The sequence below is a fragment of the Accipiter gentilis genome, chromosome 17 (genome assembly GCF_929443795.1).
Source record: "Accipiter gentilis chromosome 17, bAccGen1.1, whole genome shotgun sequence".
Taxonomy (NCBI): Eukaryota; Metazoa; Chordata; class Aves; order Accipitriformes; family Accipitridae; genus Astur; species Astur gentilis.
In genome coordinates, this window is record NC_064896.1 from 18,704,874 (window position 1) to 18,776,962 (window position 72,089).

General features: G+C 37.8%; 1 long non-coding RNA gene across 4 annotated transcripts; it reads left to right on the top strand.

The window, feature by feature from the left end:
- Positions 1-8,292: 8,292 nt before the first annotated feature.
- Positions 8,293-59,687, top strand: LOC126046924 (uncharacterized). Of its 4 annotated transcripts, none has more exons than XR_007508470.1 (4): positions 8,293-8,434; positions 25,467-25,634; positions 28,979-29,128; positions 40,923-41,047. It is a non-coding gene; the product is annotated as an uncharacterized LOC126046924 (long non-coding RNA). The 4 variants fall into 4 exon arrangements; XR_007508469.1 differs by lacking the exon at positions 8,293-8,434 and adding an exon at positions 24,375-24,519; XR_007508471.1 differs by lacking the exons at positions 8,293-8,434; positions 40,923-41,047 and adding exons at positions 24,767-25,035; positions 59,635-59,687.
- The last annotated feature ends 12,402 nt before the right edge of the window (positions 59,688-72,089 follow it).

The following is a 72,089-nucleotide window of genomic DNA, read 5'->3' on the forward strand; positions in this document are numbered from 1 at the left end:
ATCCTGACCTTTCTTATAGAAAGGATTTTAAAATGCTTTAGGAAATCCTTGAAATGTTCCAGAGCAGTATAAAACAGGCTTGAAAATGTTCTGTATGTTCTTCTTAGGAATGAACTATCTAAAGAAAAATTGGAGGGTTTTTTACATATTGAAATTAAAAGCTTCAAAAAAATTAGTTCTGATATTCCCTCAGTATCCAGTAGATGCTTCCCTGAAGTTAATACTAATGAAACCAAAATTAATCAAAACTGTAACTTTTTTAACTTTCAAAAGGGACAAGACCTTAATGCCTGTTATGAATTGCAGAAACTGATAAGATTCTGCATGTTAAGAAAATATGTTCAGGTTCTCTTCCAATGGTAACTTAATACAATTGTTTTGCATCACTTGGAAGAGTTATTTTGGCAACAACCATTGACTTCGATCAATAATACGTTGTTTCATACAAATAAGCAATCTACTAGGAACTTTTTGACATATAGGAACAGTCTAATCATTTTTGCAGAAGATAGGAGAAACTTGATGATAACCAGGTGCCACTGGCCAATGCTATTGGGTTTTAATGTAAAAATTCCATAAAGCTTTTATGTTGTTTTGAAATTCCCTATGTTATCTGATTCCTACCCAGGAGACTGTACTCCATTTGCATTACTGAAACAATAACATTGTCACAGAAACTGAGGTCTCGGTCATGACCTCAAAGGTCCAAGTAGTTTTATTTTACATTAATGTAAAAAAAAAAAAAAAGTTAATTATTTGACTGTGCCATTAATTTCTTAGAAATATCTTTGTACTTTGTTTTAATGAAACCAAAATGAAATTAGGTTGACCAGTAGCCATTATTCAAGATTGTGTATTTCCCACTTAAGTAGGAAATGAGGGAAAGATATCGGACAACAGAAGAAATTTAATATAAATTAAGCTAGCACTATAGTGAACCAGTTTGTCTTGAGTCTCGTTTATATTCGGCAAGAGGACTGGCAGTTGGCTGGTGCACTCTCTGGTACCACTTAAGTCTGACCAGTTTAAGGCAATGATCAGTTTAAAGTTCAGACTGTTTCCTATATGTTCTGGACCTCTAAAACCTAGCAGTGACACCTCTGTGGATAGCGGAACATAACCATGGCTTGCGCAGTTGGGCTGTGTATTGAGTATCTCTGGTAAGGACATTAATCTGAATCTGTTCTGTCATTTCTGGTGTTTTGCCGGTTGGATCTTACACACCTGATCTTTATCTTATACAGATAGCACTGAACCTTTATGAACCTTGATGCTTCATCAGTTTGGATCCATCTAGGGCATCTAATTTTTTGTCTCAGAGTTTGTGATCTTTATTTGACTAATATGCTTGTGATTCTGAATGCAATTTCCACAAACTTCTGTTTGAGCATTGAGTGTTTATAATTTACCATAAAGTTCCAGCACAATGCTTGGAAAGGGTTGGGCTAACTCCCAAAATCAGTTAGCTGAGTTAATTGCTAAATAAATTAAAATGGGACCTAATTAAAATAGTTACTAAAATAAATATTTGCTGAGTGGATTGGTAAAGAATTTCAAGTAACTGCACTTAAGTTACTGAGTTTTAAAAAAAATCGCTTCTTGCTCTAAGAAGTCAAGTCCTGAAATGTTTGTCTAAGACAAAATATTATGTGCTGATGGCACCGTCTGAGACAATGGCAAATTTCTGAAATTGTCGTGTTTATTTAAACAATCTTAGCCCATCATATGCTTTTACTATGGAGGGACTTCTAAACATACTGGTATGAATAACTCTTCATTTTCTGTACCTCAGAGCGATTACTGTGCTTGTGTTGTAGCAGGAGTAGTTTTGGAGTCTTGGATCCTTCCTCAAAGAGAAACTGTGCTGTTTTGCCAGCCTTGAAGCTGATAAATACTGTCAGTGTTGTTCCTGCGTTCCTCTAGGACTGGTGGCCATATGCTTATTAAGATACCAGTATTGGTTGTACTACTGTTGTTAATCAGACAGGTCACTTTTCTCATGACAGTCTGTTACAAGCCAGTCTTAAACATATTAACCAGCCGAGGCAGTATTATATAATTAATTCTCTAGGTACATTTAGCTTAATCCCCCAACCAGACCTTGTGTTTCAGCATCAAAGATGCATGGCAAATTTTATCAAAAAGATGCATTCCCTTTGAGCTGTTACTCTGTTTACAGACATTCCTAATATAATTAAGTCAGATTCATAATGCCTGTCACAAATGACAAAAGTAATTAATTCTGAAATCTGGACTATGGGACTTTATGTGGAATACTTACCTTCAGGGGATTATGTCTCAAAAACATTTTGGGTCATCGTTTATTGTGTCTGAGTCTAATAGCATGCCAGGTTTTGTAGGGTTTCAATTATGACATTTGAATAATGTAGGAAGCAAAGAAAAAGTAATGGTTCCATGCATTAATTTCAGTCAAAAGAGAAGGAACACTTTGCACTGGGGGCTACAAACAAACTAACTGCAATGTTCCGTGAAGCCTGCAAAACAAAAGTAGGTTATGTTTTCAAAACTGGGTGAAAGTTGCTCATGCAAACAGGCAATTAAAGAAATCAATGTGACTTGCGTGCTGAAATACAGTAAATGCACACCTACAAGTTTGTTGGGTTTTTTTTTTTTCCCACCTCTAACTGGATCACAATGTTTCTAAGACTGCGTATGCAGTATGGTGTGTTTTTTCAGGTACTAAGTTTACAGTAATGCTTGAAACGTGTGGCCAAAAGAATTAAGTCCTTCATAAGCAAAAATATATAGCTGTAACTTAAACTGCTTGCTTCAGACACTGCTATCTGCTGTAAGCACATCTCGGAACAAACAGAAAGTCCGTGCTGGTGTTGAGTCATTTTCCCTCTTGCACTTGAATTTCCCAGTCTTAGAAGTGGAACTGATGATTTGTCCCTGTTCGTGCTTTAATCTGGTGTTCAAATTACGTTGTTCAGTGATAGTGTATTCACTTTGAGGGTGGTTACATCACGTGAAGTGGTTTAGGACACTTTATTCTTTTCATTGGGAACACCAAGTGTTTAGGTACGCTGCAAAATGACTGCAGCTGTGCAAAGAGTGGCGGATGCTCCATCTCCTCTCTCAAGTCTGGTTTAAGAAGCAGCTTGATACTTTAATCTTTTCTAAGCAAATCTTCTTAGAGGCAACTGATGTATTTTTTTCAAGCACCAAAGTGGTAAACTATGTGTGTTGTTCTTTCTATTCCTGAAGACTTCAAATAAAGTCTGTCTATATTTAGTGTCTATATTATGGTATATAATATTTGAGATCTGGATCCACAAAACATCAGTAATCTTGGAAGATTCTTGTAACTCTATTTAAGAACTATGCTACTAGAATGGCAGGAAACTTCTCAAAAGCCTGGAGATAGTATCTCCTGATTTAATAGCTAGAGGCAAAGATTTTTATAGTATAAGTTAGGAAAGCTTAGTCTAATATGACCAACTCATAGTCTGACTGTGAGTTTGAATAATTCAGTGTTATTTGCTTTCCCTATGCTTTTTATTTCCTTTTTATTGTTGTTCTGCATATTACCAATTCCTGTGCTTTTCTATTTATTAATAACAGTTGATTTTAAATTCTGATGCATTGTAAAACCTGATTTATTGTCTTTATGCAACAATAATTAAATATGTAGACATCTGAAAGTTACACTGAGTCTCTAAATTTCAAACATCGTTGCTTAAGGGTAGAAACTTTGAGCTGTGTTCTACTGCCTGAACAGATTAGTTTAACCTGCTAATGATACCTTTTCTATTTTTGCCACTTCTTGTATCATTATTAGTAATAGTTGTCATCATTATACTGGATTAATTGCTGACTGTATGTGACTATGAAACTGTAGTTTTCAGTTTATGAACCAGTAGTAACTTGTGAAGTAAACTGCCAGTGTGCAGCTTCTAAATCTTCCAGAACAGCCAAATCTGAAAATGTTTGGCTTTGGATACTGCCTTTAGACTCTTAAATCTTGCTTGTCTGCAACATTTGGTAGTTAGGGAAACATTTTTTAATGAGGATGACAGCAAAACTCCAAACTAATATTTCAGAAATGGTTATGTAAAATTAAGTAAGTAACTTTGGGGTGAATTTGTTCAGTAATATGCTTGAATAAGTAAGTCTGTGATTGTTCGTCCTTATGAAAAGAATGTGGCAAAGTACCATTTATTGTATGAAACTGCAGCACAGTTCATGAACTCCAGATCACAAATACTCTCATGTGAGGAAAGTGGAAGCTACTTGGTGTGGCTTCCACTGTAGTGTTGAAGTCGGAACATACTTACAATCATAAAAGAAAGGAACTGTATTTAAATTATTTTAAAGATAACATAGCAAATAAAAGGAAGGCTTGCAGACACTAAGAAATGGTATCCAGCTCTACAGTAAATTAAGCAGACAAAGAGGAATTTATCATGGGTGGCTTGATGAGATGCTGTCTCTCTGGAATATTAAAAAAAAAAAAGAAAAAAGAAATCAATGAAAACACATTAGAGACCATGCAGCAACCATCCTGTTGTCTAGGGGTATAAGCTATATGACCCAGAAGACCCTTTCTTTTCCTGAAATGTATGATTCTGTCTTTCAGTAACTAAGCCCATTTTCCTTATGTTTCTCTAACTTTGCCCTGATCTTTTCTTTTCTGACACAGGGGTTTCACAACTGTTTCAGTTAAAAGCAAGCTGAGTTAGTGAGAGAAAATGTAATGCTTTATTTATTTATTTATTTTAAATGGACAGATTAGACTTTTTTGTGAGTTCTGTAGTAAATGCTCGGTCTAAAATAAATAAATAAATAAATAATTGTGAGCAGCAATCCCTCACTGTGGAACTTACTTTAGTGTTAAACCCAGGCAGCTTCACATGTAGGAACCCGTAGAATAATTGTATGCTGCTGATAACTGAGAGAATTTGCATTGGTAAAGTGTTTTCCTTCTGGCAACAACTGGCTCCAGGCAAACCTACCTGAAGTTCCTTTTTTCTGAAGAACAGTTATGCCCAGTGTATATACTTTAAGATGAGTAACTTTGGTCTGGGCAATTCCAAGATGGAACAAGTTAGGGGCTAAGACAAAAGTCTAACAACGCCGGCATATTAAACTGCTGAAAGGACTAGCACTGTAGCTGCAGCTTCTGAAAGGAATTGTCCATGTGCTGCTTCTAAGTCTTTCCGTACAGGGTAAATAAAAACATGCTGCTAGAAAATATCTTGACCCTCTATCGCTGTTTTCCTTTCAGTTAACAAGTGAACTAATGCAAGGTCCTGAACCGCAGTGAAGGTGCAACTATACCAACTACCACCATCCTCAGCAGTTTGTGAAGTTGATATGCCTCCTACAGGAGACTGAGGAGCATCGTGAGCTTATGCCTAAAGGGAAGTAGCAAGTCACTTATACTTTGGAGTATGTAAGAACATACTGAGTATAAATTAGGTATTTTACATTCCTTGGGAGTGTATGAATTGATTGTGGCACTGTAAATTGGGTTTTCTCTTTTGCTTTGGGCCAGCTGATGTGCCCATAGTAACTGTAGTAACTGCCTTGCTTCTTTTAGGAACTAATGCTATTCTAACAGGCTGCTATTTGAATGGAGGGGTACTTGCTAATGGAGTGAGGGGAAAAGAAGAAGTTACAATGCCATTCCCTTGCCTACTATATGCATATTATACACACACACACACACACACATACACACACACACACACACTTACCTGTGCTGAGCTAAGCACAGTCCCTCCCATGGAGTCCTGTGGTAAAGTGAAAAACAGGGAGAAATTACTATGACAACCCTGCAGTGAGTATACGGAACATATGACCCACTGCAGCTTTTTGAGTTCAGTGAGTCAAATCCATAAGCAGCTGGCCTTTTTCTTTAGCTCAACGAGTAAAATGGAGTAACAGTCTGTTTATGCTCTGGAGTCTGCCTGATGTGTTTATAGGAAAAAAGATCCAGCATGTGTACCTCTATATGACTTTTTATTCTTTTAAGCATGTATAAGGAAAAGTGACAGAAACAAGATAATGGAATTTTTATATCTTCCCCCTCACCCCCAGTGGTCCTTTTCTGTATTTTAGGGCATCTAGAATGCTTTCTCTCTGTTAATATGCCTATAATTTTTGGTTGTCCTATTTTATCCATAGCTCAAGTGACAGGGGCTATTAACATTTGACAGTGAGTAGCAAATGGTACACAATGGGTCAGCTGCAGACAGTTTACAACAGGAAGCTCTCCTAGGCAGCTACCATTTTTTTGTTATCTGTACGGCAGAATTTCTAAGTGGGCTGATGCAGCTAAAATACTGACTGTGAAATGGGTTGTGTACTGCCTGCCTTTTCCTGCCTGAAGAAGCTGCCACTTCATACACACGTGCTGGAATCCTCTGTCATTCCTTCCTACCTGCAACACTTTTGCATGCGGGGAGATTAAGGGGATGTGAGCCCTTAATCTTGATTTATTAAAGTATTCTTTGAGCTTCTTTGAGGTGCCCTTATCCTCAGCCAAAAGACAGTTTTTCTTCTGTTTCATTTTAAACAACACGGAAAAACTTTAAAAGTGCTGTTGATTGCTGTTATGACTTGCTGTTCACCTGACTTAGCCATTTGTCATAATGGTCATTGTGGTCAAGTTGTAACCAGCAAATTACTTTGAGATACTACCTGTGGATTTACATTCCAGAGTAGAATGACAGTTCTGAATAAGGAAGCCCGTGAATGTATTTTAGGTTTTGTTCTTTTTCAGCTGGAGACCTGTGTTAAAACACATTTATGGGATATATATTCTTAGGCGCTACCCTGTGAATTAAGCTTGTATACGATTTTTGTCTCAAGATGCAGATGATAACCTTTATATCAAGCAATCCTGTAGTTGAGAAAACTATTTCAGAATTTTAATGACTCATTATGTTCATGGGAGCACAGATATTTGCAAAACAAATCAAAATTGTGATTGTGAAAACTTAAGTTTTGCCCAAATATTTTTTAAATGTTGTAAAGAAAAAATTAAACTGCAGTGACTGCAACCAAAGGAAGAAAGAATATGACTGAACTAATGCCTCTCATTTCTTGTGTTGCTAAAATGTACATTATCTTGGAACCTGCGTGCATCCCAATGCTACAGCCACAGATACGAGGTTGTATCACCAATGGTAGGATGCTAAGAAAAGTTAGGTTTCAGAGTTTCTAAGACTGATTTGCACTGTTTGTAAACAAGATCATACTCTTGAATACAATTCAATTAACAGAAGTGACAAGACTCATCCATTTGGAAGCACAACTGTTTTTAGGGACAGAAGTCAGGGCTGTTGGGCATTGCTGGAAATCACCTTGAGTTGCGGACATGGAGAAGACAAATCTCCATTGTGACTGAGAGAATGATGTGACCTTAATCCTGAAGACAACCTGAATGGCTTTCTACGGTCAGATCAGGGCTGACTCCTTGGGACTGCACTTGGTGGCACTTAATGTTCTGCAGCCTCTCATATTGACAGTTACATCCGCCTGTTGCATAGTGGTTTCATAGTTAAGGCACATCACAGGATCCCTCTTTTTAATGCAAAATCCTGCAGAGATGTGAGCTGAAGAATTCATCAGCAAAAAATACTGCATCCTGACTGGGCAGGTCTCTGTACTTGCCTCTGATGTACCGGGCCAGACCTGCTATCAGAGATAGGATGTAGAGTAGATCATTCTCACACCTGGTCTGGTTTGGTGATTGCTGTAAAAAGACACCAGGATGTGGTAGCAAGTTCTCTGCTGCTTTCCTTGGTGTATGCTGTAAAACTCTATTTCAGGACAAATTTAAAACTATGGTAATTGTGCATCATGTGGGATGCTCTTCCATTTTACTTTTTGGTAGCCGTTTGAAAGTGAGTAAATTACTTAACAGAATTAGATTCAGGGACAGAGACCTTGTCGCTCTATTTATTTATTCTCACTGGAGTTACAAAAAGTGGTATTCAAATGTGATCTATTTCTCCTCGTTTATTGTTTAATATGTTCTGCTGTCTAATTTTTGACAATCTTGTCTATGCAAGTGTGCCTACTTAACAAAAAAGCAAAGTCAGAGATGAAGAAGTCTCTTAAAAGTGCTGTTCACACCTTCAGGGTAAGGGGCTGAGATGCTTATGCCAGTTAATCCCTCACTGCATGTTCAAACAGGGTGCAAAATAGGCATACACTGCAGTAGTCTAAAAGGAAATTATTTTCTCCATTTACTATTCTGAAAGTAAATGAGTTGATTTTTCAGTGAATGTGGGATTCATCTGAAACTTACATTCTGGGCCCTTTTTTACATAAAGCAAGTAAAATCCTGAATTATTCATGTTTTTCTCATTTCTTTCAGTGGTTGGTTATCCTGGAAGGAAGGAAACTAGAGTTTGTTCTACAGGCACTCTTTCTTTATTGCTGTAATGGGAACATTGCACTGGTAATTATAGTTTTACTAATTATACTTACTCATTTTTTTAAATCCTCATAAGAAGAATATTATTTTAGTCTGGCTTGCTGTTTGACACTGTAGCTAAGTTATGAAATGTAAGCAGAAAAGAGGTCAAGTCTGTTTGTGTTACCTTGTCCCTGATGCTGTATTAGATTCCTGGGAGGTTCCTTCAGAAAGAAGGCTCAGTCAATTTTGAATAATTCAAATGGTCTACAGACCTTACGCTTGTACAGTGCAAATATGCATGTTACAGGAAAAATTTGTAGAAGGATTTCTAGCCCTACTACTGGTTGCATCTTGCTATCACAGTTGCTTTGTTTTATTGCTTTGTTAATAAAATCCTTAATGTCTTTCTGTCAAGTTAATTCTCACTGATAAATGTAGAGGACTCTCTGTTTTGTTCTGCTTAGAGATAGTGTTTTCTTTTCTAAAGTCAGAAATAGGATTGTTCGTTCTTCACAGAGAATATAGAGCCAGATCCAAAATGCTTCTGAAGGAAGATGACATTCTCTTTGTTGGTTTAAGCAGACCTTGGATCTGGCTTGTTATTAACAACCTCAGAATTTGAACACATCAGCAAAGTACTAATCCTAATTCTAGATTTGTCATCTGATTCCTGTGGTTTTCCTAGGCAAGTTACCTTGTTTTACTCATGAAGTATTGGAGATTGAACAAAATCCCTCTAATTGCTTTAAGTTTATGTATAAACTTGCAGTTTATTTGAACATTTAATGTGTGCAAAATCAGAATGGCTGACAGTAGGTAAGACGAAGGGCAAATAATTATACAATATCATGACTAATTGTGTAAAGTTCAGTGAATTTTAATGATTCTTAAACATGCAAACTGAAATGTACCCAACAAAGCATTTGCATTCCATAAAAATCACCATTTAGCACATATGTAAAGGCAGGAAGGGTTCCATTCACTGCCCGTAGAAATCAGGTAGCTGCTACTACATATTTGCCAATATTGTTAATATGAAGTCTTTTAATAGTTGTGACAGGAGTTGATGCTGAGGCTGCAAATAATCAACTCCTGAATATCCACGGAGCGTAAGAAGTTGCATAGATGATAACGACACATCAATTTCTGCAGTAGCTTTTTAACCCCCAAAGCTTCCTTCTGTATTTGAAAGCAGCCAAAACTTTTTAAAGGACAGTTCTATTATCTAGAGTTAACATGACCTCATAACATGGTGAGCTGGATCATTTATAGGAGTGAACTGGCAAGACTGAAATTGGTGCAAGTGTGCTAAAGCATACCATCTGAGACTGCAAGACCTGAGCTTCGTAAGAAGTGAGTTTTCTACGATACTGTCATTACTCTGTTTACTCTCTGTGGAAAAAATGCTTTATTGATAAAGGAAATTCCAAAAATAAAAATAACAGCCTATGTCTCTTGATTGCTATGGGTGGACACTATTAGTAGAAGAGCATTAGTCTACTCATTTGATGAAAGAAGACAAGTGCACAGCTGTTTCTCAAGAAGCTTGAATTCATCCATTGAGTTGTATCATATTACATAGGTGGACTCCTCTTTTCTCACTGAGAAATTTGTCTCTTAAGGAAACTGGCTGAACAACCACTGGATTGCTTGCTTTCTGCCAGCTGTAATTGGTATCTTCCCACTGTAGCGCATGCCTAGGTATGGCAGTTATCTGTTTTAAGATAGAGTGCTTTATTATACTTTATGTTAGTGGAAATACTTCTTGCATTGACATTTGAGAATGTTCTCCCTTTACTTTTTTTATAAATGATTTATCAAGTCTGTTATTGTTTGCATGGTCTTTATTATGCCTCCCAAAAGATTTTTCCAGAACCCTGTTTTGCTTAAGGACCACAGGAAGAAGATGAATGAAGTTCAAAAAGGCCAAGTGCAAGGTCCTGCACGTGGGTCGGGGCAATGCCAAGCACAAATACAGTCTGGGTAGAGAATGGATTGGGAGCAGCCCTGAGGAGAAGGACTTAGGAGCGTAGGTTGACGAGAAGCTCAAGATGACCCTGCAGTGTGTGTTTGCAGCCCAGAAAGCCAACCATATCTTGGGCTGCATCAAAAGCAGCATGGCCAGCAGGCTGAGGGAGGTGATTCTCCCCCCTCTATTCTGCTCTCATGATACCCCACCTGCAGTATTGTGTTCAGCTCTGGGGCCCCCAACATAAGAAAGACATGGACCTGTTAGAGTGAGTCCAGAGGAGGGCTGTGAAGATGCTCAGAGGGCTGGAGCACCTCTCCTATGAAGACAGGCTGAGAGAGTTGGGGTCATTCAGCCTGGAGAAGAGAAGGCTCCAGGGAGACCTTACTGCAGCCTTCCAGTACCTAAAGGGGGCCTAGTGGAAAGCCGGAGAGGGACTTTTTACAAGGGCATGTAGTGATAGGACAAGGGGTAATGGCTTTAAACTGAAAGAGGGCAGATTTAGATCAGATGTAAGGAAGAAGTTCTTGACTTTGAGGGTGGTAAGGCACTGGAACAGGTTGCCCAGAGAAGCTGTGGACGCTCCATCCCTGGCAGTGTTCAAGGCCAGGTTGGATGGGGCTTTGAGCAACCTGGTCTAGTAGAAGGTGTCCCTGCCCATGGCAGAGGGGTTGGAACTAGATGACCTTTAAGGTCCCTTCCAACCCAAACCATTCCATGATTCTATGAAGCTTAATATTTGATGAGGAAATTACTTTAAGTCTTTTAAGCAACACTTTGTAGCTACTGGCACATCCTTAATAGTCCCAGAAGGAAAACAAAGAGGGTAGCTGGTCTAAGTTGAATATGCATTTAATATCTTGTAATATGCACTGCAAAGTAGAGACTCAAGAAACCAGCCAAATACTTTTCCTAGGAAATCTTCAGAATATGTGACAGCAGGGCTTAGACTTGACAGTACTTCACTCAACTTTGAGACTCACATGACCCTCAGAAGCTTCTAACTCTCACTGGCTTGTGTATCTTTGGGTCCTAATTTGTTACAACTTCCAACCTAACCCTACAGTTTATCATGTTTTAACTCCTTCATGGTTGCTGTACATATATGTTTGCCACTACAAGAAGTGCTGCCTCTGGGTCTTCTGGCATACAGAGAGACTTCTGAATGTGTGAAGTATTATAAAACTGCTCAGAAGAGAGTTCCTGCCTTTTACTCTGGCATGTACTTCCCACTGGCCCATAATTCCTCCCTGTTTACCAGGAGAAAGCTGAAGCAGTTATTTGTTAAACCTCATAGAAGGGGTTGGTGTCAGAGCAATGCTTAAAATTTTGGATGACTTTTCTCTCAGATTGACAGGTGCCACCTCTCCTCACAGAAATCAGACTGGAAGTTGTGCTGAGTGTGCTGTCAAAACAGCACAGCTTCTGTCTTTGATGGCATTGTCTATGATGATGAGAGCTGGGATAAGAACTGCAGGTCACTAGGAGTGAGTGACATGAGGTAGAGGGGTTCTTTTGGGTGCAAATTTGCACTGTGCCTGTACAAAACTTGCTGTATGCGCTGGAGCGCATCATGTTTTCCTTCCTGCTGGAACCAAGTCTGAAGTCATGTATTGGGGTGCCATTCAGACTACTCTGCCTGTGGGGTAAATGAAGGCACTCCATCAGTGAGCTCTCTGTGCCTGCACAGTGTGCACCTAGGATTGGCAAGTGGCATGAACTTCATTGTGGGTAAGGATACAGTGTGGACATGTGGTCCTGGAACCATAATGGAGTGCAGCACATCAACCCCCCACCCCTCCTTCTTTATACCTCACTATTTGATCCTGTAAATGCACCCACTATCCTGGAATTTCTGGAAGGTGTTAATTTTAGATTATGCATATCTGAACAAAAGTGTAGTCTTAAAATGAATTGTAACTATTTGAAAAGTTCCTTCATTCAAGATAGTATATGTATTTCTTTTATGTTTTTCATCTTGCAGCTGAATTACTTTAGGACTTTGAATGCTATGAGTTTACATGTTTTCTTCTAAGAACCTGAAGTGGAAGAAACTGAGACTGAGTTTTGAAAGAGCTTTGATCAAATATGCACAGTAATGTTTTTGGGACAAATTAGGAAAAAAAATCCCTTAGCTTTTTAACACTGTGGTAACAGTACTAATCAATATGACATGGTATTGAGACACTCCATAGGACAAGCTTTGCTCTTCTAGATTAATGTATAAAGCTTTATTCCTCAGGTGTGTCAATGTGTATGCGTCTAGTCCCAGACCACGGACACAGATATGCATCTTTCCTCCATTTATTTTGATTAAAATACCCTTACTCTATATTTTGATCTGTTCCATGTGATATTTAATATACAACAGAAAACTTAAAAAATACCTACAGCAGGACAAACAAACATTTGCTTGCAGGCTTTGTAGCTTTTCTTATGTGAGATCCATCTTGAGTGACCTGTTAGCACTTGTTTAGTGTGTGCCTCTGCATGACCATCACAGAAGTGAAATGGTACTGCTTGGTATCAGGCATATTTGTCTAAATTGCCATGCTGTGACTTGCCAGAGCATTTTCTTATTGTGAGGCACTCTAACATAGTTCTGGGAACTACAAGAAAAAGAGAAAGGGAAGGGGATTCAGAGATCTGAGATCTGATAGGGCGTGGTGAAGGTAACAGAATCTAATGGAATAATTTTCCTGTATAGTATACATGACTTCTGAAGGACAAGTGAGGAATGCCCCTAACTCAGTCTTGCTTACACAGTATCAGTCAACCAAAAAATCACTACTTACAAGCAATCAGCAATGTGAGGAAATATTTTTTAGCATTGCCTTGTGTTTCCGCATTCCAATTTCTTCCTGTTTTATTTTTTTAACTGCCTTCAATATTTTCCACAATCCTGCTGCATTATGTTCCATTTTCTTATCATCTGTTCTCAGCTCATCTCTATTCAACTCGTCATTTAATCTTGCATGCTCCCTCCTCCCTGGTACTCTTCCTCTGATTTCTTCTGTGATCATTCTTTTTCAGCCTCGATACTTCTGGTTTTTGTATGCTTTAAGAAGTGAGAAACTCATACTTTCTGGATGTGGTGCAGTATGAATTTTAAGTTGATAACATCCTTTTGAACACCATTCCAGATCTAGATATGCCAACTTTTTCTCTTGTGGTAGGGACTGTGAGTGCTGCAGAAGCTTTAGAAGAAACTTCATACCCAAACATTTAACAACAGCAGCATTATTAAAAATAACTCACCTAATGGATCCCTTCTCAGGAGAGATGAGACTAAAAGTAATGCAAGCAAGTAGTCTGTGCAAGAAAGGTAAAAGATCCAAGAGAACGAAATTAATAGCATCATTAAAAAAAATAAAATTCTGCTTCAGTGCCTTTAATTTGTAAAGAAAACAGGTTAATGATAATGTAGACAAAGGGTGAGTTGTTATTGGTTTCTCTTTAATTAAAATCCTTGCAGTGAGTACAAAGCCATGGAAGCACACCAGAACAGAAAACCTCAGAATCTTCATTCTTTGATTATTCACAGAAGAGGAGGATCATGACATAGAGCAGTTTTCTGTTTCTTATGTCCTTGGTATTCCTTGACACAAGGCTTAAGAAGCCAGCTTGTTTCCCGTGTTTGCCCATGAATAAATTCTATCTATGAAAGAAGAGGGTGGAAAAGGGCAGTATTTCCCACACATCTGCTTAGACTGCTGAGTCGCAGGAGGGTAGGAATTACAGCTGTTTCCTTTGCCCTGGGCCTGGGGGCTGTGCTGTAGTGGGACAGGATTATTGAGAGATTGGAGATTTTTGGGTGCCAAACATCTTAAGCATCATTTCTGAGATGCTCTTTAGAGGCCTAATTCTTAGGAAATGCTGGATTACTGTCTTTTCATGGCATCCTATTTGTGTACTTCATGACATTTTTAGTGTCTTTACTGCTAGTAAATTCATCTTACCAGTCAGAGCTGGTTAGCAAAAGAAAAGATAGAAGAACTTGGTGATGGTTCATCTTTAAACCTCGTCATACAAATCTACATGATTTGGGAATTGCTGTGTTAAAGGATGATTTATTTTATTTTTTTAGGATTTAAATTCTGCCTTGAATTTTTATAGGACCCTTGAATAACAGCACATACCTAGGTGTATCAGAGATTTGGGATCTACTCAAAGCAATGTTTTGATAAACTCTGGACATAAGCTCTTAAAAGAAAAAAAAAGTATTTGTGCACCAGGAGGCAGAACATGTGTTTTAGTAGTTATCCTCTTCTAGCATTTTAGAGCTCTTGTAGTTTTGCTTATCTCCTGAGCTACATCCAGGAAAGAGAAACAAACAGTACTTTCTAGATAGACTATTATTACGTGAACAAATATCAGAAGGAGAAGGAAAGATTAAGTCTGCTTCTAATCTTTTACAGTGATCATACTTTCTATCAAAGCTGTTGTAAGAGGAAGTTTCTGATGATACTGGTTTGGTTAGCGGCTATATAGCTATGGGTATATATGGTTCTGTGAGAGGCATCTGCAGCTACAGCAAGCTCGGTAGACGGCTGGGCCTTTATAAAACGTAAATGTTTGTGCCTTGTGCATGCGCATGGATGTATGTATGGGGAAAAATATTCTTTTAACTAAATGCATTTCAAGGCACTTCTGGTAATGCTGTCTTACCAAATAAATTTTTTTATCCACAAGACTGAAATCAAACCATTTCAATAATTTTCCTGTAAATCTCTCCTTTTAGGAACGGACATTGAGACTATAGAGAAGAAGGTTAAATGTGTACAGTGATACCCTATTAAGACTGGACCATCTGCTGTACTTCAAAACCAAGCTATTTTAAAACTGAATAACATTCTAAAAAAAAAATAATCTGTCAATGTTTTCACCTGACTACATGTAAAAATTGCTGCAGAAGGGTTCATATTACTGTTTTCAGTATTTCAAAGGGGCTTTTAGGCATTTAGATGTGCATCTTCTGCTTTTAGTTATATTTCGGAACTGATGGAAGGAAATGTGTATTTATTTGTATAGTTTACTGAGGTACCAATCATGGTACCAATTGTGGTATCAATTGGGATTTCACATTTGAGTACTTTGCTGAATCAAATCTTTTAAAGTAGCTTATCTTTTCTAAAATGCTAGCACATGCTAGCTTTGTGCTAATGAAGGCTAGATGTTTGATTAACAGGTTTTCAGGAAAGTAAAGTGTTAACACTTTTCTGTGGCTTTATTGAGGTATAAAGTCAGATCTGACATGTTATAACTGCAGCATAAGATCAGAGATTTTTTTTTTAAGCTGCGTTTTTGTTTAAGTATTCTGAAGATGATCTGTCGCCAATAAAATTGGCTAGTATTGTGGAGGAAAAATAAGTATCCACAAGTATTTAGGCATAGATGAGTGAGATTAAGTACACATTGTAAATGTAGAGCAGCTGGTCTGAGTGTCCTCTTGCTTTTCACCTGTCTTGAAAACAGCTTTTCCTGTACTGACAGAGCATCAGCATCTCCAATATCCAGTTAGTGTTCTCCATCTTTTCTGCTTCTTTTTCTGGGCATTTGAGTATATTCAGGTATAAGTAGCTTATGTCTGTTTTGTAAACTCTTGGAACTGAGTCCATTATAAAAGCTTTTGTTATTGACATGGTTTAATGTTGCTTTTGAATATTTTAGTAAGTATCTCTGCATTAGAGGTGCACTAGAGCAACACTGAAAAGATTTTATATAGTCAATCAGCTATAGAATATGTTCTAATTCTTATTAAATACTCAGATTTTATTGCAGAATAAAAAGTCTTAATAGTGTAGTTTGTCTATACCTACTGTATCTGTGACAAAATCTAAAAATCCTTAAAAGATTGTTTAGATCAGCATATTTTTGAGAGATATAAAGGAACTGCCTATACTGAAAGCTAAGCAGATTCCTATTGTTTGAAATATCTTTTTTTCTTTTTTTTCCCTTCTACTATGCAGAAGTTCAAAGGTGTTATACAGACAGGGCAATCATTTTGGGATGAGCCTGTCTCCTGAAATTCTTGGTATCTTTCCCTCTCTTATAGAAATGAAAGTTTTCTCCCCTTTCACATTACATCTACCAGCCTGCAGGCATGTGGTTTCTACATGACTTGTTTCTTAAGTAGTATAGTCAATGTTGCCTGTCCCAAAGGGTGTGTGAAGAGAGGGCAGTGAGGAGGGAAGTCTAAAACTGGTGGAGAGACAGGAAAAGGAGGGTAACAAGTCTTATAGATCAGTTCCCCTCCATTCTCCCTCCCCTCTGGCTCCACAGTGTCCATAAGGACCCTTCACCATTAGGAAATGTTTACTTTTTAAGGTTGTGTTTCCTATTACACTAGGGCTATTTTCTTCTTCCAAAAACACACAGTGATTTTGGGAACTTGCTGTGTTTTTCAGGTGGGCAGTGAGAAACTGAAGTCTCAGTGGACAGTGGCATTCAGGCTTTTTAGTGCACTGTCCTGTAAAGGTACCAGAGTTAGCTCAAAGTTGTCTTTTGTGCTGGTAGCAGTCATGGTGTCAGCTTTTGAGCTAAGTACTCTAAAGAGAAGCTTCCTTTGGGTGTCATGGTTGTTGGTTCTTCTGCTTCCAAAACCTAGACTAGTATTTTGGAGACATACCAGGCAATCTGCGGACTTTGACAAATGGACTTTGGTGATTTACTGGGAGCACTTAGGAGGTCTGCTGTCACCTTTCTGCATTTCAGACCTTGCCAGAAGTTCCCGCCCCAGAAGAGTAAGCTGTGTGCCAGTGCTTCTGCCACTCTCATTCACAGCTTAGCATTTCAGTTGAAGCTAAGTTGGTACTAATACGCTGTGCGGTGAACTTCGGGAGCAGGGTTGCATGCATGTACCCTACTGTGCTCTAGTGAGGGGGCAGTAATTTCCTGCAAAGGGGTGAGATGGACACCTGGGAACCTAATGTCTTTTGAAAGTGGTACTTACCCACTTCAGTTGCTTAGCTGGAAAGCTCTTTGCAAAATATTTATCCAGGTGACAATATATCCTAGGTGCTTATTGTGTGTTCACTGTTGCTGTCTTGTGGGTTAATAAGGAATAAGAGAGAGAAAGTGGGGGAAAAGAAAAAAGGATTGGAGCAGGGGAGAAAATGGAATGCTGATAAGGACAAGTGCTGATGTTGGCAAAGAAGTGATGTAATTGCACTTTGATAAGTGACATTTATGGGTTATGAAATAGCTGCAGAAAATCTCAGAGAAATAATTGAACCAGACATCTCTCAGTTCTGGTGATCTGTGAGCAAAAGATCCAATACTCCATGGTTTATACAAAAATAAGTTTATGCTTCATTATATAATACAGATCTAATGATGAGCTGACTTTCAAATTATACAACATGCACTTTTGATATATAGCTATACAGACTGAGAGGTTTTTGTTCTCAATTTTAAATTTCTAGTAGCTTTGGATTCCTTCCTATCCTTGTCCCTGTCTAATTCATGTTGTTTCCTTCCCCCATAGAGACTTATTCCTTATTAAAGAAGATAAAAGACCCAGAAAGATTCACATATGCCTAGCTCCTTGGAGGGGATGAAGTAAGAACAAGATAAGTGGAAAGATTTCTCTATCAAACTAAGTAACAGACAGACTCAAATTAAGAATTGGAAATTATTTTCTAGAAACTTGCTGCTCTGAGCTGTTGATGGTCTGGACCCATGAGCTCCCTGCTCATGGGCAGTAATGGCAGCAGTAATTTTAGAATTGGCATGAATGAAATGAAGAAAGTTCCCAACCAATTACCAGAGAAAAATGCAAAAGCATGTGTGCCTTTTCCATCTGCATTATTTCAGACTCTCATATTTTCTTGTTATAATATTTCCATTTGATTGCATGGTAACATGAATTCTCTTTCCTTCCTCTACTTACAGTTTATAGTTAATTCTAAAGTTATAATTACACTTCTTTTAAATGCCTCTGGACAAATCTTCTAGATTTGGATGACAATCAAATACAATTATTGTTGAATTCAGTCTGTGGGAGCAAATAAGTCTTTATAATAAATACTTCACTGATGACACAAGCTTGATTACTTTCTTTTTTTTTCTTTTTTCAGTGCTAATTTTAGTTGACCACAACTAGTTGGTCAAAAGGAGCACTGTTTCCCACTGTTTTCAGGAATTGGAATCTATTCCTTATTTGCTAAGGGATGAAGATTACAACAAAGTGATAGGTCTGGAATACCATCCTATGTGCAGTAAATTTGTACAAGGGAACTATAGAGCTATGGAGAAGCTTTTATGAAAGTCCTGAATTTAGTTTCTGTGTTCTCAGCCATTCCTTGTTTCTGGGATTCATTTAAAAACAGTATATATCTTCACTCTTCTATTGGTTTAAGAAATGCTTCTGTACCAAAGTCTATATATGACATTAAAAGCATGCATTTCCTTCACAGTCATAACGGCAGGAAGTCATTTACATGGTTGTTCCTTCTAGTGTATTCAGTATTATTTTGGAAATGTAAAGGAGTCATCTGGTTACATGCAATTTTGTTGACACTGATGGAACATGCCCTTTTCCAAGACAGATTATGCCTTCTTGCTTGTACACCTGTTAATATCCCCTCAGTCTTCCCTTGGTGTAGTTCAGTGTATTACTCTAATCAGGAACCTTTCATTTTGCCCCTGGCAGTGCTGAGAAATGCAAATATTCAAATTTGATGTGGCAGCTTGGTTACCTGCCTGTTGCCAAAGTCTTAGGGATATAGCCCATAGGCCTGTATGAACACTGAGGTAAACACCGGAAAGAAAATGTAGGTGCGTTGAGTGCACATCTGGAGAGTTCTGGAGGAGTAAGTACTGTGATTTGCCACTGCTTGCTGTAACTCAGTATATCATTCAAAGAAACATTATTTGTGTTTAAACTTTGCTAATGCTACAAATGGGTTTGCTGTTTTACCCAAGGAAGCAGTTTAGCAATATACTGTTCTGACACTTTTCTTCTTCACAAACTAAAACTCCTGATAGTTCTAAGATATTTTTTTATGCTTTTCCTTAAGCTCTTTAAAACTGATCCATTTCTACTCTGTGATCAGATCCATTAAATGGTGTATAACTGAAACCATAGCTGGGTGTTCAGAACTGAACCAGTTTATAGATTTTCAAAAGCTGTATATATTTACCATCTTCTGTTGACTTGTGAATCATTGGTCCCAACGCATTTCTGAGAAGTTGAACATCAGCTGCTTATTTCATACATATACCACTGTAGATCAGTCTATGCTTATTTGTAGACAAACCCATGGGTTTTTCTGTTTAGTTTTGTTTTGAGATTTTTTTTTCAGTTATAATTTTAGAGGTATGTAGATATGTAGGTCTGAGCAAATAATCTGTTTCCAAATATGTTAAAAGTTTTCCAGTGTGGGGAAAAATGAAGGACAAAGGCAGTATATAATCTTTGTGAGATGAATTGTAACAATGGAAAATATAATTACACCACAAAGTAAGATACAAAACAAAGAGAATGCAAGGACATGTAATTATCTAATTATCTAATGATTGAACCAAGGTTATAATGGTAAAGAAACAATAAAGATTGAGGTAAATCATAGAATTTATTTATTTATGTTCCTAGCTCATGTTGCAAAATGTACCTCCTTTGCTGTCCCATTCATGTGGTTGATCTGCACTGGAAACCTGCGCTCCTGTTGAGCAGAATGTCAGCTCATGCAGATGTTGCAGGGCAATGGTACAGGAAAGTAGCTTAGACACTGTTCCTGCTGGTGATTTACTTCAAAAATGGTGTAGAAGAAAGCTACTGTCTAACAAAGCCAGTGGAGAGCTGTGAAGTTTTAAAGAACTGTAAATACAATTTAAAAAAAAAGAGTATTCTGTATTTTGAGCAGCTATTTTGGATTTCTTTGGCTCACATGCCCTTGTGCTGATTACTGATACTGTAAACGGGAAGAACAGGGAATGACCAGTAATTCAACTTAAGGCACATACAAAAGGTCACAGTAATAAACTTTACTGCCATCTTTCAGAGGTAAATGAGGCACTGAAATGTTGGCTTCTCTTTCTTGTGGCAAGATAGAAACAAATGTAGGATGTGCCCTTTCTTGTTCTGATTTGTTTGACATGAACACAAGCTTATTTAATTAGTACCTTCTAAACATGTACTTATCAGTGGCTTTTTTTAAAAGAAAATATTAGTTTAAAAAAATTTGGCTGTCAGTCCTTCAAGCTAGTAAACTGCTAAGTAAAGACAAGAAAGACAAGGGAAAGCTGCTTAGATTTAAATATATTCATGAAGGAAAAGCTAAAGAAATCTGGGACTAGGAAGCTGACTAAAGGAGAGTAGCACTTAGTTAAATACTCATATGGTTCCCACAGATTATTGAAAAGCATATGGCTTTGTGAGCTAACAGTCTGGGTCCTGTGGGTTTGTGCTATTAAGCAAAAGTGTCCTGGGAAAGGGAAGGGAAACTGAAGGTTCTTTTTCCCCAGACTGCAACTGCTTGCCACTGAGCAAAGCTTGATTTTATTCAATCTGAGTACTGGCTTGGATTTCCAAGAAGGAAATTTTGGAAGTCTGCCTCATTCATCAACAATAATTTAAGGTGCCACCACAGAGGCAAGAGGGCTTCTCATTATTGTTTCCTGTATTTTATGATGTTGGCACTATTCCTGAAATAATTTGAGAATTTCAGGTATAATATTTTGGATTGTAGAAAAGTAGATCTCAGCAATGAAATTCGTATTTTATCTAGGTTTTGGTAATGTGCCTCTCCCTCAGTAAATACAACTTTTTCTGGAAAGGAAATCCTTACTCTGAACAGTAGCATCATTATGTCAAGTACTTCTGCACAAAACTAAAGCATAGCAATTAGCAAGAAGTGAAACAAATAATGTGAATGCTCTTATAAACTTCTGTGGACTATCAGCAAAGGACTTGAAAAGCACAACCTACTGAACTGCAGGTTCTTAAAATAAACAACTTGAACATTTCTGTGTGACAAAACCCATTTTTTTGTTCTCTGTAGACATTTTCCAACTGAGCTTGCCAGTGAGAACTCAAGGAAATATTTAGGAGATGGGCAGATATAGAAACATAGAACTGTTTAGGTTGGAAAAGACTTTTAAGATTGAGTCCAACGGTTAACCTCACACAGCCAAGTCTACCACTAAACCATGTCCCGAAGTGCCACATCTACGTGTCTTCTAAATACCTCCAGGGATGGTGACTCAACCACTTCTCTAGGCAGCTTATTCCAATGCTTGATAACCCTTTCAGTGAACAGATTTTTCCTAATATCCAATCTAAACCTCCCCTGGTATGACTTGAGGCCATTTCCTCTTGCTTGCCAATATGATGCCCATTTACAAGAAGGGTTGGAGGGAGGATCCAGGGAACTACAGACCTGTCAGCCAGACCTTGGTACTGGGGAAGATTATGGAGTGGTTCATCTTGAGTGCGCTCACACGGCAGGTCCTGCTTGACCAACCTGATCTCCTCCTATGACCAGGTGACCACCTAGTGGATGAGGGAAAGGCTGTGGATGTTATCTACCTGGACTTCAGCAAGGCCTTTGACACTGTGTCTCATGGCATATTCCTTGAGAGCTGGTGTCTCATGGCTTGGACAAGTGTACTCTTCGCTGGGTGAAAAACTGGCTGGATGGACAAGCCCAGAGGGTTGTGGTGAATGGGGTGAAATCCAGCTGGTGGCGGGTCACAAGTGGTGTTCCCCAGGGCTTAGTGTTGGGCCCCGTTCTGTTTAAGATCTTTATCAGTGATTTGGGTGAGGGGATCGAGTGCACCCTCAGCACGTTCGCAGACGACACCAAGTTGGGAGGCAGGGTCGATCTGCTTGAGGGTAGGGAGGCTCTACAGAGAGATCTGGACAGGCTGGATCGATGGGCTGAGGCCAATTGTATGAGGTTCAACAAGGCCAAGTGTCAGGTCCTGCACTTGGGTCACAACAACCCCATGCAGCGCTACAGGCTTGGGGAAGAGTGGCTGGAAAGCTGCCTGGCAGAGAAAGACCTGGGGGTGCTGGTCGACAGCCGGCTGAATATGAGCCAGCAGTGTGCCCAGGTGGCCAAGAAGGCCAACGGCATCCTGGCCTGTATCAGAAATAGTGTGGCCAGCAGGAGCAGGGAGGTGGTTGTTCCCCTGTAGTCAGCACTGGTGAGGCCGCACCTCGAGTACTGTGTCCAGTTTTGGGCCCCTCACTACAGGAAAGACATTGAGGTGCTGGAGTGTGTCCAGAGAAGGGCAGCCAAGTTGGTGAGGGGCCTGGAGCACAAGTCGTATGAGGAGCGGCTGAGGGAGCTGGGGCTGTTTAGCCTGGAGAAGAGGAGGCTGAGGGGAGACCTCATCGCTCTCTGTAACTGCCTGAAAGGAGGTCGTAGCAAGGTTGGTGCTGGTTTCTTCTGTCAGGTGAATGGATATAGGATGAGAGGAAATGTCCTCGAGTTGCTGCAGGGGAGGTTTAGATTGGATGAATATTAGGAAAAATTTGTTTCCTGAGAGGGTTGTCAGGCATTGGAACAGGCTGCCCAGGGAAGTGGTGGTGTCATCATCCCTGGAAGTGTTCAAAAAGCACATAGACAAGGCCCTTCAGGACATGGTTTAGTGTGCATGGTGATGTTGGGTTGATGGTTGGACCTGATGATCTTAAAGGTCTTTTCCAACCTAAACGATTCTATGATTGTCTTGTCCTATTACTTGTTATGTGGGCAAAAAGACCGACTCTCACCTCACTACAGCCTCCTTTCAGGCAGTTACAGAGAGCAAATAAGGTCTCCCCTCAGCCTCCTTTTCTCCAGACTAAACAACCCCAGTTCCCTCAGCTGCTTCTCATAAGACTTGTGCTCCAGGCCCCTCACCAGCTTTGTTGCCCTTCTCTGGACATGCTCCAACACCTCAATGTCTTTCCTATAGTGGGGGGCCCAAAACTGAACACAAGTACTCAAAGTACTTGTGTACTTACCAGTGCCGAATACAGGGGCACGATCCCTTCCCTAGTCCTGCTGGCCACACTATTTCTAATACAGGCCAGGATGCCGTTGGCCTTCTTGGCCACCTGGGCACACTGCTGGCTCGCATTCAGCCAGCTGTCGACCAGCATACCCAGGTCCTTTTCCTGTATATAGCTTCATCCCTAGATACATAGCTGCTTTGGGGAGAAGGAGCCTGGCAAATGCAGTCTTTTTAAGTGTTTCCTTTTCTGATTCTACAGCTGTGACTTATACTAAGAAGCTCAATTAGAAATAAAAAAAAATTTGCTGTGTATTTTGCAACTGCTAGTAGTCTGAGAGTGAAGCTATTTAACTTAATCACAACAGGCCTGAGTATTTTAATTATGAGTGGTCAGCAGCTGAAAATAAAGCACGGAAAGCAGCAGTAGCGCAAACACTAAATGCTTTAAGCTTAAATGGTAGAATTATTTAGAATCTCTTTTCCCCTGACTGAGAGTGTCAACCTTTTTTAAAAATTGAACTGATACTGGAATTTTGGGAGATCTGGGAGTAAGACACTGAAGATTACTGAATCAGAGATGAGTCCTTGGGCAATAAAAGGGAGCAACGTTTTAATTCTTTGTCCGTGTCATGATTAATAGTAGAGAATATATTATCAAGTAAACTTCAGAAATTCCTGAGAAAAAGTTAAAAAAAGAATTGTTCTGAACATCTTTGTTAGATCCATGAAGTTCTACTCTATTTTTAAGTACCACTTTTATTGAGTGTGCTAATATGTTTTAAATAACCCCTGGAAGTCCTCAGTTAATTTGTCACTAAGAGTGGTCCTGGTTTCCATTTTGGGTGAGGCAGTTTGCCATTCTGACATCTATAATAGAGCCAGACGTGAGGTGTTATTCTAAAATTATTCATCTCTCTTGAATGAAGTGATAGCTAAACTTAAGGGGACAATTTGGAATTTCTTGACTGTAGTATTACAAGAAAACCACTTCCCTGTTTGTGGTGGTTGATTTTTTTTTGTTTTGGTTTGGTTTTTTTTTTTTTTTTTTTTTTTTTTTTTTTACTGCAGGTCTATTCTTTGCTATTTTACATGTTAGAGGTTCTTTGGAACATCAAACTATTTCTCACCTGATTCAATCTGACCAAGTTGAAATGTCACTGCCCTGCCATCATCTAGGATCCGAACTGCATCACAGCAGAAGTTGAGTTTATAGGTATGCTAAGAAAAGCCTGCAGAAGATGGGTAGTAGCTCAGTACTGAGCAACAACAAGCATTTAAAATAATAGAAATTCAGCATCTCTTATTCCTTTGCACAGTTTAACCAGCTAACTTTACTATACTCTATCGATATATAAATTAGCTAAACAGAAATGTCTTTCAATGTTAAACCTAGCTGATTATGGCTAATTAAATGTCATCTATGTTAGGGAAATTCTCTGGGAGCACAGAAGATACAAATTACTTGGTTCTTGTTGCGTTTATTACAGAGGAACCATAGGATTTTAGACAAAAATAAGAAAACTCATGCTCATTCTTAATTTAGAAAGAGCAGTGCATTTTAAAATATGCATATTCATGACAAAAGAAGACTAATGAAATTTAATTTGGTCCTATCTTAACTCTTATGGCTAGAAGATGTTGATTCATGAAATGTTTTGTGATTTAGAATAAGAAATTCTTCAAAACCTTACAGATGCCTCAGTCATATCCTAATGAAGAGAGTCTCTGGGTAGGTTTGAAATTTTCTTGGTTACTTAAAGACATTTACTGGTCATTCATTTTTATTAATGTATTTAGTGCATAATGATCACAGGAAGGAAACCTGGGCAGGCACTTGTGGATTCCTTCAGTTCCAGGATTTATCATTCAGACTTTGTCTCTGTCTCGCCCTGTATGTATTATGATTACAACACTCCACTGCTTTTTGCTTGTTATTGTTAATGTTGTAAAACAGACTCCTGGGAAGAGAAGCTAGAGCAAGTGTCTTGTTAAAAATAGCTCTTGGGGCAATCTGGCCCCAAAAAATAAAAGAAAGAAGAAAGGAGGGAAAAAGCAGAAAAGACACATTCAGGACCAGTAATATAATCATAGTGTGAAGTGGAAATGAAACCTAGCATTTTAACTGAAGTTCCGTTTTGTTTTCTGTTTTCCTGCCTGCAGTTTTCATCTTTATCATCAAAACGTCAAACATGCTCCTCTTCAGTCACTCTGTAACTGTGATAGCCAAGGGATGGTGTCTTTTTAACCAAAAATAGCAAGCAGATTGGTTTTGATACATCATTGCAGCTGGAATAATTCATCAAAGAGTGAACCTGTTGGCCTCAAACAGTAAGTAGTCTGTGTGACTTGGTGACCGTTCTATTCTGTACCTCATGAAGGTCAATAATACTGAATCATTTGTCTCTGAAAACGTATAAAGGACACGGAGTTCAGTATATAGACAATAGTACAAGCGGCAAGTATAATCATAACATAAAACCAAACGGCATAAAAAGGTTGTAACAGATTGTAACCTAGCTGCTGAAATATCAAAAGTTAATTGTAAGAAACCTTCTTGTGTCTCAGTTTACTCAGTATGTGGAACTTGGGAGATTAAGGAAATTAAGTCAGATGTAGTAGCTGTAAAATCTTGTGACTTTTAGATTTTGAATTAGAATTTTTCCTAAATAGACTAGCAGTAACTGTTCTCCACTGTAGTTGGGTAAATTAATGGATTTTCCCACGCAATAATTTAGAACAGCATAATCCCACCACCCATCATTCATGAGTTAGTTTTGCACACTGAATTATTCAGATACAGTAGATGACAACCTCTCTCGACTGATGAAATGCACTGTCATGTAGGAGTAGTCCCCATCAATTTATGAACTTACTGTGGGGGTTTATAATCCATATTTTGGATTTTCAAGATCTTTCTGCTCTCTGTAATACTTTATGCTGGGGGTTTCCTTAATCAGGAATTCCTTTTCTCATGTTCAGAGCAATAATAAATGTTTCAGTAGGACTAGATGAAGTGGATTGATTTGTTTGGAGCCAGATTTGATGATGGCACTCCAGATAATACAGTTTTCATCCAATTTTTCTTTGCTAAGACATTTTAAAGTAAATATAATAAAACAGACTTTCTTCATAAGAAAAGCCTATTAAGATTAGAAAGCTGGAATTCTGAGGATGCTTTGTGTTTTGTTCTCTACCCCTTTCAAGATGTTGACGATAAGCTGTCTTAAGTCAACTGTCTACAATAAAATTCTGTCTTAATTTTAAGATTCGTAGTGGTGTATACACGTTATGAACCTGTGATTGTCAGATGTTATGTTAAAGCATTGAAGTAACAGTTTAAATCTCATCTTCTAAAGTGACATTGGCAATGACCTTGTATTTCCTTGTCTTTCACTGAGACTCAGAACTCATCTGTAGCTGTGTAAAAGCTATGTGGTGGCATAATGGCTAACTTACAAAGTCATATGTGGTAAAGAGTCTAATTTTCATAAAATCTACAACAGTCAGCACTGTGGCATAGAGCTCTATTAAATCCCTTTGTTGGTGTCTCTGTCGGTGAGGTGGGCCGATGGATGGCAGAAGGAAGAATCCTGCATATTTGCAGGATGTAAAGTTCTTGGCATGCAGTTGTTTCTGGTATTCACCTCGCGTTGCACTGCAGGAAAAATCATATAATACATATGGTTCAGCAGTAGGTGTAGGGAGCACAGGGTACTCACCCACGATGCTGTGATTTAGATGAAGGTCTGCCATGTGGAAACAAAGATTCACAGAAACACCTAATGCTCTTGAAATGTATTTAGAACAATATTTGTGTCAACTAAAGTCATCTACTATTTTGAGTCCCCATTGAGCAAAATTGTTTATCCTAACATAAACCATTTGACTGATTAATTTTACAACTCCATTTACTGTTTCTTTCTTTGCATTTCATTTTGTTTCTTTGCCTCTCCTGGACAATCATAGGTTTCCCTGCCTATGAAATTCCAATATTAAGTTTTTTGATGAAATGGGGAGAATTTTAAGGTTTTTGAGAGTAAAGCATAACATCACCTTAAATAGATGCTTCTGAAAAACAAATTACATACTTAGTTATTTTAACTGTAATTAATGACATATGTGCTTTTCATGTTAGCTTATTATTTACATTTCTAAGTAAACCAGCAAATTCTAGTCAGGAGTCAGTTTTATTCTTTTTGACTCCTGAGGGATGGATTTTGCTGTGTAAATCTTCCATTAGCTGTTATACAAACAAACCACGTGACATGCTTACGATATGCCATTATTGCCTGGTAAGTTCTTGCGTTTCGTATCTGTCAAGATTCCTGCCTTCCTCTTCGGTTGGCAGCCTGCATTAAAATTGCAATGCTGGAAGGAAAACTCTTCCATTTCTACCCTGGAGCCATAATTACATTTAGGCCTTGAGCCAGAGATAAGCCTATGCTAGCACCATGTGTGTATCTTGGAAACATAACATCAGAATGATGTTAACTGAGTTCATGTATTATATGTGATACAGGCAAACCCAGCAGCCTTGTTCTTTCCCAGAGCAAGTGATTATCTTTATCTGATTCATTCTCTAAAGAATTGCCAGATTCAAGAGCTATTTGTTAACCAGTGAAAGGGATGTTGATGACAAAAGTAAGTTACAAGCCCAAGTTTCCAATCCAAGAAAAGATGTTTAACATGTATAACTAAAATAAATGGGACAGTTCCTATGTTGTAAACATGTTTGCTGGATTGAGGCTCAAAAGCTTAAGCAAATATTTTGAAAGGTGTGAATTTTACTCTGACTTGTATGAATTATATGGGGGAAAAGATTAATATTTAAGTTTTAATGGCCATATGAACTTAGTCATCATGTGCAGATATTATATATTCTGATTGTTTTTGATAGCAGCATAACAATATATTGCTACTTAAGCTGTAAAAAAGGGAAATTTCATTGCTTAAGCTTTATTTCTGTTTTTGTCAGAAAAAAATACTTCAGAGTCTATAGAGGTTGTAGTGAACCACACTGTGGTTACAAATGTCAATTATAGAGAGTTTCTTCTCTAAGCACTTACAGAAGTGGCAAGACTGTATATGGACAGTTCTTACCAAATACTGCTTTTCCGTCTTAGTTGGAATAAGACTGATAGATGGACATAATAAAGTGAAGAGACAACTGGTTTCTCCCATGCACTCACCAACTTTTCTGTCCATCAGAGCAGACAGAGGAAAAAAATAGTTCAGACTGATGTTATCTTGCCATTCCCAAAGTGAAAGGTGGCACATGAAAGAAAAAGATGGGCTGCAATCATAAAGCCTGCTCAGGTTTCTGGATACTAAATGATGGGGAGATGGGAGAGGGAGAAGAATGGAAGGCAGAGAAATTTTATTTTAATTCTACCAAAAATAGATAAAATTTAGGCTGTTTGGTCTGAACTGTTTTCCATTAATGTAGGTGGAAGGCATAGGACTGGATGTATATCACAGCCTTCAGCTAGGAATTATGTGAAGTATCTGTTAGCATATTAACTAAATCTTGCAGGGTAAGAGAAGGCTAGTGATCTAACTTAAGCCTATCTATAAGTGCTTGTTAAACATGTGATTTTTCCCTTTCTTTGTTTCCCAGCTAATGTGATGATTGTTATCTGTTCTTAAAAATAAAATGTTTAATTTGCCTTCAGTTTGCCCAGACCTGTGTTACAAGCAATGTCAGAACAACGGATTGAACCTTCAGTGTTCCATTCTGTCAAGCAGTGGTTCCAAACATGGCATGACTGTATTGTCTTGAGATGACTGGCCTTCTCATTTCTCTTCCTCAGGACAACCAAACGGTAAGAAAGGCTATCTCTACATAGCTGCCCAACTGACGCGTGAAATTGATAGTTTAGGGGTTGACAAAGGAGAAAATGACTTTCACTGTTAGCCAGGAAAGCTTTCTGTGTGTCTTAAGATATATATGGAAGTACACGGTCAGACTCAGGATTGTAGAATGATGTTTAATATAGGGTGTTCACTGAAAAAAATGAAAACTAGAGAATATTCCTCCACTGTGCCCTAGAATATGTTTTTTGTATTTCCTGCTCTCTCTGAAGGGCTATTCAAAGAAAAGAAGTAATTTGACACAAAGGAAAACTGGGATGAGAGAATTACTAGAGGAAAAAGGATGGATTCACTAATGTTTTGATTTAAATCAGAAAATTAAATCCTAATTTATATTCCAGTACTTAATTTTAAACCCAGTTATGATTTTTCTGGCAGAACAGCAGTGCCTTGAAAAATGTTGATTTAACAGACACATATTTTATGTCAATTCATCAGTATTTGAAGGGAAACTGGACAGGTGAGCCAGCTGGCATGAAGCAAGGATGTCAAGCTGGTTGGCTGGGAGGTTCTATCATTATCCAGAACTCAGAGTTCCCTAACTAACAGCTGTGCAGGCTGTCCTGTACTGCAAGTTGTCTTGTGTGCTGGCTGCCTGTCTGGTAGGGCCTGTGTGGCTGCCCAGTTGCACAGCAATGAGGCTTATCGAAGGGATAATTTTTTTGTACCTAAAATTTTCTTTGTCTGAGGGATTCTTCTGAATACAAAACCAATAGGTGCATGCTTAAAATGCAGTAAAATTATATCTATTTTTAAAAGCTGATAGATGAAAGCCAAATAAAAATATAGGAACAGCATAAAAAAACCCTAGTTTTTTCAATTAGAAATACCTTCAGTGGGTATGATGAATTTTGCTTATTCTGGCATTGTGCTTTTCTGGTGTCACTAGACTTCTTGTGGCTAAGACCACAGTATATTTATCTAGTAACTGGAGTTACTAGAAAAGACATTACACATATGTATCACTAGTACCACTGAAACCAACACAATGAGTCATAATCTCACAACATCTGCACATATGGTAGTGCTTCCTTGTTTTAGATTAGGGAATTAAAATTAAATAACAGGTGTAAGTGATACAGGAAAAAAAAATGATCCTAAACTTTGTAAGCTGAAAGCATACAGGGTGCATAGGAAAGTCATTGAGAAAGAAACAGTATTTATGCTGTTCTTTTTACTGTATTATTTTGTCCCACTAAAAAAAATAATCCCATGGCTTGTAGTGAAAATTTGGAAAAGGTAAATGTAGAATTCTTTCAATACAGGCTAAAATTTCCTAGTATTACATTAAAAAAAATAGTTAAAATAGATTGTGCTTTTCTCTGCTTAGTTAAATTTTTGAATATATATGCCTGTGTTTTTGCATTAAAATGGAGATACGTGTGTGTGTGTATATATACATATACTCTTTCTGCTGGAATAGTTTTCAAAGAAAATTGTGCATGTTCTTGTTTAATATACAAATTAGATTCTATTTTCTTTCAATTTGAAATTAGTGCTGCTTCAGTAGTCATAGAAACTGCAAATAAGAACAGACTGTTGAATATAATGATAGGCAGAAATTCTGAATATTGAATACAGTTTTCTTAAGTTTCTACCCACACAGGAAGCTAAAAGAACATTTCAGAAGAAAACTTTGTCAGCAATCTATCAAATATAGCAGCAGCAATTTGATTGTACTTAAGTCTTAATGGTGGCAATTGTTAGGACTTAAATAAAAGGCTATTCTGCATTTGCTATCTACCCTCTCTGAAATGAATATTGAAACATGTTATCTGACACTAACAAAAATCCCTCTAATTTGTAACACACTGCCATTTATGCCTTACAAACCAAAGAAAGATAGAAGTTGTAAGTACTCTTCTACAGTTAGATGAAAACTTTTCTTAAGAGCATATGGCCTTATGGTAATATGGGAAGTATAAAAATTGTGTATTAAAATTCTATATTAAGTATCTACATAGACTATAAAAATGTATTAGTTGTCTGTAAAATATGTAAACAAGAATATATCAAATTTGTACTTCTAAATACTTCAACTACAGACACCGATGAAGTAATTGCATATGAAATTAGTAATCATATGATTGTGTGGAATTACCTGATCTGATTTGCATGCTTGACTGTGAAGATTTATGCACATGAATCAGGCTTAATAAATAATTCATACCTTATCCTATAGCTAACTAATTTAACTTTTTTTTTTTGCACTTTGTGTAGGAATGCAGTATTTTCTTGAAATTAGCAGTCTTTCAATAATAATTACCAATATCTAGGAATAAGTTCTGGTTTGCAAACTTTTCAGTGCATACTAACTATTACTTATTTAATATTTGATAGTGTTGGTTAGTTCTAACTGGTCACACAAACCTCCTTCTTCTTCTGTTTTTCTCACCTGATTAAAATAATGCTTGGATGTACAGTACTGGTGTGAGTACATGCTTTAAAAACAGGTTTTCTGCATATATTTAATATGCTCCCCTTGCCTCTAAATCACAGCCTTTTATGTCCTAGAGAGTAAAAATAATTGATAGTGGGGAGGGGAACTAAAGATCAGCAGCTTAGTTATTGGCCATAACAAATACCTACAGTGAAAATTAGGACTGGAAAAATGTTTTCATGGGTTTAACAGTAGAGTTTGGCTTCATGTAAATAATTAGGTACCAGTAATGTTCACATTATTCTAGGGGACCTACTGCTATAAATTGGGAAATTACCGGCATCTAATGATATTGCAGAAACAGTAGCAAGTTTATTAATAGGGTATAGGGTTGACTACTGGGACTTGTCAGTAAAAGAGAAAGCTAAATGAGGCAGTTCACTAGCAAAGTGAAGGAAAGTGTGTGAAAGGCCTTTCCATGTCTGTATTTGCTACACCCTTCAGAACCTTGGGGCAAAATGAAAAAAATACTAAATATTGTAAAGGAATACATTTCTATTCCAGAAGGCTTGAAATGTAAAACTCAGCAGCCTTTTGAGAAACTCCTTGTAGTATGTATGGTACCGAGTCCTTAAGCTTTTGACAGCAGTTGCAGGAGTTTGGATTACTATCTGGATTATTTATAAGATTTTCATAACCAGGAAATATGTCAAAACAGAATTTGGTGACAGGCAAACAAGTAGCAGGATGTTAATTTCTCCTTTATTTTGATATTCCATGAAATGAGAACTGTATAATTTTTTAATCTTGGAATTCGCTACTTATTTCAGAGGTTATCTAGCTAGAAGAAATGTGTTCCTGATAATCTTTTTAAACTCATCCAGAACACAGTCATCTTTTCATGGGCTGAGACTCTCCTCACGGATTAAAACTCTTAGTTTCACAAACTAGGGCTAATTCTGTACCAACAAGATAGTATGCCAAGCATACCTGAATTTCCCAGTGTAAATGCAGCCAGGAGTCAGCTTCTTCTAATGGTCTGCAATTTGTCAGTGCTGTTAAATTGGGGTTTGACTCCTGTTTATGCTGATCTGGGAGCAGAGTTCAATCTGAACAACTGGAAGTATGACAAGTGCTGAACGTTTATTGACAAAAGTAGTCTCTAGAACTGAGTACCTCTCTAGTACCTGCTTTCCTGGCTTGCAAAAAAGGGATGCATGGACCTCAGTGTCCTTTAGAGGGCTTGGATGGGATGACTTTGTAGTACCTTGGGTCTGGAATAGGTTGGAATATGCCATAAAGCATATGTATCCCCACAAACTATAGGTATTTCTTTTTTGTAAGACAGCTGATATAGTTACAATAATTTCCCTGATTAACAATGAAAAAAAACCCATAAAATGTTATCAGTATAGAATTTCTCTGACAAGAGAGGGATCAGTCTTTACTGGGAGAGATATTTCAAGTGAAATCAACATTCAAACAAAATGAACATTCTCTTAATGGAATGTATGTTAGCTTTCTTGAGGAATACGGATTTTTGAAAAAAAATTATAAGCAAGTTTTGAAATAACTTTCTAATCTCAAAGAAGAGGTGAAGGAATAATCCCAGCAAAATCTTCAGTTTTGCTGTTGCAGTTCAAATAGTGAAGAGACTAAAGAGCTTTTTATTGTGTATCAAAGGATTGACAGCTTGGTGTTCAGTCAGAGCTCCAAGTTCCAATCTGAGATTAATAAACATTCAAATGCTCAGTCTTAAATAGAAAACTTGTAAGAATCCAATCCGTAGTTTATGTAATTGAATGTTTGTTTGAAATGACTAGTGTATTCCAATTTAGTAAGTTGTCATGTTGTAAAAGTTGTCAAATTCAGACCACTTACAGGCTGTTGCAATTGGAACATATTTCAGGAAACTACAAGTTACATACACATGCTCTTTTTGAGACAAAGAACCATTCTGAATATCAAGTGAAATAAAGTAGGTCGTAAAGATGCAAAGTGCCAGTTATTTATGGCATACAATATTTTTGAAACAGTGGGTGCTCACAGCTGTCGCCTCACATATTTCTCTTCTCAAGTACTGTGGGTCACTACTTAATATTACATACAAAAAAAGGGACTTGGCATTCACTGGTGGTCTAAAACTACAAATGGCTTTCCAAATGCTACACTAAGTCACACCAGTTCTCTGTGTGACTGTGTGTAAACAGTTGTTTATTATTATCTCATTTGTGCAAGTAGGAAGGTTCAGTCACTCTTCGAGAGAGGAAAAAAAGAGAATGACTTGGCCAAAATCACAGTGAGAGCTAGGTTAGTGGACAGTAGGACAGAGTGCCAATTTTCAATGCACTTTTTCTAGGATGGTGCTCAGGGCTATATAAAATTGGGATGTCTTTTACATTAAGAAAATCTTATGCATAACATAGAAATTTTGTTTGCATTTTACATTTTCTTTAAAATAAGATATCTGATGCAAAGTCACCCAGTACTAGATGTTTTTTTGCTTTTGAGTATGAATAGATCTACTTGTGAAGAAAGATGTCATGTATATTGAAAATATCTCCAAGCATTTTGTTGTCATAGCTGTTTAGCTTGAAAACAGGCATTTCGTTAACAGATTTTATCAACTCTCTAGGCTGCAGTCAGGAAGTTCAGCAGAATGCAACTGACAGTTATAGGTACTTTTTCTTGAGGGAATGTATTCTACCTGTGGGCTTCATTTCAAGGTGTCATTTAAGAAATTTCTTTAAATGTATGAAATGTTTTAATAGTTTGAGTCCTGGTGTCCACTGAAATTGCACTCTTTCCTATGATATAGTGGAAGGATGAAATAAAATAAAAAAGTATGGAGCATACATAGCACAAGCAGATTTGTAAAAATACTACAATGTTAAGAATATTGTAGTGAAATGTTTTGTTGTTTGGGATTCCCATGGAACAAGAGTTCTAACTACTTCCTTTAGTTTAAGAGGGAGGAAATACTTTCAATCTTCTCAGGTTTCCCAGTTCAGTAAAGACTGTTCTTTCTTTAAATTTTTGAGGGGTTTTATTTGAATTTTTATGGAACCCCCCCAAAGCTTCTGTGAGCTTGTCATGAAGATTTTATTATTAATGCAAGTCTAATACTTTATTTATGTTGCGTTATTATAAAGCTACTTGAGGAACAAGATGTACATACATTCAGTGACAGTCTGGCTTGTTTATTTTGAATTTGTATCTTGAAAGGGAGGGTGAAGGGTGAAAAAGCAATTTGCAGTCCTTTTCACTAAGAAAATACAGCAGAGAAATTATTCCACTGCAATCTACTGCTCATGAAGGGAAGCAGCTTAGAGAAATCTTTACAACCAAGGGAATCTTAAACCCAGTGAAGCAGGAGGCTATGAAATCATCCCTGGGTTAGAAAGGGAGGCTTATAAGATTGGAATTTTAGTTAAACAAGTTTGCTGTAAGTTAGCAGTTGAATAATTTTTCTGAGTTTATGCATTTTGGATGAAGAATGTAAAAATTCCCAGTGACATAATGGCTGATACTGTAGATTTGGGGTTTTCTGTGTTCCCATTTTGCATTTTTAGAATTCCATTAGGACCTGCTGCTCTTGCTGATCAACACCCAAAACATCTGGGTAATATCAGTTCTGCCCCAAGAGATCTGCAGAACTGATTTTTGGCCTAAAATATAGATATCTCTCTAGCATGTTTCATGCTTAAAATGTGTGACATTACTGTAGCCCTTATAGTCAGAGGTATGAAAATGATATTGCTATCAGAAAGAATATTAAAAATGGGATTGAATAGATTGACACTTGTCTAAGGATATCTGTTGTAGCTGTGTCAGACCAGATTAGGCTGTGCAGAATAGAGAAGTGATGATCAGTTGAATTAGTTATCCTCCCATTGTTTTATAGAAAGGCTTAGGGCTGGAGGGGAACTGTAATACAACTGTGAAATGCAGAAATATTCTGGTTATGAATTGTGCAGTTAAAATGTAGATGGATAACATTTCCAGTAAAAGCTTTTTCTTCCCCTTCCACTACCATCAAACCTATAAAGACCTTTCAGACATGTTCCAAACACAAACCAAGTTCTATTTAGTCTGGATCATTTCAATCATCTGATTTACAGTTTGGCTTCAGAAACAGCTGCATCACTGCAGCTAAGAGGAGGGAACTGAAATGCAATGGGAGGAATGAGGGCTCAGGCACAGGAATATCAGGGGCTTCTTACCCAAACCCTAGGCACTGGAATCAATGTCTCAAGACATCACAGCTGTCATGTTTTGTAAGTCACTTGATTTCACAGTACATCTGTTTTTCTTAATATATGTAAGTGGGGTGGGGTGAGGATCCTGACCCATATCCTGACCATATCCAATCAAGAGATTGATCTCTTTAGAGAAGGACTTTCTTTCACTGTGTGCTTAGAACAAATTGGGAGCTCAGTCTTCTCTGGAGCCTCTGTGAATTTTAACAGATCAAGAACATTTATCTAGGATGGTAGATATTTGGGAAATGTTAAACATAATTTTGATAAACCTGCTTATATAACTATGTTGTGGTAGATTTTTCCTTAAAGGAAAACCCTTTATTTAAGTTCCAAATTTATGGGGAAATAACTGCCTAATTGCACCTCCAGTTGATTTCTGCTGCCATTTTCAACGTCTGTTATTGTCACACCTATTCTTAGAAAATGACACAGTGATTGAATATAAGCTTGTTTTAACAAATAGTGTTTCTGTTGATATCTTTATTCCATATTTTTTGGTTTTGCAAAAAACATGCATCAATGTTTTAGGAAATGTTAGGTTCCTTGTTACAAAATCTTCTGTCTACTTTACTCCAGAAATGTTTGTAAGGGAACCAACACAGCTACCTATGTGCTCCATAGAGAGATCATTTGAGTTCTGTTAGTTTGGGCATAATTTGTTAGAAACAAAGCTAGTTTTCTGCCTGTCTTTCCTTGATCTCTAAGGAGAAAATGATGTATGCAGAGAAGCGTTTCCAATTATAAATTATTCCAGGTTTTCAACTGACTGGTTTGAGGCTTCATATTCTGTCGTGATTCAAAGATGAGAGGATTAGGTTAGAAAAACCTTTCTTTTAACGTCAGGTAAGCAGATAAGCAGTACAGTAAAGTAAGATGGTTACTGCAACTTAAGTGGGATTTTGCATGTGGTGAAATAATTTTTTGACAGTTAACTCTGAATTTGAGACACAGGTCAGAGAAATAGTGGCAAAAATATTAAGCTTTTTCTATCTACTTTCTTGTCAGTGAAGACGGTATTCCTTATCAAAGTTGGAAAAAAAGTTTTCCTCCACAAATTTAGGCATTTGAAATTGAACATGAATTTTGAATAAACAAACACGCAAATGCTTAATCTTAAATAGAAGACTAATTTGTGAGAATCCGATCCTTAGCTTACGTAACTGAATCTTTGTTTGAAATGACTAGTGTGTTCCAGCAGGACCACTGGTAAATGAAAGCAGACAAAAATATTTTTCATATGTTGTGAATATTTTCAAGATGCTAAATATTTTTTATATTACATCAGGCTGATATTTTCAACATATGAGTGAGAGGTGTGATGGGTTGACCCTGGCTGGATGCCAGGTGCCCACCAAAGCCATTCTATCACTCCCCCATCCTCAGCTGGACAGGGGAGAGAAAAATATAACAAAAAGCTTGCAGGTCGAGTTAAGGACAGGAGAGATCATTCACTAATTACCGTCACAGGCAAAACAGACTCAGCTTGGGGAAAATTAACTCAATTTATTACAAATCAACCAGAGTAAGTTAATGAGAAATAAAACCAAATCTCAGAATACCTTCCCTCCACCCCTCACTTTTTCCCGGGCACAACTTCATTCCTGAATTTCTTCACCAAGCCCCCCCAGCGGCACAAGGGGGACGGGGATAGGGACAGTCATCACACATTATTTTCTGCCGCTTCAACCCTCCTCAGGGGGAGGGCTCCTCACACTCTTCCCCTGCTCCAGCGTGGGGTCCCACCCACGGGAGACAGTCTTCCACGAACTTCTCCAACATGGGTCCTTCCCACGGGCTGCAGTTCTTCATGAACTGCTCCAGCGTGGGTCCTTTCCACAGGGCACAGTCCTTCAGGAGCACACTGCTCCAGTGTGGGTCCCCCACGGGGTCACAAGTCCTGCCAGAAAACCTGCTCCAGCGTGGGCTCCTCTCTCCACAGATCCGCAGGTCCTGCCAGGAACCTGCTCCAGCATGGGGTTCCCACAGGGTCACAGCCTCCTTCGGGAACCCACCTGCTCCGGCGTGGGGTCCTCCACGCGCTACAGGTGGAGATCTGCTCCCCTGTGGACCTCCCTGGACTGCAGGGGGACAGCCTGCCTCACCAGGGTCTTCCCCACGGGCTGCCGGGGAATCTCTGCTCCGGCACCTGGAACACCTCCTGCCCCTCCTTCTGCACTGACCTGGGGGTCTGCAGGGTTGTTTCTCTTACATGTTCTCACTCCTCGCTCCGGCAGCTGTTTCTTCCCGTCCCAACTTTTTTTTCCTTCTTAAATTGTTATCACAGAAGCGTTACCACTATCGCTGATTGGCTCGGCCTTGGCCAGCGGCGGGTCTGTCTTAGAGCCAGCTGGTATGGGCTCGCTCTCGAACACAGGGGAAACTTCCAGCAGCTTCTTACAGAAGCCACCCCTGTAACCCCCCCCGCTACCAAAACCTTGCCACACAAAACCAATACAAGAGGGTATAGCCAGAATATGGTGCAATGGGGATTTGAACTCTGTAGTTCAAGGGGGATTGCTCTAAGGTAGCCCAAGACTTGTAAAATACTTTTTTTCCTGGCTATCCCGAGGGAAGCAGAGGGACAAGGGGAAAGATAGGGCCTGACATATTCATGCTAATGCTGAGGGATGGAATGGGAGGGTAACTTTTACTGGTGGAAGAAGTCTTTTCTTTCAATCCCATCTCCTTGATGAGCTCCTGTTTCACTCGTAGCTTTTCCCTCCCTGGCAGCAAAGGCAAGAGTGGGGAGAGATTCAGCTAGGGCTGTGGTGGAGGGGGCTTGGGCCCTGGGCCCTTAGTGGTGTGTTGCTCCCATCACTCCATAGCACCAGGCCAGAACCTGCTTTGTCCAACCCTAGAACAAGCCTTGGTTGTACCAACCAGGTGCTTTTCTCCCCACTCCTGCAGATAGGTATCTTTCTATGTGACCACACATGGGTTATTCACTGACTTTTACCTTTAGTAAATTGAAAAAAAATTTTCTTAAAAAGCAGCACAATCCAGTATTTTCTGACAAATAAAACCAACCGTCTCATTAAATGGTTCCTGAGTGGCCTGGACATGACATTATGTGAAAAGTGGGACCACGTGGAAACCAAAGCTAAGGGGAGAAAAGGGACTGCTTGTAAGATCTCAGATGAGTGGTATTTGGCCCTGAGCTTATATGGCTGTATTTTTAAAAAGGCAGGACAGATTAGAAATGTTAGATTTAAAGCCCTAAATATATGCTTAGCTACCTTCATGATATCAGTATAGCCTTCTTTCTGTTTCCTGATGAATTACATGAGTAATCAACATAGGACCTATTTCTAATACCATACTGAAGTTTTATTTCACAAGTTTGCTGTTGACCATAGACAGTTTGTGAACAGAAGAGAGTTCAGTGTTTTAGCAATATCTTCTTAAATCTTAAGTTTAAATCTACATATTGGTGTTGTGGATTCAGCATATTAGTTTTGTGAAATCTGCATAAAACTGGTGTAACAGAGTGACAGTCAGGCCTATTAACATCAGCCAGAGATTTAATCTTTTCTTTTACAGAGATTTTTATATGGAGAGGTCTAGGTTTTCACACTACTCTTTTCTCTAAATTTTGGGACAAATCACAGTAAGAAATGTATTCACTCATTTCAGTCAAAAGGATTCAGTAAGAGATCCATTAATTTATTTTCTGAATCCCACTATTTCATACTAACCGTAACCATCTAACAGAAATGTAACATTGCCTTGGAGTTAAAACTATTGATACATAAATGAGAAAGGTGAAAAAGAACTGTATGTTTTCTTGCCACATAGCCTTGTTTGAACTTCGTTGTCTTGTGGTACCACACCTAGTTTATCATGTACATTGGTATAAACTAAATCTGCAGGCAGGAGAAACTTACATAGTCATCAGCAATAATTTGCAGAATTGCCTGAAAATGAACTTTCTTAGGAGTTTGCTTTAATTTGGTCATTTGCATGAAGCAGTGTCCTGGGTTCAGCTGGGATAGAGTTAATTTTTACAGGAACCTGGGAGGTGGGGGCATAGCCGGGGCAGCTGACCTGGCCTAGCCAAGGAGCTATTCCATACCATGTGCCATCATGCTCAGTATATAAATGGGGAGCGGGCCGGGGGGTGCTCTCTGTTTTCGGTGGGGGAAGTGGCGGAGCGTCGGGTCCCGGGTGGTGAGCAGTTGCACTGTGCATCACTCTTTTTTGTATACTTTTTCATTAGTGCCGTTGTTGTTGTGGTAATCTCTTTGTGTTTGTCCCAGTAAACTGCCTTTATCTCAACCCTCGAGGTTCCAGTTTCTTTTTCTTTTCTCTCCTCCGTCTCCTCCGCATCCCACCGGAGGGGGGCGGAGGAGCGAGCGAGCGGCTGCGTGGTCCTTTGTTACCGCCCGGGCTGAAACCACCACAGTCCTTTTTTGGCCCCTACCCCCGGCCCGCTCCCCATTTATATACTGAGCATGATGTCCCATGGTATGGAACAGCTCCTTGGCTAGTTCAGGTCAGCTGCCCCGGCTATGCCCCCACCTCCCAGGTTCCTGTAAAAAGTAACTCTATCCCAGCTGAACCCAGGACAAGCAGTTTCAACAATGCTTGCATTAAGGAAGTGGTATTTATCTCCCATCCTGTTCTGGACAGATTATTGTGTAGTTTGACTACTTTTGTAATTCGTGTCTCTCACACCCATCTTGTGTGAAGATCAGCAAATATTCTTTAGGAAGAACTCGGATGTGATAAGAGCCAACAAAGCTGAAAAGGATAGACTGTGAAATAGCAATGTGATAAGTGTGCTTAATTTTCAACAATTGCTTATAATCCTGCGGCATTCCATAAATACTAAGAGCTGATTACGAGTTTGTCACTTACTGTTTTGGATTCTAATTAATGTAAGCCAATATATTCAGTGTGCTAACCTAAAGGATAATATGAACAAGAACTGAAATACTCTCTATAGCTACGGGGATAAGAACTGCCACCCTCCCCAGTCTTCTAGTAGTTTGCAAGATTTCCAGAGGCTGTAGGATAAAGCCAAACCTCCATAGATGTTCTTCATGGAGGCTGTCTATGAAGAGACTAAACCAATTGAATTGGACTGTTTCCAATATGTTGAAGAAAATAAGATATTAAGGAGGACTCAAATGGTGGAAGTGATTCTACAACCATGAAAAAATAAGGAAACAAAACCAGAGTGAATACATGGCAACTCTCACCCCTTGAAAAGTTCTTTTTGTAGTACATCAGGGCAGTAGTACACTTCCTGGAGAAAAGGTGCATGTCAGGCTGAAAATGAACAATGTGGACCTGTGTTGTAAAGAGAGCGATTCCTTGACTTGCTGTAGAGGTGATGGGAATGTTTCCTGTGATTTTTTTTTTTCTCCTTTGCCAGTGGCCTTTTCATGAAAAATGTTAATATTTAACATTTTAACCATTTTCTTTTTTTCAAGTAATATTAGTTGAAAATTCATAGTCATTGCCTCAACAGTGAGGGATGTTCTATAATTCAGTGCCAGTCAAAGCTTTTTTTTAATGTAATTTCTGACTTTAAAGTAATAATTCAAGACATAATTATAATATCAATTTTCATATAAACACAAAATAATTTGATTACAGGGGCAATGTTTCAAAACATGTCTTTTTGTGAAAATTGTTTCTTTTGAAAATAAACTTTTCTTTTTCATTCACATGAAGCAATTTCAACAATACCTTTGTTAAGGAAGACTCCCCTCCATTTTATTTTGAAAAGAAACATTTATTTTGAAAAGCCAATGGGTGACTGAGAACCGGCACAGGTTTCCCAGAGAGGTTGTAGAGTCTCTATCTTTGGAGATATTAAAAAGCTGTCTGAACATGGTCCTGGGCAACCTTTTCTAGGTGAACCTGCTTGAGCAAGTGGGTGACAAGATGACAGCCAGAGGTCATTCTCTACCTCAGCCATTCAGTAATTCTGTGAAAAGTCAATTAATTGGTCAGCATTGTTTCAGAGTACTCAAAGCAACAATGCTTAAGTACACGCTGATCCTGTAGTATAGTTCTCTCTGCTTTTCACAGGCCACTTAAAGTTTGGTTTTCTTCTTCTTTCATTTGTTCATCTCTTTTTGTCTCCATTTTTTCTGTGTGCACATAATTTTCATTTCATTTCTGTTTCCTATTTTTCTTTTTTGTTTGTTTTTATTGAAATGTATCTTCTCTCTTGTTCTGAATGTAGTAAGTCTGTCTTGTGGGTCTCCTCTGATAAAGAATTTAAAAGCTTCCTGCTGTGAAAAACCAGTCCCATCCTTGCAAATTTCCTTCTTGACTGTGAAGAGCTTCAGGGTTTGTTGCTTTGGGAAATAAGGTCTATCCCAAGCTCATTGAAAATTAGTGACAAAGTTTAATGACTTCAGATACAGGATGAATCCATCACAAAAGGCAGAGAGAGAGTGATACACTGTAGCTATCTCTCTCCAAAAAGCAAAATTTGATTTAGCGTAAATCTGTCTTCCCCACCCCCCACCCCCACCCCTTATTTTTTTTTCTTCTAGGATAGCCTTAAAATTAGAAAAAAAACCCCACATAGTGCTCAACTTCCCAGAAACCCTAACAAAGCTCGCTATTGAATAATTAATGAAAATGACTGGTATCAAAGCTTGTCAAAATTATTAGCCTCCATTCCAGGCTTGGTATACCTTCAAATAATTGAAAATAATATCAGACTTTGCAACTATAGTTTAATTATGCTATTAATATTACCATAGCTTTACTACTTTATCAGTATAGACTTGTTGGTCTTAGAAGTAAAATTAATTTGTTTATGCTTTCCTTCTGATTCTATTTGTTTCAATAAATTGCAAAATGTGAGCCTAATCAACCATCAGGCAGTCAGCTCAACTGCATTTAATTTCTTCAGTAGAGCAAGCACCCTATGATATCTGATGGACCAAAATAGACATTTTATTAGTTTACATTCTGGATGCACACACGATAAATAGTTATAAACTCAGTATAGTGTGAAATGTCTAACAAAAAGTGTTGTTTCCCAAAGAATATTGGAAGAAGCAGTATAATATACTTGTAAATTTATTCCAAGAACTGGATTTTTTTGTGTACTGTAAAAGGATGAAGAGTTGGAAGAGAAAGCTGTAAGAATTGTTCCATATTTACTTCCCTTTTCCATCTACATGGCTAATATGACAACAGAACATACTCAGATATGAAGAATATACCTTGAAAATTATATAAATGCAACCAAGATAAGGCAAAACATACCTTTTTGAAACAAGATTCTGTTTATTTTCCTCAAACTGCTCTGCATACTGGCACAACACGATGTTAGAGACTATTTGTTCTAGAAAATTTCTGTAGTAGTTTCTGCAGTGAAATCTATGCAAAACACTTATTGTAAGACAGATATATCAGATAATTTAGTCTGCTGATCTTTATAGGTTTTAATCATTTTACAGGCATCTGCCTATTCTAACTTTTAGAAATTTACATAGACTGTTATGACATTTAGGTAGGTAATGATCACAATACGATCCAGTGCTGCTTTTAATGAAGAATTCTTTCATTATTCCAATTTCCTTACTTTATGCCATTTTAGGATCTTTAGTGACTCATTGTTTTCTGCAGAAAAGCACTGAATCATGTTTATACTATCCAGAAATAGACCCACTGAGGTCACTCTAAGCAGCCAATAGATTTGTCAGCACTGAGTAAGTACTTAGAAAAGCAAGACCTTTCAAATAAGGGTTCAGACTCTGCTGTAACTCTTCATTCTTGAGCCTAGCAACTCTTAAGAAGTTTTAAACAGCAAATACCTTTTAGCAGTATGCAATCTACAGGTTAGGCAAAGAAAAACAGGATGGGTTGAAGTTTGTTTCATTCAGTCTTGCTGTGGTGGGACTGGATTCTTTGGAGCGTTTTGTTTATATTGTGTTACCTTTGGAGGTAGTTGGCTACCCTTTGCTTGTGAGTCGCTTCTTCTCTACGCGGCTGCCATCTCTATATAGGGGCCAATTTGGATAAAGAGCAGATACTCTGGCTTTGAGACAGATAGGAAATGGGTTGATAAGAACTTTCTCTAAATTTTTCCCTCAGTATTTAAGACTTATGTGCACACGAATGCACCTCAGCTTTCAGAGAATATATAAATGTATACTCTGTCAATTAGTCCGTGATAACTATGTACATATATACTCTGACCTCTGGGTAAATGCAACGTCACTATCGCTGTGGTTGAGCCGCTTCACATTTTCTGTGGTACTAGAATATGAACACAGACTGTTACTGTCAAGTTGTTGATGTGCTGTCAATTGACATCCTAGCTTTCCCTAGGGGATCAAGGTCAATGTATGTTTGGAACCCATGCCCCTACTGATACTAGGTTAAAAGCAGTTGAGAGCTGCTTTAACTTTGGCTGGGGCTGGGCTATACACCATCAGTGACCTGCTGTCAAAGACTTTCTGATCTCAGCTGGTGCTGAGTAGCACTTGGCTACAGGAGAGAATCTTCTGAATTTCCAAACCCGAAGAATGTATAGCTCTTTTGGCATTACTTTTTAAGTTTTAAAACTTTTTGTTTGTTTACTTAGCATACTGAGAAAATCCAGTGTAGTTTCTACAGATGACTGTCCAATGAAATGAAAAATAACAAGTTGTGGGGCATTTGAGAGCCTTACATTAGTATGACAGTGTTTGCCACTGACATCCTCTCCAAAAGGTTTGTTAGCTGAGTCCTGTTTCTGACTTCGAGGACACGTTCATTTTATTTGTTTACAGTTGTAGCTTGTTAAGGACCAAATTTTGTCCCTGTTCAAATTAGCGAGAGTTTTGCCATTAGCTTAAAAGTATCAGGATTTGGTGCTGTGCAAATTATACAGTAACTCTGGAGCTTTGTGTGTGGTGGGGGTGGGAAGAGGGAGAGTGAAGTCTCTTACATAACAAAAATTTGGTAGCTTTAAAAATATCAAAGCAAAGAAGTGACATGTGTACTTGTCTTTACTCTTCTGATTCTCCAAAGAGGCAGACTGAATCCTTCAACAGTCACCCTAGTGCAGACACATATGCCCAATACAACCTTCATTGTCATCTTCCAAAGCTGAATCTTGAACAACTGTTAAGACTTGTACAGTTCTTGGTAGAATTCCAGTCAATTGCAGCAAAGTGGTTTCTTTCTTTTTTCTTCTAATTTATTTAAATATTAATCTCTCTGCATTGTTGTCTGTTATGGGTCTGGAAGGTTTGAATTGGGTAAAGTAGCAATGAACAACGTGTACTGTATTTATTTTAACCTAATAGTTTTACTGTATGACAGAACTTGTCATTATAATTTCTAAAGTTTGTGCAACCAGTTGTAGTAGTACATACGTATCTGTGTGCATGTACATATATATTCTTAGACCCAGCCTGGTACTTTATGCATAAAAAAATTATTTTTCTCTTACCCATGTGGTTATTTGACAGATTATTTATGTATGTTTAGACTGAAAGCAGTAAGCAGAGTGTATGTCTTCTCTTGCCTTTATAAATATCTACATGAAAGACACCGTAAAGGATGATGTTTGTGCTTTGCAAGATGCAGTATAAAGTAAATCCTTAACTGTCTTTGAAGATCCACTTTTTTAAAAAATGTTTCTACAAAACTGCAGCATCACCTATTGTGTGCACATCCAGAGAATTAAGACAAAAATAACCTCTTAATTACACTTTCACTGAATCTTTTACAGTGTATTTATAAACTGCAGGTGGATAAGGTGTCTCTGTATCTTCTGTTTTCTGCATAAAAGCAGGTAGAAATGTCCTGCATGATTAGCCACTCCAGCACTGCATTTACACTGTAATTTATTTTCAGCTGAGAGAAGGTAGATAATTGTCCTGGTTATGGCTGAGTTAGAGTTAATTTTCTTTCTAGTAGCTGGTATAGTGTTATGGTTTGGGTTCAGTATGAGAAGAGTGTTGGTAACACACTGATGTTTTCAGTTGTTGCTAAGTGTAATGTTTAGACTAATTCAAGGATTTTTCAGCTTCTCATGCCCAGCCAGCAAGAAGGCTGGAAGGGCACAAGATGTTGGGAGGGGACACAGCCAGGGCACCTGACCCAAACTGGCCAAAGGGGTATTCCATACCGTGTGATGTCATGCCCAGTATATAAACGGAGGAGTTGGGCAGGGAGGGATTGCTGCTTGGGAACTAACTGGGCATTGGTCAGCAGGTGGTGACCAATTGCATTGTGCATCACTTGCTTTCTATATTCCAATCCTTTTATTATGATTATTGCCATTTTAGTATTGTTATTACTATCATTATTAGTTTCTTCTTTTCTGTTCTCTTAAACTGTTCTTATCTCAACCCACGAGTTCTACTTTTTTCCGATTGTCTCCCCCATCCCACTGGGGAGCGGGGAGTGAGTGAAGGACTGTGTGGTTCTTAGTTGCTGGCTGGGGTTAAGCAGGATTTTATTTTCAATTTGTCAGTCTTACTGGTCAATTTGACAGTGGGAGAAAAACTTCCCTTACTCTTCTTCCATTACTGTGTTCAAGGCTTTATGATGAAATAATGCTTTTAATGCAGCTAGAGCCATGTGCATTATATTCATGTTACATTTGTTTAACTCCTTGATGTGAAGTGGGATTAGGACCTGATTTTCCTCTAAATCAAAATGTTGTTATATGGCTAGAGAGATGTAAAATACTATTCATCCTGGATGAATGTTCTCTTTGGCATCTGTGTAGACTTCCATACTTTAGACATGCTTACAGCAGAACAGAGAGACGTTATTATTAACAGTTGGAGTCACATTCTGTTGCTGAGGAGGACAAAACTCTGGAAAACTGCTATCTCATCATTACTGCCTTGCAGGTGCAAGAAGGCCATGGCTAGGCATGCACAGCTGCATCTTACATTTATTTTGTTGTGCTTTGCACTGGCATTCTGTCATTCTTGGCTGTCATCCTAGCTGAAGTAGATCAGACAAAGAATGATAAATTTCATATTAAACATAGCGCTCAGACTGCAGGTGAGGAGAAAAACTGTACACTGTTCTGAGATGTTCACAAGGCATATGCCAAACTAATGTAGGAATGGCATGCATGGATATGAAAACGTATTTTTACTCTGTTGCTTTTTGCTTCAAAAAACTTTGTGCAATCTACTTTAGAAGGGTGAAAAGTCTTTGAACTTAGAAGACTGTTTTTGGGGAGAAAATGTTATTATAAGGAGGAGTAAACTTAAACTTCCCATAGGATTTCTTGATGTAAATTATTTGAATTAAAATTTTTAAATATTCTGTCTCAGTCCAAAGGAGGATGATGACACTAATACAGATGAAGTAGCACAGAAGTAATGATAATACTTCTTGGCTAAGATTAGGGTTTTATTTAACTCTGTTTTGCACATACATGCTTTATGATAGTTTTTTAGCTTGCTGTTTCATTTAGCTACAAGTGCTATTTGGCATTCTTAGCTGAGTACGATAAGAATTTAGTGGGAAAACAACTTTTAGTCTTATGAAGTTAAAACCAGGTTTTTTTCTGAATGTTTGAAGGAACTTTTCTTCTGAAAAAGTAGTTTTCAGGCCAGATTTCTGCTTTCCAGTTCTCTGGTGTTTTAGCTTCAGAGTGATCTGAAATCATAGCCATTATTGATTTGTTTAAGAAATATTCTTTATAGTCATAAATTCTCAAGTTCTCTAAATCAATTCATTGATGAAAACATGCATTGTTTTATTCAATACTTTTAGGAAATATGCTAAACAATTTTCTTAAGCAGTATGTGACAAAGGCTTAAGATGAAAAATACTCATACATACATAAATTTTCAATCTCGCCATAATAGTTGCTACATTCTGTGTGTACTAGTAGAAGCATATGCAATCCTGCAAGTCGTTAAGCACATACACAACTTCATACATTTAAGTAATTGTATTTGCTACAGTGGGGCCATTACGTTACATGAGTCAGACTATTTGGCTTCTGTAGAAGTCTCTGTAGGACTTTGATCAGCCCTCAGTGAAGTCTTTATAGCGTGGTTAGCATTGAAATTAGTGGACATTTTACTTTCAGCATAGATTAAAAAAAAAAAATTGGGATGAAATTTCTTGGGATCCCAAGAGATTATAATGGTCTGCATTTTAAAATCTTGCCCTGGAATCTGCACTGCAGAAGAAATGATACTATATCTACTCTGACATAGAGCCCTGAACAAAGTATACATGCATAGAATTACAGTGAGGAGGCTGCAAAAACCTAAGCTGCATCTAGGATATCAGAGGAGGCAGAGGGAAGGGGCACATAAGGTCCTCGATTCAATAGTACTGATTCCAAACATGAACATCCATTGAGCCAGTCTTAAGTCTCTTAAATATTCTCAGCTCTTTAGCTGCCACATTAATAGCTTATGTTGCCTAGTACTGCAGTACAGTGACTCATATTTCCCCTTCATTGTAGATACATTCCACTTGACCTGAATTAAATGATCCTGAATTTGACTGCATAAAAAATTTCAATACTCATGCCATAATCAAATCTGGATGTAATTAAACTAGTTCAAATTTTTATATTCTCAATGAAGCAACAATATTGTTCTCCATGTGTGATTTTTTTGTTATGCACAAACGTTCATGCATTTCTAGGTGGATTAAATAAATTCCAAAGTCATTACAAAGATTAGGCTAACAACAAACTTGAATCCCACTACTGTACGTTGTGGTACTGAAGAAAAGTTTGCATAGGACGAGAGAGGAAGAAGAGAATAAGTAGGATTAGGAAAAATGTCTTCTAACTAGATTGACAAGTAAGATGTTGTTCTGATGGGAAAACTAATATTCTAATGACAGACTCTCGGTGGGATGCTTACCATATGTAAGGAAAGCATTAGTCATAGTTTAGACACTTTTTTGCCCTAATCAAGGGTGATATTGGTGGAGACAGAAGGAACATTGCACAGAGCTAACAGATTTGGTGCTGTCTTAAGTGCTTAGAACATGGGGCTACTCTGAACTCCTAAGCTCCCTCTGTAAAGAAACCCCTTTTCAAAATTAACATGATGAAGAGTAACTAGAAGTGTTTATGATTTCTTAAGGTTCTAAGGAGAAACTGGATTTTGGTCTGGCTGGTTTCCTTGTTTTACAATTGCCTGAACCAAAAGGAAATAGTAAATGTTTACTGCATGGGGGCATTGTCTTGACAGCACATGTTGCATTTCCTATGTTCAAAGAATGCTGTAGCCTAATCTATGCCTCAGAGTTTAAAGGGAGGATTTCAGTGATCATCCCCCTTACTGGGTAGACTGGAAGTGGAGAGTTAAGTAATTTATTCAATATTTTGGATAGTTTAATATAACCTTAATGCCAATCCCATCTCAGGCCCTATGTTGGCAGAATCTGTCAGACCCTGCCTTATGAAAGTTCTGCAAAAGGATAGCAAAAGATGGTGAGATTCCCTGCGTTGTACGATCTTAGGTGAAATATGTCTATAAAAGACATCAAGAAATCATATAGCCTATACTTTTTCTCGAGCACAAGATGAGCTGTTCTTACAGAATTTGTGACAGAGATCTACCTGGTCTGCTCTGTAGAAACCTGTGGCTATGGAGAATCACAACCTTGCTGGGCAGTATTGTCTTGTACTTCCCTATTCTTTCTATTACTAAGTCTTTTATATAGCCTGATTTTAAACACATCCCTCACCCTTCTTGCATTTGAAAGATATTCTTTCCTGTCTATCTAAGCAGGACATGGAGAATTGTTAATTTCTTTTCATAAATTTGAAGTCTTGTCTTCTCTCCTTCTTTCCTGTTTAGGCTATAGAAAGCCCAGTGCACTTAGTCTTTCCATGTGTCACGCATTGTCTCTTCTTTGGATTTCAGTGCTTACATCCATTTGTATTTTTTTGTCAAGTCTGGTTCTCCAAATGAAACATGTTACTGTGAACAGCTGGGTGGATTTAGCTGGCTGTGTTTAGTGTTCCAATAAAGATCAGCTTAAAATTACATTTAGTGGGGTATATTCCATAGCAGGGGCAATGATTAGTGAAGGTAATGTGTCTGAAGTGGCTGTACCCTTTACTGGATTCTTTTCCACTTTTTACACTATTTTGTTGCTTTTACTGTTTTGAAATTTCCATTAAAAAAAAAAAAGTGAATATTTTATTTTAGGTATTCTATTTAAATGATCTTTGAGTTTTTAACTGAACATTTTGCTTTTATTTCTGTGTAAAAGTGCCTATCAATGTGATATTCTACATATTCTGAACTCCTTGTTCTATGTATTAAAAAGCAAATCCCTTTTTGGTCCCTTTTAATCTCTCATAATCTTATATCTTTCTTCCCAAATAGATGGAAGCATTTTTACTGGGTAATGTCTCCCTAGCCGGAGTATTTGATATTAAAGATTGATTCGATAGGTCTTCTGATGCTTCAGAGACAATGTGCCTCTGTTTAGCTTGCATACTTGTTTCATAAAATCTTCTTGTTGGAATGCATTTGCTTTTTTCCAGGTTTGAGCTTAACAAGCAAGTATGTGAGATTACCTGTGGAAACAAAATGCAGATGTGCTCAAGTGTTTGACAAATAATCATATATCAAAGAAGGTAACCCCCTCCTTCTCCTCCAAATCTTTCAGAAAGCTTGCAGATTGATACCACTGCAAAAATTAGCATGTCTATAAAGTTAGCACTTCCGTATAGTTCTGACAACATGCAGAAACAATTAAATTGAGTGAATGTTCAGATGTCTGGTAACTTCAGTAGGTTTTCACAGAACGTGAAACTATTTTCTGCAGTGTCATAATTCAGGGTGAACCTGTATATTCTATCTTGATGGCAGTGCTATAACAAAGTAGAGACCTTTTATTAATTTTCCCTTGGGCAAAATTCATAATAGAATCTATAAACCACATTCAGCCAGAACAAGGGCCAACAGCATTGTCAGGAACAAATTCAGCCTGTTGTGTCCGTGGGTCTGTTGGCATTGCACTCTGGAAAATGTTCAAAGGACAGGTTTTCCCAAGAGCTAAGTACAGCCCAGATCTTTACTCTTTTCTTACAACAAAACAGGGAGAAAGAAATAAAATGCCCTTCACATTCAGAGCCCAGCATGTCAGTATGTTTTGTTTTGGCGTTGTCATTAACTGTTTCAAAATAAGCCAAGCAGTCTGTGCTAATGCTTTCACCTCTGAATACTTTGCTGCTTCCAAAGGAAACTTTTTTACAAGTTAGAGTTCATGAAAAGCAAACTTCAGGTGGACAGAACAATTGTTTCCATGATGAACAACGTTTCAAAAATTGCAAGTTTTTGGATGGCAGAAATTACATTTTCTTCCCTCCTTGATTTTTAATCTTTGTTTCAGTCACCCTGGAATTAAAGGAAAATTGGAAATGTTAGCAGGCTGGAACAGGATGGATGAAAGCAGTATACATTTCACTCCTTGTCTGTGTTATTTTACTCTTCAGTTTCCTTTGATTCTTCAGCAGATACTGATGGAGGTGTCAAATGTTTCTGCAGTTTATGTGGATCACAGAACTAACACAAGGGGTACCCAACAGATAATACTCAAGAAATTCCTCCTCCTCTTCACGGTAAACCAGTCTTATTTATCTTAATTGGTAGCACATTGTGTTCTAGTAGGAAAGACAGGCTCTGTTCTGAAGAGATATTTAATTTTACTAAACTATATATTATATCATCAAAGTGACTTTGTGTTTTAAAGCAAAAAAAAAACAATTCAGAGCAGTAATTAACCACTTTATCATCAGACACTATAAATTATGTTATGCCTGATGTTGGATCTATTTGGTTGGGTTTTTTTTTTTTTTTACAATAGCTAATCCCACAAAATAGAGATACTTCTGGACATATGTGCTTATACAGTTGTTTATCCCTTTTGTTAATTTCCAAGGGTCAAGACACTATTGATCAACAGAAAGAATAGACTTAAAAGAATAGTAAATTTTTTTCACCGGAGGCTTAATAAAATGCATTTTTTTGGTTAACGCACAGCTCTAGCTAGTTGAAAGTAGCTTCCATTTAGAAGCATGTATGTGTTCAGGGAGTAAAGCAACAGCCCAGTTTTTACAAAGATAATATATAGTCTCTGACCTACTTCAGAAATGGATAATGTGAGTCAAGTCCTGCTGAGATCTTTCAGATGAGGAAGGGACACTGGTAATTTAATATTACAAGAAACACTAGAAATGGAGTATATTGAATCTAATGGAGTGAAATTTGTCTATTGGATTTAGTAGCACTGATAGAAGCAGTCTATTGCCCAATCTAAAATCTTCATGAGTGCTTAAAAAAAAACAGGTGACCATAGGTTTTCTTTTCCACATCTATGTTGGCTTGGTTTTATAGACTTTTAAATTTCCATGGCCATTGTGGCAAGTATCATATTGAATGTTCCTGATGAATGCTATTGGCTTTCTAGTTACACAGCTTTTTACATGTGCTATATCTGCTGAACATATTGGCTGGTTTGATCCAAAGTTTAAGAACTACTTTATTCAAGATATTTGTGATTCCAGTTATTTTAATTTCTAAAAAGATTAGGGCTTTAATAGGAATACCCTTAGAACCGAGAGAAGATAGTTCTCTATCTTCTCTATCTCTATCCCTCTAGCAGCCAGAGCCCTAGAGAGACGGTGTAAAGCATTGCACATGCCAGTTGGCTCTGAAGACTAAAGAGAGGCTGCAAGAAGGGGAAGCCACTTTAACCCTTTAACTGGTATTTTAATTCTTTTAGCTGGATGTCTCAGAACTCCATCCAGGCCAGGGGCCTGCATAGTTAGCACTAGACATATAAGGAAGAGTTTTCAGTCTTCAGCAGATACAGTCTAAACAACTAGGCAGAGAAGGTAAATGAAACCAACAGATGGAAGGAAGTGTAGGAAGAGAACAAGTAACAGAAATAGCTGCATAGTTTGCAATAAATGAATTGGATTCACTGTTCTTGACATATCACTGTCTATGACTACAATAGGACTACATGTTCAGTGTAGGGAATTAGCATCTGTTCAGCCACTAAACCAAGGTTCACATGGCATCTTTTGCTGAATACCATCCTTTAGTTTTACATTTTAAAATGTTGCTTTTATCGTCAGTACCAACGCAAGTTGCTGACTTTGAATGTAAAAAGTAACAATTGTGGAAATTTTTAGCACTAGCTTTTGATATACCTGAAAAACGTCAGCTTGTGTTCAGGAAGGGAAACTGTCTGTCTGTTTCCAGCTGAATTTGCAGTTCTGCTTTCAGTGTAGTAAGATATGGTCACAGGATACTGGATTCATGACAGAGTTAAAGATTTCCTTAAAAAAAAAAACCAAAAACACCAACAAACAAAAAAAAAAACCCACCTGAACCACTGACAATACTTTTTTATTGAATGTATTATTATTTAAGATGACCAAAGAGCTCTAAATTGTTGTCTGATAAATAGGAACACACTAGAATGACAGATTTTTCAGTGTTGAGCCAATGTATCATAACAATGTGCAATAACCCAACTTAGGAAGTGATTGCATCCAAGAAATTCTTCTGAAGATATTAAGTACTGTTCTAATGGAAGAAAGACTGGATAGGCACATTGTTTTATAAGCAAGCCATGCTTATACATAGAAGCTAGTTTTGACTTGTATGTAGCCTTATATTATTGAATATTTAACTAGCCACAATAATGTCAGAGAAAGCTGGCATTAGACTTGCTCTGGAACTGTCTGGTTTTTTCTGTCTTTATTGACTAGAGAGGGAGATCTCCCTCCCTAAGCAGGAGCATCCAGTTTAGGCTAGATGTCTACATTCTAGGTGTCAAATATTGGTCAAATGAATCCCTCACTTAAACTTTATAGTTAATATGTAAGGATATCAGGAATTATCTTCAGCTGAACTCATAAATTGAGTTTAAGTTTAATGAAGCAAAAAAGTGCCAAATCCTTAGGTATTCTGCAATTCCTTTATCTATATACTCAATCTGAAGCAAAATATGAGTAAGTAGTCCAGTGAGTTCTGGTCTATTAGGCTTGCCTTTGAAACCATGAAGAATATAAACCTATGTAGGAAGCAGATATTCCTGTTTGCAAGCTCTTACTTTTCAGGAGCAGTTTGTGTTCGGTTGGTTGGTTTTTCAGCTTTTGCGACAGGCACATAGGATTCCAAGTACATGGGCCTTCTGTTATCCTGATTGTAAGTCTTGCCTATGAAGTCAATAGGATTGTATGCATTTTCTAGGCTTAGTTCTTCATATATTTTTATGCCATGTCCTCTTGGAACTTCTCTTCAACTTAACACCCTTGAACCCTATTTATAAAAGTCCTTATATTTCTTTCCATTTTCGTACGTGTCCTGCATATAAAGGACAATAATTGGCTGCCTTGGTTTGAGCCTTTGCCATAGTTTCCTTTCCAAGCTGTTATGAATAATTGTTCCTTCTTGGTGTTTAAACTAACATGCTGATATTTTTAGTTGTTGATTGATTAGTAACCTGTTTAATATCTCTTCAACATACCAACAGCTACACTCTTGATCTTAAGTCATACTTACCTTCCCCCTTTCCTGGAGCCTGCATAGTATTTTCAGACTCCTAAAGAAGGCAGTTCATCAGCAAGTATTGGCTCAATCTGCTTGAATTCATCCCATTATGAAAATGACACAGTGAAGGCATTACTTTTTCCATGGTCATGTTAAATAGTATCAAGGATAGGGAATCTCTCCTCATTATTTTCATACTGGTATTAAACGAGACAAATTTCTACTTTCTCACACACCAATTTTTATAAACAAGCAGTTGTGCTGTCTAAATATATAATAATGATCCTTTAATACTGTGCTGTGATATAAGGACTATTTCCCAACATACTGGGGGAGGGGGTTGCCTGAAAAACTGTGTATTCTGACATGTTCCTTTCCTTCTTTGAATCATCATCAGTTTAAAATATTTTTTTCAGCACTGGACTAATATCTGTAGTCCAGACTGAGATTCCCTCTGTCTTTACTGCATACCTATTTATTCAGTTAGGATTTTAAAAGCTGCTGTAAGGAGAGGATGCCTCTGTAGTTTTACATTAATTGGGCCTGATTTCTGACGTGTAGGGTGCCAGAATTAATTTGTGATTATTTTTTTTTTAACCTATTACTACTCATTATTACTACATATTATTTCTCCTTATTATTTTAATAATTTGGTGGAAACACTGTCAACAATGGATGCTTTTGTTATTTCTGATCATTCTAGAATCTCTTTGAGGCTGCATTTCCTGTAGATAATTAATTGAAAACCAGCCACTTGTTCTTGCCCTGTAGCAATTTCAGCATTGAAGAACTCATTAAAGTACTAGATTGAGCTTTCTAGGGATGTGTTTTTTGAAACTGAATTTTCCCCCTCATTCTCTACCAGTCTTCCTTTCAGTCAGTGTAATTTCCTTCGTATATTAGTACCTTATATAATGCTTTACATTATTTTTCTTTCTGTTACACTTCATTTTTTCCAACAAGTCATGAAAATTCTGGATTTTGTGTGTTATTTTGTACTGTATTTGTGTAGCTTGATGCCTGCAACAGATCATGGCTAATTCTGTTCAGAGGGGGGCATGCCAACCTGACTGTATATTCACACTTGGTTCTTTTGTCGGTCTTAAACCACATCCACTTATTTTTTTACTTGAAATTCTTGCAGTTGTCTCTTCTGTGGTCCTTCTGACTGTATCACTGATTATACTCCAACAATTTCATTATGTTTTTCATGTTACCATGTTTTTCATCTTCAGAGCTGTTCTTTACTACTACCTGGAATTTGTATCTGTACATTGACTTCCTCAGAAATTCACATCGCCTGTTCTTTCCATTCTTGCAAGAGATGGCAGGAGTCAAAGCTGCCTTTCTGTTCTCTTTAAAGATTCTGGACAGTGCATTTGTATCCTGAGTCAATAATTAATTACTGTGGGATTTTCTGTGCATGCTTGTGAAAGTTTTAATCAGAGATTATGGTATTTTTCATACGTGTAACTTCAGCTACAGTAACACTAATCTTATAATGTTTTCCTTAAGTGCATCATGAAGGACCTTATTCCCTAAAGTTCATTTCCACAAACAAAATTCCTGTATTCTTTTGCAATGTAGTCACTTGGAGTAATTCTTATGATGTATCCTGGACACATTCACTACCTTCATTCAAGTTTTCTACAAAGCGTTATAATGTATGGAGAATATGTCATCTCTTGTTTCTTCCCTGTAAACATATTGATGTCATCCCATCTTAATGGGTAGCATAATATCGTTCACTATAGAGCTTATGCTCACTAATCTTTCGTCCCTAATAAAAGAGTCTAATTTTGCTAATTTTGAGAGGCTCAATTCTCCAAAATACTGCTTTTCTCTTTTTTCTCTCTCTTTTTTTCTCTCTTCTCTCTTTCTTCTATCTCTTTTCTCTCTCTTTTCTCTCTTTTCCCTCTCTCTTCTCTCTCTCCCCTCTCTCTTTTTTCTCTCATTTTTTCTCTCTCTTTTTTCTCTCTTTTTTTCTCTCTCTTTTTTTTTTCTCTCTCTTTTGTTTCTGAGGCTTACTTAAACTTTTCTTAACAGTTATGCTTTTCATAAAATAACCAGTCTCAATTTCTAAAGTGGGGGAGAGAGTAGATTTCTCCATAATCTTTCCTGTGTTGTTTCATCTATGAAAGAGGAAAATATCCATAGGCAGACCTCTTTAAGTTAGGAGAGAAATAAACAGCATGTCCCATCCGTCAAGTTTATGCAGTTTCTTGAGAGATCCTGTGTAAAACACCAAGTGTCTGCCAGTTTTCATGCTTACAATATCAGGAGTATACTCATGGACAGAGAAAATATATAATTTCAGGGTTTCCAGAAGTTCATATACTGTTATTTAGGACCCATACAAAAATGTGGCAATTCAATTAGAAATCTAGCTGGATAAGTAAAAGCCCGGATGGGGAAGTAAAGCCCCATTTCTGCAGTTGTTTCTTCATATAGATCCTTATGCCTGCGCCAGGATTCATGGAGGTCATTGAGGTGTGTATTGAACAGCAACAGTCTCAAGCTCTAGAGACTTCTTTGATTCAGAGGTTTAGCAAAAAATTATGTGTGTGTGCATTTCTTGTTCATTTGAGTTAGAAAACTAAACATAAAGCCAATTCTTTCTAATTCTGAATCAAGTCAAGTGATGCAAACTCAGCTGAATGAATTTTCCATATAATTAGCTTTATCTATGAGACTATAGTATAACACTACTTTTTGTTATACTTAACAGTAAAATGTATCTACTTTATACATATGAGTTACATAGTTTCAAAATGAACAGAGATAACTTAATTTTACAGAAATCCTGCTGTATTAGTTCTGTTTTGTGCAAGATGGCAAATGGTAATGTTAATTATAATGCATCAATGACAAATAATATTTCTGTTAAACTTTATAGAAATAATTTCCTCAAATATATTTATAACTGAGATGTATACAAGCTAACAACTATGATTTACAAACCCTTTGCTCTTCTGAAAGTGTCATAAACATAACCAACAGGTTCTAAGCTTCATTAAAGTAATTGGCACTAAGCAATGCATAACATTCAGCTCAAGCATCTTTGAGAGATCCAGGCTTGTAACATTATTTGTATGTAGAAAACATAATGACTGGCTGGAAGTGCCAGCTTCTAACTGGTTATAGTACATACATGTGTTACTAAGTGATTGTTGACTTCAGTGGGACAATCTGCATGCTTCAGGTGGGACATAAATGTGGTGTACAAAGTTTCTAGTGTACCATGAGAAACTAAGAAGTAAATGAGTATCTGAAGGTTAAAGACTAATGTAACAGCTAAACATGGGCATCTCTGGGTTGCTCTTTTTTAGGAAGGAGAAATACATATATGAAATACAGTTTCTTTTAAACCTCACCAGTTACTTTTTACCACCAGTAAATTATTTCACAAGCTCAAATTTTTCACATTTGCTTTTGGCCCAGGTATGCTATATAAAAAACTATCTTGTCTATCCTGTATCCTTTTATTCCTGCATGAGTATTGAGACTAATGGGCCTGCCCCCTGTATGTGTTTGGCTTTGCTAGAAGCTTCCTCTGTTTTTCCAGACACAAATTTCCTTCCAGATGTTACTTTGTTGAAATTTATTTTCTGTGCCAGCTTCCTGTATGGATTTCTTCAGCAGGACACCTGGTTTGAGTCAAATTATACATAAGCACGCAGTAGGCTTCTGATTTTCTGGAATAGCTCAAAGATGGTTTTGCTAAACAATAAAATCTTTAGGCTGTGAATTATTTGAGTTTTCTGCATTGATTAGAGACAGTGATTATTTTAATCAGTGTATTCTAAGAGGCATTTGGCTGAGTTGATCGAAAAATACATTTAAATATCTCCTGCAAGGATATAGGGACATACCTCAAGATTCCTTTTGATAGATTTTTTTTTTTTTTTTTTTTTTTTTTAAGATGCAAGTAATAAGTGGTCATATTTTTAGTCAACATTTTAGCTATTTTTCTAGACATGAAAATAAAAGCATGTAGACACAGTGCTCAGAGTGCAAAATAATGAGAAAATGATAAAGTATGGACAATTACACAAGTACATACACTAGATAAGTGGAGTGGGTAGCTTAAAGTGAATGAACTATTTACCGCAAGGGCACTCAGCACTCGCCTCTGTGTAGCGGTAAATGCAGTTACAATATTGTTTGTGTAGCAATGAAAGAATTTAACCTTAGGAGTCATAAATGTATTCTAAAAAGAATATCACCTGTGTTACTATGCCCTCAAAATTCTACAGCAAAAAGCAAGTCAAAATATGCCAAAATAAATACCAGTCCTGAAGCACTTCACCACTGGATCTTGCCTGCTAATGTATAGCAGCAGAATAGTGTGGTGATTAAAACACAAGCTTAGGACTCAAGATATTTGAGGTTAAATGCTCAACCAGCATAGAAATTTCTTATATGACTTTGGGCAAACCTTTTAGTCTCTGTGTGCCTCAATGTCCTTCTATGAAAGGGGTACAATGATTCTCTTACAATTTGTCTGTTCCACACACATGCATTATAAGCTTTTCAGTGTAGGGTCTTTCACGTGTGCAGCATTTGGCACCATGATACTCTGTTTTGTAAGACAAAAGGGCCCTGAGTGCACTTAAAGCCCAAAGACAATTCTCTAATAATGTTTTAGGTGGAAAATCTTCATTCAGCTTAGCAATAAGACTTCCCAGAGCCTTACTAAGGATTAGTCTTCCATGCAGTTTTCCCACATAAATGTATGTATGGAGGAGTCAGCACATCTGTGTTCTTTACATTCTTTGCATTGCTTACAGCCTTTGTCTACAGGCTCTGGGCAAATATGACACTGTATATCAAACTTGTTGGTTTTGATGATAGCCAGGAGTCGAAAGAGCTTTTGTAAGTGGCATGATGAAATGACAAAGTGAGGAAGCAGATCTGAGAAAGTGTATGTATCTGAAAATCTCACTGCTTTTTTCCAGCAGTTATCAGTATAAGACAAGATACTGCCTCTTTTAATAAGTCTTGCCTAATTTTTTAGGTATTATAAGAAAAAAAAATGAATACCACCTTTTTTTTGGCAAAGTTGTCATAGAAGCAGAAGTATGTTTACTGAAAAATAGTTTGCAATGCCAGGAACATGAATCATGTTAAGAATGATAGGTCAGCAAATTATCTCTTTCCACTGAGATGATTTCATGCTGACCCATTGACAATATTGTAACCATAGACTCACATGTTACTGGAGTACATTATGAGTTACAAGATGGATCAGAAATAAAAAACATCTATGACTTTATTTCTCTGCTGTGGTGGGAAAGAAAAGCTGCTTTCATTATATTGTTTCACTGTAGGTCAAATTCTTGCAGAGAAGATGTTCAGCAACCTGCAAAATGACAAGGAAGGTACTCTCAGGTACGCTTCTTGCACCAAATCTGAAGTATAACTTTAACAGTGTAGGAGCAGGTCCCATTCAGGTGATCGTATTTCAAAGCATTACAAGTTTGAAGCCAGATTTTGATTCCATATTCTGTTGGTTTACCCAGGATATTTAATCTAAAAGGATATTGACTTTTAAAAGGTGCCGGCTGTTCCTCAACGGTTAAACCTGCTCAAAGGTATGAAACTTTCAGAATGGCAGAATAAAAATATGCCATATGTTTTGAAATGCAGCTGACTACATTGGCACTGCATGCTGTTATTGTCAGTTCTTAGGTGCTGGACATCCTGAATCACTTATGAGTCATCATTGCCAGGGAGAAAGGATATCCCGACAGAGAACTTAGAGTTCCTCTGATACATATGGCAAGAATTTAATCTAAATTTGGCCAAGTAATTACCATTCCTTAATTTTGCTTATGTGTGAGTTATTGCATTCTCTGGGTATGCAGTCTGCATCTCTACTTATATCCTTTATCACAACATGGAGAATCTCTGTTGAAAGACTTGTGGTTTCTTCCTTTATGAGCTTTATTGTTCATTCAAATATGCATATATAGAAGTAATAATAATATAGCATAACAGTGTAACATATGTTGAGTACATTTTTACTTGTGTCCCTTTTTAATACAGAAAAGTTGTTTTTCATGCTAAGGTTTGTCTTGTATCATATGTGTACGTCTACACAGCAGTGTCCTGAAACAGCACTGAAAAGTTAGTGTAACAGGTATGCTTCTGGCACACAAACTATTCCATGGAAGTGTTTTAGTAATCACTGACTGCTCATGTAAATTCACATTGTCAGTCCAGCAATGAAAGACAGCTGTGAAGAGCAAAGAGACTGTTACCAAGGCTGGCATCATCTCTTCCTTTGCTCAAGAACCTATTGTTCAGGCATACTAAAGTGAAAAACAGAAATGTTATTTCTTTCCCTATGCTTAAACTAAAACCTGTTATTCAGAACTGTGACACTCATAACTTGTGGTCATTAAATGATCTCTTTTCAGAGAGGTGAATATTACTTTGAAATGTGCTCACAGAATTAATATTATATTTATACAATTTTAAATTTACTATTACATTAGTAGTGCAGTGACAAAATTATAAAGCAGAAGAGTTTATAAACTGAGAGCCAGACAAATCCATGTGCTTTGAGTGAGTTATTTTGTTTTTTGCAGACACCAAATGGTGGGTTTTTTTCTGACATGGGGGGAAAAAAAAAAAAAAGGTCACAGATAAAGTCGAACTCCAGTTACGAAGAACCTAAACAATGTCATATATCTTATAGAACAGTAATATGCTGTAGAACTCCTGTACTTTTCACCTCTTCTCTGATGCAGCTGTTATGGCTTACAGAACAGATCAGAGGTTGTACAGGTACATTTTCCATGCTTTTTGTTTGACAGGCTGGTGTGCAGAATGAGAACATTTTGGGAAACCCATACTGTACGGTAGACATACTAGTGCATATGCCATTGCATTTTTAAATGGAGATATAAACCAAGCTGCAGGAATATGTTCTGGTGTTCAGTAACCAGCATGTATCCAGAATAATTCTACTGGAGTTAATTTTGACTAAAATCACAATTTGGCCCATATATCTGGCACGAAATTTTTAGTGGAGATATTTGATTTCATTTTCAATAATTGTTTATTTTGAACCTGAGAAGCAGTTTGGTAAATATTTATGGTAAAAATTAAGGCCTATATCCTTGATAGCTGTCGATAGTTAAAATTCTAAGAGCAATCTGTGGTCAGCTGAAGTGTTTAAACCAGTAGTGTTCAATACTGGTGTCAGAAGTGGCTTCTGCCTAGTTGACCTTGCCTTCAGGCAGGGAGATGGTCTAGATGACTTCTTGAAATCAATTCCAGACTGTTTTTTTCATGTTCTGTTGCCTTCGTGTCTTCCCTGCATTGGCAGAAATGCAAATTTGCTGCTACCTCTTACTGGGAGAACAGATGTTTTTCAAGGAGTTCTGATGTGGTATTCTGTGAGCTATCACACCAATGAAAAAAGTAGAGCTAGAGATATCTGTAACAGAAATAATAAGGATCCTAATTCTTGCATCTTTGCTTATAGATGTGGGATGGTCTCAAGGAATATGAGTTTCCCATTGCTGGATTCCAAAACTGGTATTTTAAGTTGTGAGTAATGTGATTGATCTCAGTATCGACACTGTGATCTGAAAACTAGGCCCTTTTCAGGTACCGCAGGCTGGGCACCCAGAAAACTTCTGAATAATTTTACATAGGAGGTAAATGCATGCATTTTGAAATGCATGCTGTTTTTTAAAACCCATTTAGAGCTAAACTGAGGAAAAAATGAATCTGTGTTTTGACGAACTTTGAAGCGGTTGTTGCCGTGATTTGTGCTGTGGATGAGGCTAACGATATGTGGATTGACTGTGATATGTCTGAAATTTTTGGGTTGTAGTAGGTAGAAGACTAGTGTATTTAAGAGTTCTGTTGGGCATGTTACAAATTAAAATCCAGTGTGTTTTCAGTTTACTAGCAAACTTTCTAAGAACATATTTCATTAGGGTTTCTGCACTTTGTGTGCTGTAACATAAGCTCCTCAATGTTGTGACTGGGAAGAATGATGAGCAGAAGCAAGAAAAGGCGTGTGAGCCTTTACCCACACTCTTTTGAGATCCTGTTTTTCAGCTCTGCCTTAGCTACTGGGCAGTCTCAGGAGAAAGCAGCAGGCTATTGAGGCAGGCTTTGGATACTTAGTGTATAACTTTTGATGTAGCTCACATACAGTTAGTGGCATATACAGAACATTTTTGAAAGCCCTGCACTACAGCAAACAATGTTATGGCCAAAGGGTCAGATTTTCAAAGGCTAAATATTAACCAGTCCGTCTTTCACCATCTGATGTTCTTGCAAGGTACTCAGACTCTTGACAGTGAATTTATGTGGTGATCTGCTTGCTTTTACTTTGTTTTATCAAGGGCAGCTTAGCTGTACTGAAATTCCAGGTCCTGGATATAAATATCTTTCTGATGATCCCAGCTTAAGCCTTTTGACATACCAAGGTTACCTCTTACTGTTCTGGGGTTTAAAAAGAAAAGAAAGTGAACTGCAGAGGAAATAATTTGAGACAACAGTGAATTTGTATAGCCAAATGGAAATCATATATGGCACTTAAAGAAATTACTAGTAGTAGATTAACTTTTTGTAACACTATACACAAAACCTGATTTTTAAAAAATGTTGTTGTTGTTGCTGGTAGAAAGTAAAGAAAATCTGATAGGTGCTTGTGTGCGTGTACATATATATATGCGCAAAATGCATCCTTTTTATGTTCTGAAAGTGATTCAGAATGTCAGCTGAGTCAGCACAGACTGAAAGAATATGATTAATATACATCAGTGATATGTACCATATAGACAAGATAATGTTCCTAATGTACTAGACTTTTTTAGAATTACTTACTGAATCCCGTTTATATGTTAGTCCAAAAACTAGTTAGAAGGAAGGAAAAAGTGTCCCACCTCCCCTCCTCAACAAACCTGTGATAATTTATTTACATTTTGTTCACATAACTAAAAGATGTTTGTGTTCTGTTTTGAAGAAACCAGATGTTCCTGCAGAATTTTTGAGAGAGAATTTGTGAGTAATCCCACTTAGTACCTCTGTTTTCAATGTGGAGATAACAAATAATGTAATGATTCTATGTATTCTATAGTTTTTAGAAGGGTTTACACAGACTAAGTGTACACCTGAGAGTGCATGCAGTCTACATGTACATCTACAGTAGCAATTCAGGGTGAAGTAGGGATATTTTTTGGTACAACTTTGTGCTGTGTCAGTACTGGGATATGCACTCAGCTGTGTCAGTGGTGTGCTCAAAGTGGTTTAATTCCTGGTAGAACTGAGATTGAAATTGTGTACCTGGTTGCCACCTGGAGTACCCACCTGAAATGTGGATGTGGGGTTCTGCAGCAGTTAGCTCTCATGCATGGTGTGCACTCAGGCATGCAGCATCCAGTCTACACTCATTGCTAGTAATGACACAATGTGGACACTTTGTCCTGCAATCGTGGCAGATTGCAGCAAAATGAACTCTGATCCTTCCCTTTTTGGATACCTCAGTCAGTTATGTGGATGCACCTTATGTGATATTTAAGTCCCCTGATGGCCATTACTGGCTACTCTGAACCACTCCATGGCTGATAAGAGGTGTTAATGTAGCAAAGTCCAAGATCAAGGGAAGATAAGCAGCATAAACAAGTAGCCATTTTCTAAACATTATCCTGATAAGCTTTTGAATTTAGTCCAATAAGCCTGTTAATGAAGATAGTATCTTACAGCACTTTAGAATTAAGTAATATGAAAAATCAAATTGAATCAATTAAAAGCCTGGGGTAAATGCAATAAGCTACTGTAGAGTTAATATATTTTTGAGGAAAAGTGACTACATTCAACATGCCTAAGATGAAATGGTGAGGAAAATTTAAGTTCTAATGTTCTTTTCAAAGTTTCAAATATGGTTAGAGCTAGTTGTTTAGATATTTAGTAGGAGATAGTAGAGGTCTGTCCTCTGTTATTCTGGATGATATTTTGTGTAATGGATATGTCAAAGTAAAGATGAAATGGTAATTAGAGGAAGAGAGAAAGGAAAAGAGAGAAGGAGCAGGCCAAGCAGGTGCCAATAGCACAAAGAAACACAAAAACCTAGCAAATGCACAACATGGCTGTTGCGACTATGCTCTGCTACTTCAGGGCTAAAAATATGTTGGGAATTAATATCCTTGTTCCTAAAAAACTGTATAAGGATTATTTTTTGTACCACTTGCTTGTTTAAAAGAAGGAATTCTGACAATGATAGGTGAAAATGCACAACAAAAGCTCACATTTAGTGAAAATACTTCTACTGATTTCTTCTTGTTTCTGGAAAAGGGACAGTTAGATATCACTCTGAGGGAAGTAAGATTCCTTAGCTCAATAGTGTGAGATAAATGACATGGAAAGTCTTGTACACCCTCAAAAGCTTTACTTCCCATCGCCTTCACTGCAGATGGTATAAAGGTTCTTTTTCCCAGTAGGGTTACTTCCAGCCGGCAAAGAGAATGAGACACCCCTCCCCCCTGCTGCCTTTTAAAAAAATATATTTAAAAAAAAAAAAAAATCAGTGGAGCTAGGTAAACATTAGGGAGTTTACCACTTCAAACCTGTAACCATACACAAACAGTCATTATCAACAGAAACCCTCCTTCCTATAACATACTCTGTCTGCAGACCAGCCCTTAAACCTCTGTTGGCCTCTCCCTCTTTCTCCAGTTATCTACCATAACCCCTTTCTTTCTTTTTTGTCTGTTTGGCTTTTTATCTTCCTCTTGTCATTCCAAGATTTATTCCAGCTGCCATTTTCTCTCCTTTTTTTTCTTACAAATCTTTCTCTAATCTTCATCTCTCACATCTTCTGTTTTTCTTTTTCCTTCTCATATATGGATTTGTTTATAAGGATTTTTCACTAGCTTTATCACCTTAAAAACCTGCTGTGATTGCAGCTGGTACACAGTAGTATCTGTCTCCCCATGTTATCTTTGATACTGCTGTGTGATAATCAAGGCTAGATGTTGAGATTTAAGAGATCATTGTGCCTCATGACAGGCTACTAAACTGCTGTTTCAGGAAGGACTGACAGATGCTTTTGTTTCTACACATGCTTGTCAAAGCTGTGGGACACAGTAGGTATTCAGATGAGAACGACTGGAGCCCTTCCCATTAAGTATATTGGGATGGTTTCAGAGTCATCCTCCCAATTTTAAGGAAGGAAAAGAAATCTATTTCAAAGTGTTTTTTAAAAATCTTTACTCTTAAGATAATTGTAGCAGTTTATCTGTTCAGGGAGGTTCAAAGAGAGGATCTGTGAAATGTGTTCTTAGGATTCAAAATAATTACATGGTAAAACTTTTGGTATCTCTATGTTGTGGCATCCTGGGACAGGTCTGCAAACTTCACTGTATTTATTCATTAATTACGTTGTGATCTATCACTCTTATCAAAAGAAACAGGATGAGGACATGTCTGTTAACTAAACAAAAGCACAGTATCAGACAGAACAGTTCCCTGAGAAGAAATGCATTTGGCAATCCAAAGGATAGCATGGAATTCATAGTAAACAGAGCACACATTTCTCAGCAATAAATTAGCCTAAATGTACATAGGCAATTCACATTTCACTTTGTAAGTGTTATTGTAGCTGTGCAAACTATTATGCAGAAAAAGACAACATTATCTTGCTGCAGACTGAACTAAATAAAGCATTTACTTTGGCTGCTTGTAAAAAAATGTTGCTAGATTTCCCCAATGCATTTTCAGAGTTTATTTCTAGAAGGTGGTTTGTTTTTTTTTTGTTTGTTTGTTTATTTTTACTGATTACTGTTAGTACTGGGATTGGAGATGGTAGTTTATTGTCACAGAAAAATACCTTGAGCACCTTGTAGTCCGGGGGCTGCACTGATGAATTAGTTTAGGAGTCTTGGGATCTTTTTAATCATTCATCTGCTGTTTGGCTTCAGTAAGTCTCTTCTGTTTTCTACATTGAGCCTGTTTTTGCTAATTAGGGAGAGTGAGGACTGTCTTCTGTGAGGTGTTAATGTACTACATATCTTCTACAGGGCAATGCTCATCTAGGTTGTGACCTTAGTGCAATAAAATAAACAATAATCTATTAATCAGTCCATTTACCAGTTAACTAAAGTTGAAGATCACCAACTAATGCTGTTTTTTCTAGTCATTATCCTGCCGTAAAACTTGGCAGATGATTATTGTTCTGACTAGTTAGATGCTGAAGGTATAGTAAGGCTGATAGGCACTTAAGTCTAAGTTACAGCTTTGACTTGCACATTGTTGGACCATCTTGGCTTCTGTTGTTTAAAAGTTTCTCATTCTAATGGCTATGACATATATAATGTAGACACTTGAATGTATCTTCACCTTAAAATAAACATGCAGAGAAGGAAAATGTGGAGACCAGATAAGAAAATGTTATTTTTACAATTTATGACTTACGACAGGAAGACCACAGACCTTAGCTAGTGTAGTAATTGAGTAAAAATGTTGAGAAAATAGTCTAATATTGTGCCTTTTCATGCTGCATCTCTGTAAAAATATCATCATTATTATAGTAATCATAAAAATAAATGCAGTGTTGTCACTGTTTAGTAGCTCTACTATCTGCAAGAACTAGGCAATACCACAAATCTAATTTGAGGTAAAATTCTTTGCACAGTGAATACGAGCATTTCCATTAAGGCTGAAGATGGGCTACTGTGAACTCCACTTTAAAATATAGATTACAGTTTATGCTAAATTATTTTGCTTTTACAATTTTTGTTTTCCATTTCTTAGAATCTGACAGATGTGCATCAGGCCAGAATGCCCTATGAAACTTCCTGCTTTGAGAATTCTTGATGGAGTTGTTCCAGTTCTGCCTGTGCAGTTTCAAATACATGTATTTTCTAGCTGATTTAAGACCAGATCACAAAGAGCTAAGCCAATTGCAGTAGAAAGCAAATTTAGGACTACGTCCTACCTGGCTGGTGACTGGGTACCTAGCTGTACAAAAGAAAGTGAGAAATACTTTCTTAAAGATTTAGGTCATAGCTCTAATATATTTATCAGTATGTGATTTCTATATTTGGTAGACTCTGCAAGAATACATTAGTGTCTTGGTTTAACCCCAGCCAGCAACTAAGTACCACGCAGCCGCTCACTCACTCCCCCCCATCCAGTGGGATGGGGGAGGAAATCGTGGAAAAGAAAGTAAAACTCCTGGGTTGAGATAAGAATGGTTTAATAGAACAGAAAAGAAGAAACTAATAATGATAACACTAATAAAATGACAACAGTAGTAATAAAAGGATTGGAATGTACAAATGATGCACAGGGCAATTGCTCACCACCTGCCGACCGACACCCCGCCAGCCCCCGAGCAGCGATTCCCTGCCCCCCACTTCCCAGTTCCTAAACTAGATGGGACGTCCCATGGTATGGAATACACCGTTGGCCAGTTTGGGTCAGGTGCCCTGGATGTGTCCTGTGCCAACTTCTTGTGCCCTGGCTGGGCATGAGAAGCTGAAAAATCCTTGACTTTAGTCTAAACACTACTGAGCAACAACTGAAAACATCAGTGTTATCAACATTCTTCACATGCTGAACTCAAAACACAGCACTGTACCAGCTACTAGGAAGACAGTTAACTCTATCCCAGCTGAAACCAGGACAATTAGGATGTAGGGATGTCCTTGGAACATGCACAGCAGCTGGCCAGGAGGGTTGATTAGTGTAAGTGGCCTCGGTTTGAATCCACTGAAGACTAGCTCCATGAATGACTGACATGGAGTTCAAGGTAAACATATCCCAAAATGTAGAAGGCAAAGAATATAAGAAACCTGTGATAGGCATCCCCCACCAGTGCCCACCTTCTTCTATTCTAATTTTGGAAGAAAGATTGAATATGCATTCTTTCTTTGGGGCCAGCATTGAGTTATGAAGATAAGAGAAAGCATAGAGAGCACACTGGCAGTAAAACTGAATGGAATGTACCATTTTTTTTCATTATAATATGATTATGGTAGAGGCTGGAAAACAATACTGAAAATAAGGGCATGCAAAAGCAATTTTTAGGTGGCAGAGATCTACTTCATGCCAGAGTTTTAACTAGCCAATGCTGTGTATCCTGTGCAGTCAGTGCTGGTTAGTATGTGTTGCAAAGCTCTTTAGGAAGGTACTGCCTCCCACTATTAGGTAAAATACTATTCTTCTCAACTTAGGAAATTTTCCAGATCCTTTCCAACTCAGCTGTATGTTCAAGTAAGTGTTGGAGCTTCCAGCTGTTCCTCTGATTCCATTATAGTATCATATATCTCATTTTTCAGTGATCTATGAAATTGTATGTAAGACCTGGATCTGCTATGCATTCTGAATGCATTTGCATGTTAAAATACAGCAGGGGAAATTGTGGTGACAAAGCAAGCAAGAAAAATTTAAGTAACCTAACTTGGCATGAAAATAGTAAGACCTGATATATCTTTACATACATTGATTTATATATCTAATAGCATTATTTGATAAAAAACTACCCTAACACAATAGTTTCAAGCTTTTTTGGTGTACATACCTTCGAACGTTTTTCAGTGATGGTCTGGGTCCTAATTAGGTAACTTGTATTGGCATAGGCTTGTTTCCTTTGGTAGTATGTCTTGTAGACATGAAAAGTAGTCCACGGATCCTCAAATGTCTTCAGACTATAGGTTTTCAACCTATTTGTTGGTATTTTAAAAAAGCATTTGGAAAATAAATTTGTAATTAGATTTAAGGATGAGTTTTTCTTGGTGTTTCCCTTCAGTGATTGTTACTATTATCTCTGATCATGTTAGGTGGAAGCAAGCCTGGACCTAACCTTCATGATCGTGAAGGTTCTTACTTTCATGAGTGGGAAAACAGTTGTTCTGTCTATAGTCTAGACAACTACAACAACTATTTCTTGTTAAAGAGAAGTGAAATCCATGAAAGAGTGATCACACTTTTGTCTATTTAGGGCAATATGATAAACAATTACTTTGATATGCCCTCCAACACCCTCAGGTGCCTTTTCACAACCTCCTGCTTGAGGGCTGAGTGCCTGTAACGGAAGTTCTGACCGAGCATCTATATATGCTGGAAGAAGGTGAATCTCAGCTCTTACTCTTTTCTTCCTGCTGTGAGGCAGAAGTTGTAGTTTAGGCAGGCAAAATTGGCTTCCACTTGCAATTTTTTTTCCATCTGTGCAAAGACTGTGATTCAGGATAGAACAGTGAAAAAGTGTGCCCTTCTCCCTGTTCCCCTTCTTCCCTTACAACTGGCAGGCAAGATTTCACATGTGTGTGTTAGCAACTGCCTTTTTCTGAACAGGAGGTTAGCACGGTGGACCATAGATTCTCAGAACTGTGAATTGCACAGTTATCTTAATTTTTTATCTCTCAAAATATTGCAACCAGGTAATATTTAAGGATTCTCAAGTATTTCCTCAGTACTGATGCACTTTGAATTATTAAAATATTCTTGAGCTGCAATGGATTCACTGTGTTCCTACAGAAGACACAGCTGAGTTTTTCTCTTTGATGTTCGGCCAAGCAACATTTATCTGTGTTTTAAAAGATGGCAAAACAGAGCTGGTGCTCCAAATGCTCAGAGCCTTTTGTTTTATTTCCCTACCTATTTATTACTATCAACTGCATTGGGAAGAGTGGAAGAATAAGAACCCCATCTTTATACCGGTTGTGCTGGCTCCTAGCAAAGCAAAGGAAAACAGCAGAACTTAAAATGAAGCAAAATGTTCTCTAGCTCAAGGATGTGTGGGCAGTCTTACTGTCTCTGAACCTCTGAACTGTGCTCTTACAGCTTCTCTGTGCCTCTATTTCTGTAATGATTTTAATTGGCAGATACTAATACTTTCCTGCCCACAGGAGGAATATGAAGATTATTCAATGTTTCTAAAAAGCTTTGAAGATGAACAAAGTTGCCCCTGCAGAGCTGTCTGTGGTTTCGTTAGGAAGGTGCAGCAGGGCTGAAAAACTTACTAGTTTATTTTGCTGGCAGTTAGAATAATTTTTTCTGCTCACTGGAGGAAAAGTTGTTTTTCTTCACTATTTGATAGGCTGGATTGTCCTGTGAGGCTGGAACCAAAGCAGGAGGTGTGTGATGCGTGAGCTGTGCTATACAGCAGGTCTGCCAGACAAACTGCGTGTTCTCTGAAGAACCAGTCCTGGTTCCCTACATGACCCGTTCATTCCTGGCATGTAACATCAGCAAATTAGGACATTTCTGTCCTAGTCTGTGCAACAGGAAGATGAAGTTAAGGCTCTAATCTTTTCCCCTTCCTGACCACTGGTCTTTTCTTGGGGGAGAGTTAAGTAGCAGTTCATATCTAACCATTCCTGTAGTCAGGCACAAACTCCATGTGTTTCTCCAAAAAAAAAAAAAAAAAAAAAAAAAAAAAAAAGTGTTCTGCTTTTTTCCATCAAGAGATAGACCAGGTTATAATCGGAGCCAAAGTGATTTGCAAATATCTATCACCTCTTAGTAATGGAGAAAATTACCACCCAAGTGAAATATTGAGTTGCTAGAATTTCTGCTGTTGGCTGTGCTAGACAACCTTCTACTTACTCATTCTTTCTTTTGTTTATAAAACTCTTGTATGATCATCACTAAGCCAGAATCAGATACTATATTACCTCAGCCAAATTAGCCATGCTGGTTGGATTGGTGGCTACTTGGAAGTACTTATCATAATTGCTCCAAGAGATACAAATGTTGCTTGTTTTATATTTCAGGTAGTTGAAGTTTATTACTTGGGTTGATGGAAGTGAAGAGTATGAAGTATCAGTGCAGAAGAATATAGTACAGAAAAATATGCTAGCACATAAAGGTTTCAAGCAGCTGTTAGTTTATGGATATGAAAAGAGGCAGCATAGTTATCAAGAAGACTACTTCAAGGATAATGCTGAAGGCAATTCTGATTCATACAATCACAGAATCATTTAGGTTGGAAAAGACCTTTAAAATCATGGAGTCCAACCGTTAACCTCACACTGCCAAGTCCACCACTAAACCATGTCCCTAAGTGCCACATCTACACATCTTTTAAATTCCTCCAGGGATGGAGACTCAACTACTTCCCTGGGCAGCCTGTTCTAATGCCTGACAACCCTTTCAGTAAAGAAATTTTTCCTAATATCCAATCTAAACCTCCCCTGCAGCAACTTGAGGCCATTTCCTCTCCTGTTACTTGTTACATGGGAAAAGAGACCAACCCTCGCCTCACTACAACCTCCTTTCAGGCAGTTCTAGAGAGTGATAAGGTCTCCACTCAGCCTCCTTTTCTCCAAGCTAAAACAACCCCAGTTCCCTCAGCTGCTCCTCATAAGACTTGTGCTCCAGGCCCCTCACCAACTTTGTTGCACTTCTCTGGACATACTCTTGCACCTCAATGTCTTTCTGTAGTGGGGGGCCCAAAACTGAACACAGTATTTGAGGTACAGCCTCATTCGTGCCAAGGACAAGGGGACAATGGCTTCCCTAGTCCTGCTGGCCACACTATTTCTGATACAAGCCGGGATGCTATTGGCCTTCTTGGTCACCTGGGCACGCTGCTGCCTCATATTCAGCTGGCTATCCACCCACAGCCCCAGGTCTTTTTCCGCCAGGCAGCTTTCCAGCCACTCTTCCCCAAGCCTGTAGCGCTGCATGGAATTGTTGTGACCCAAGTGCAGGACCTGGCACTTGGCCTTGTTGAACATCATACAATTGGCGTTGGCCCATCAATCCAGCCTGTCCAGATCCCTCTGTAGAACCTTCCTACCCTCCAGCAGATCAA